The sequence below is a fragment of the Chenopodium quinoa genome, unplaced genomic scaffold (assembly GCF_001683475.1).
Source record: "Chenopodium quinoa cultivar QQ74 unplaced genomic scaffold, ASM168347v1, whole genome shotgun sequence".
Classification (NCBI taxonomy): Eukaryota; Viridiplantae; Streptophyta; class Magnoliopsida; order Caryophyllales; family Amaranthaceae; genus Chenopodium; species Chenopodium quinoa.
The window spans coordinates 703,894-764,841 of NW_018742651.1; the positions used below are offsets into that span (position 1 = coordinate 703,894).

At 35.8% G+C, this 60,948-nt stretch overlaps 4 protein-coding genes across 7 annotated transcripts; 3 read left to right on the forward strand and 1 right to left on the reverse strand.

The window, feature by feature from the left end:
- Nucleotides 1-2,226: 2,226 nt before the first annotated feature.
- On the forward strand, nt 2,227-9,486 carry LOC110722053 (squamosa promoter-binding-like protein 1). 2 transcript variants are annotated; one of them, XM_021901287.1, is made up of 11 exons: nt 2,227-2,441; nt 2,742-3,638; nt 4,826-4,977; nt 5,062-5,424; nt 6,058-6,132; nt 6,226-6,333; nt 6,419-6,536; nt 6,711-6,849; nt 7,048-7,189; nt 7,819-8,436; nt 8,780-9,486. In XM_021901287.1, the coding sequence occupies exons 2-11, from the start codon at nt 2,864-2,866 to the stop codon at nt 9,221-9,223; spliced, it is 2,934 nt and encodes a 977-aa protein (XP_021756979.1). In that variant the 5' UTR covers nt 2,227-2,441; nt 2,742-2,863; the 3' UTR covers nt 9,224-9,486. The 2 variants fall into 2 exon arrangements, with proteins under 2 accessions (XP_021756979.1, XP_021756978.1); XM_021901286.1 differs by having other exon boundaries at nt 2,227-3,638.
- A 19,470-nt stretch (nt 9,487-28,956) lies between these two features.
- Nucleotides 28,957-36,489, forward strand: LOC110722054 (squamosa promoter-binding-like protein 1). Its single transcript, XM_021901289.1, has 12 exons — nt 28,957-29,140; nt 29,270-29,301; nt 29,650-30,499; nt 31,338-31,489; nt 31,574-31,936; nt 32,512-32,586; nt 32,671-32,778; nt 32,863-32,980; nt 33,183-33,321; nt 33,535-33,682; nt 34,599-35,198; nt 35,768-36,489. Exons 3-12 carry the CDS (start codon nt 29,725-29,727, stop codon nt 36,209-36,211), a joined length of 2,922 nt encoding a protein of 973 aa, XP_021756981.1. The 5' UTR covers nt 28,957-29,140; nt 29,270-29,301; nt 29,650-29,724; the 3' UTR covers nt 36,212-36,489.
- Nucleotides 36,490-37,285: 796 nt separating this feature from the next.
- Nucleotides 37,286-41,190, forward strand: LOC110722055 (pentatricopeptide repeat-containing protein At3g06430, chloroplastic-like). The gene is made up of 2 exons (XM_021901290.1): nt 37,286-39,171; nt 39,567-41,190. The coding sequence occupies exons 1-2, from the start codon at nt 38,815-38,817 to the stop codon at nt 40,692-40,694; spliced, it is 1,485 nt and encodes a 494-aa protein (XP_021756982.1). The 5' UTR covers nt 37,286-38,814; the 3' UTR covers nt 40,695-41,190.
- A 232-nt stretch (nt 41,191-41,422) lies between these two features.
- LOC110722056 (protein GFS12-like) lies at nt 41,423-52,951 on the reverse strand. Of its 3 annotated transcripts, none has more exons than XM_021901291.1 (16): nt 52,652-52,951; nt 52,468-52,553; nt 49,288-51,435; nt 48,813-49,140; nt 48,518-48,733; nt 48,354-48,426; nt 48,050-48,255; nt 47,897-47,959; nt 45,976-46,190; nt 45,769-45,880; nt 45,145-45,666; nt 43,892-44,199; nt 43,565-43,799; nt 43,423-43,496; nt 42,561-42,696; nt 41,423-42,193 (listed from the first exon to the last, which is right to left on the reverse strand). In XM_021901291.1, the coding sequence occupies exons 1-16, from the start codon at nt 52,775-52,777 to the stop codon at nt 42,044-42,046; spliced, it is 4,998 nt and encodes a 1,665-aa protein (XP_021756983.1). In that variant the 5' UTR covers nt 52,778-52,951; the 3' UTR covers nt 41,423-42,043. The 3 variants fall into 3 exon arrangements, with proteins under 3 accessions (XP_021756983.1, XP_021756985.1, XP_021756984.1); XM_021901292.1 differs by having other exon boundaries at nt 41,425-42,193; nt 45,982-46,190; nt 52,652-52,950; XM_021901293.1 differs by lacking the exon at nt 52,652-52,951 and having other exon boundaries at nt 49,288-51,446.
- Nucleotides 52,952-60,948: the final 7,997 nt, after the last annotated feature.

Genomic DNA, 60,948 nt, shown 5'->3' on the forward strand with positions numbered 1-60,948 from the left:
AGAGAAGAGAACGTTAATTCATGCCTCGAACAACATAAATGAGGGGGTATTTATATGGAAAATGAGCAGAAGGAACACACGGAACCCTGAAAAAGATAAAAACCCTAAAAAATAATGACACGACACGTCAAAGCATACCACGACACGACAAAGTATGCCGTGACACGGTACACTTTAGTGTGACGTGGGGAAAACCGATGTGACGCGGGAAAGAATTAACCTATAGAGGATAAAAGCACGTGGAGGATTTAAGCGGAGAAAACACGGAATGGCCTCGTGTCACGACAGGGGCATCGTGACACAAGAAAATACCCCGTGACGCGGCAATATTTCCCGTGGCGCGGCACCTGTTTCTGTGACACGATGGAATTTATTTCCATTTTTTGCGTCCATATTCACTTTTACCCTAATTATGCTCGGCATTTTTAAGTGTAGTTTCATAATTTCGGGCTATTTCAGTTTATTATTTAATAATTGGGCTAAATAATAAATAATATAAAATGAATAAAAAGGTTTTGGCCAAAATTGGACTATGCTTTGACTAAACATTAGGACTGATTTTATGAACTGAGTTTGATTGAATATGAATTTTAAGCACTCCCGGGATTAAATGTTAAACCAGACTAATAATGGCAGTGAAAGGTTGTTCATCACCGGGTTTGGTTTCGGGGAGACATTTTTAGGTGTCTACAATAACATATTGGGATTGAGAGATGAAAGTTATTTGTACATTATTTGATTTTTTGGTTTATTGAATTTAGTTAGGGCTCGTTCAACATCCCTATGGTTTTTAATTATTGATTTTTATTTATTTTATTTTATTATAAATTTTGAAATCATATGATATACCCTTATCTCTTAAAACGCTCAAACAAACCCTAATAAATATTGTGCGAACATTTATACCCTTAAAAATAATGTTTGTGTACTCATCGGCCTTCATTAATGTTAACTGTCTCTTTTGTACCCCTAATAAATAAATAGTGTACGGACATTTATATCCATATAAATATTTGTTTACATATTCTTTCTGATTAATGCTGCTAACAACTAAATTTATGACATAAAATCAACTAAATTAGTCTAATTTATTATAATTATCATATATTTGAAAACTAACAACAAAAAAGTCCAAACTAGTTTATGTCGTTTAGATATTTGTTTGGTTTAATTTGGACCATTAGGTTTCAAGATACAATAAGAGGGTTTGATTTGTTTTGAATCGGAATGTGAATTTATTTGACTTAGAAAACAGCTCACTTAATGTGATATAAATTTATACTAAGTGTCAGGGGACCAACTCGATAAAAGTTTAAGTTCAGAGTTGAAGTCCAAGATTGATTTTTATTCTCTATCACGCTCCCTTACATAAGAACTTATTGAGTTTCAAATGTGGATGTAGCATCGGCCTCCACATATCCAACACTAAATATTAAGCGGTTGATCTCTCTGATTGGATGAATGCGGTTAAATACAAATGGTGCATCAAAGGGTAACCTAGAAGGGCAAGTGGCTTGATTTGAAATAGCGGTAGAGAGCTTCATAAGATGTTACCCTTGTATTGTGCCTTTTATTAAGTATACAAAAGTTAAGCTTTTAACTATTATTATTAGGTAGCAAATTAAGCAGTGGATTGATTAGCCGATTATGAGGTTAATTTGAAAGAAAAACTAGTGTCTGATTATTTTGTTTTCTTAGATTCTCCTAAGCCGTTTATTTTCTTCAAGGTTCACATTTTTTTTAGAAAAAAAAAAAAAAATCAAATTAGACACATGCTCAGCCCAAGTATTACAAGAAGTTAATTTTTTTGAAAAAAGAATAAAAAAGAAGAATAACCTAACTAAAATGATGCTGACATACATCCCACAAACTTTTCGTTGCAAAATAGGGTCCACAGTCCACTCCATTTGAGCAGTACTATGTATCTGGTTGGGAGCAACATTTGTGTGCAAAAATCAATCTTCTTATTTTAGTTGTTTAGAATTCCAAACAATTTTTTTGATGAGAGAGAATCAATTGCCCATAATTGTGGCCCTGTTTTGGTAGATTCGCCTAACTTCCATAGATTTAGATTGTGGTTTTCATATTACTTTAATCAATTTTTTGTACTGCAATACCCAATAGTCCAAGATTACTTTTTTTTTTTTTTTTTAATGAAGAAAAATTAAATTAAATATAATTACAAAAGAAAACCCCTATTTTAAAAAAATAAAAATAAAGATAACATTTTTGTACGATTACTCGGTTTTTTTTTGTTGTTTTCTAAAGTGGGTTTTTTCATGTCTCTCTTCAATTTGGGTTCAATTTATCTCACTTTTTGACAAATTCAACATCGTCCTCCAATACCTCTCTCTACATTTTGGGGTTTTGGGTGTTTTTTTTTTTTTAGATCTTAATTTTTGTTTTCAGATCTTGCGGTTGGTTCGCAAGCCAGAATCAAGGTTAGATTCAATGTTTTGAGTTATACAGTGTATTTTTTTTTTATGTATATAGATTTGCACTTCAACTGTTTGTTGAATTTACTCAAAGAAAGAACTGGGTATTGTAAAAGATGTGATTTTTATTGATGTTGTTGTGAATTGTATTGTGGGTTTTCGATTCAAGTTTTTCTGTGAAGGTATTGATTCGTTGAACTGGTATATTGGTAGCTTTGTTAGTATAAATTTTGATTCTTGCTCATGAATAGAAGCTGGTTAGTTGTTTTTGAGGGGTTTATTGAGAATTTCTTGTATGTTTTCAAGGGAGCTTAGTTCAATCGGTGCATCCTCTATCTGATGGAATTGGGTAGGGAAATCTGGGTTTAAGATTTAAGTTGCATATATAATTGGAAATTGAGCTGTTTTGAGGGTTATATCTGTAAACAATGGAGGCTGGGATGGGAGGGATAACCGATGTTTATAGTTCAGCGGTGTTGCCGGTGTCTGACCCGAAAGCAGTAGGAAAGAAGACTTTGGAATGGGATTTGAATGATTGGAAATGGGATGGTGATCTTTTTCTTGCCACTCCATTGAATACTACTCATACACCTTTAGATTGTAGAAGTAAACAGCTTTTTCCCCTTGGACCGGAACTTGCAATGAACAATAATGTAGGCTCCGAAGAGATCAGTATAACTAATGAGAAAGGAAAGAGGGAAATGGAGAAGAGAAGGAGGGTTGTGGTTGTTCCTCATGAGGAGCTGAATGAAGAAGGTAGACCACTGAATTTGAAGTTGGGTGAGCAGGTTTATCCTATAGCAGAAGATGAAGCTGATAAATTGGAAGGGAAGAGTGTGAAAAAGAGTAGGTCCGCTGGAACTGGAACTTCCCAACCTGCCTGTCAGGTAGAAGGTTGTATGGCCAATCTTAGTAATGCCAAGGATTACCATAGACGTCATAAAGTTTGTGAAGTGCACTCCAAGGTCAGTGAAGCTTTTGTGAGAAATGTTATGCAACGGTTCTGTCAGCAGTGTAGCAGGTTCCATGCTCTGCCAGAATTTGATGAAGGGAAGAGAAGCTGTCGTAGACGTCTTGCAGGGCATAACAAGAGGAGAAGAAAAACACTTCCTGAAACTTCACCTAATGTTGGTTCCTTGACTGATGAAAAGAGTGCAGGCTACCTACTAGTTAGTCTGCTGAGAATTTTGTCCAATCTGCACTGTAAGTATTTGTTTACTTACATTTTGTGTCTTTTTTAATGCAAGTTGGATGCTGATTATGGACATTGTTGATTGCTATGTGTTTTTTTTAATTAAATTGGACTGTTACTGCAGTGGTTTACTTGTCTGCTTCTCATCCATCACCTCTTAAAGTTGTTGTCTTCAGTTCACCATGCGTTTGTAGTCAAACATGTTGAATAAAGGAAATCTTTTGTTGCATTCAGTAATATATTTAGCGGATGATCTCAATTGTAGAATTTGAAAAGGCCTTTGGTGTATTTACTTATTGTCATTATCTTATTTTAAAACAGTGTATGTGTTTTCACTTCTGTCATTTTGATAAGTACTGGATCCCTTTACATCAACTCTACGCCTTTTCTGACAGACATAATCCCTCTGATTATACTTTCATTTCAACATCAACAATGCATTTGCACCAACACCTTTAAAGTGGTTTTTGCCCTGCAGGGAAACAGAAAGTTGGATGTATGCAATCTTTCTTTGGTAAAAATGGACAGGTTGTTTCCAATATACTTTAAATCGATATGCAACATATGCATGTTACTTTACAATAAATTAAAAGTGCTAAATCTTTGATTAAAGATATAACTAGTTCATTAAACTACAAAAACCAAGATTTGCTACCCTTAGGGGTTGACTGAGGAAAACTCCCTCTGATGCTTAAGTCAGTGCCTAGCCGAGTGTAACTGTAAAGTACCAAAAATGTCAGACCGAGATGGCAAGACCCATTAGGGCTTGAATAGGGGTATTTATAGATGTACTTTAAGCCTTTAAGGCATATCATCTTTTCTGAGATTCTTCTTTTTTGTCTATATCTATTTAAATCTGTACCGTTTTAGCTAGATGCCTGTGGTTGCCCCCATACACCAAGTATTATAGAGCTTTCATTCCACCAGAAGTTTAAAATAATGTTGCTTTAAGTGATTGCAATCTTGATTTGAAGTTTCATCCCGCCTTACTGTTATAGTAATGTGGACACTGGCAAGTTTAGAAGTAATTATTTAGACTAGCAAAATAATAGTTGGAGATATGTTACAAGCTACGTTGCTTTTTAATTTTGCTGCCTAGGGTCCTAGAGGAGTTGGTTATGTAATCAAGTTGTCCCATCTTGTCTCTGTGGAATTGATCCTTCTTGCTTGATTTTATAAAGTTCTATGTGAATTGCAGCAAATGGTTCTGATGAGACAAAAGATCAAGATCTAATTTCTCATCTTTTGAGAAATCTTGCTAGTCAAGTTAGTGGAAGCAACTTGCCTGAACTACAGCAAGGATCTCAGAGATTACTCAATGCAGGAATATCTGTCGGAATTCCAGAAAAGGTGTCAGATCTTATCGTTGATGGTTTATTTGCAAATTAGCTTTCTTTTTCATGAAGCCTCTAAAATCCTTTTTCTGGTATTCAGAACCCTTCTAGCGCACAAGAACTATGTCAAGCTGTGCCTTCAGCAGAAGCACATATAGGATTACTGACCAGAGAAAATCAGCATCAGAAAGAAAAAACACAATATGCTTCACAACCGGGCATTTTCCATCCAGCTGATGGTTCCATAGCTACAAAAGGAAGTGTACCTAGGGCTTACCTTGGCATTGACTTAAATAATGTTTATGATGACTCTCAAGAATGTGTAGATATTCCAGGAAATGGACATGGTTCTATTGCTTGTGCATATTGGCCAGAACATTTACAGAAATCAAGTCCACCTCAAACAAGTGGAATCTCCGATTCAAATTCTGGTCATTCTAGTTCTAGTGGCAGTGATTCACAGGTACATTCCTCTTCATGCAGATCCTCTAGAGCTTACAATTTACTAGAACTTATTTGGTTGGAACACCCCCTCTTCCTTTTACACAAACATTTTTTTATTGGCATCATGTATAGATGCTTGGCACTTCGACTTTCTAACTGCTGTTATGCCTATCATAGAATCAGATGAGGCTCCCCACACACACACACACACACACGTTTCTTTAGTTTCTAGCATTCACTTTGACTGAGAACATGACGCTGGAACATTGATCCAAGATTAGTCAGCGTCTTTAAGTTGGGAAAAGCTGCATGCATGTCATCAAGAATTTTTAGACATGCGTTTAATTATTCTGTGATTGTATTCTTCTTGAATAATGGCTATAATGCTGTTATCTGCCTTATCATCAGCATTTCAAGGTTTTGTGTAAAGGGGAGAGTATTTTTCACACTATATTCTTTTACGGAGAGAAAGGGGGGTTTGGAGGGGGGGGGGTGATGATTGGGATGGGCTATGTACGCTTTAGCTGGCAACGCCTTGTTCCACCCGCTAGGAATCTTTTTGGCCATTCAGAAAATGTCCTTTGGACCTTTTGCCATTCTTGTTCCTGTACTTTGTCTTTTCTCTCGTCCTTATTATTCTAAAACTTTTTAGGGCCGAACTGATCGGATTGTTTTCAAGCTTTTTGGTAAGGATCCAGATGACTTGCCTCATCAATTGCGAACACAGGTAATGGTATTCCTCCCTTATTATGATTAGGTCATTGTTTGATTAATTGTCTCGTGCTCAAAATGTTGAGGTATTTAAATCTGTGCATTTCAGATTCTGGATTGGTTGTCCCACAAACCTTCGGACATTGAAGGGTACATCAGGCCTGGTTGCATTGTTTTGACAATATATCTTCGTTTGAACAAGTCTTTATGGGAAGAGGTTTTCTTCTTATCCTTGACTTGGTAGTTTTCCTATTCCACGAAGGCTACATGCTGAGACTTTTATTTTTCTATTATCCTTTCAGCTCTGCTATGACATGAGCTCCAGTTTGAGTAGGCTCCTGAGTCTGTCTGATGATCCATTTTGGAAGACAGGATGGATCTATACCAGAGTGCAGCAAAGTGCAGCATTTATTTGTGATGGTTGGTTTTCACACCCCCTCACCAGTTATTTATTTATTTTTTTATTAGATTAATGTTTGAAATATCATACATTAATTTATTACCAGATTCATCACTTAGAGTATCATGATCTGTTATAGCTGTCATTATTCTTGTTTACCCTTGCTAATTCAGCTCTTTTTTCTTGTGCTGAAGGTCGGGTTGTTCTAGATACTCCTCTACCTTTCAAAAGCCGTGGCAGTCAAATTTCAAGCATCAGTCCCATTGCGGTTCCTGCTGCTCAGACAGTGCAGTTAGTTGTTAAGGGTTCTAATCTCTCTGGGCCAACTTCTAGGTACTTTAACCATCATGTTCATGTAAGCTACTTCAGTTGTCATTTTTGAGAGTTAACTTCGGATTGTTCCCCTTCCGTACGGAAATGATACATTTTTATTTTTTATTTTTAACATTTTTGTAAAATAACTTTGAGGCTTACATTTGAGATTTGGTTAGCAGTTGATAACTTTTGTATATCTCAATTTACTATGTATAGGTTACTTTGTGCTATAGAAGGGAGGTATTTGGTCCAAGATAGCTGTTATAGCCTGGTAGAGAGTACTGCCGAGCAGGATGAGGTTCAGTCTCTTAGCTTTCATTGCTCTATACCAAATGTTGTTGGGAGAGGATTTATTGAGGTAATGCTATCTTATGCTTCTTGGTTAATTACTCGGGCTTTCCCTCCAGTGTCTCACTCTAGTGTAAGCTAATTTCTTGTACATAAAGGATGAATACAAACTACTAATACATTCTACTATCATATCTTTTCACAATTTGTAGGAATGTATTGCTATCTAGTTCTTTTGGTGTTCAAATACAATTTTGGTTAAGAGTTTTGTTTAAATATCTTGCGATCCAATCATATGCCTGCAACGTTTGAAGCTTTCCTACTTGATATGCTTGCTTCGATTTGAGATCAAAATTATGTATACTCATAACTCATTTTCAAATAAGTGAAAGAATCTGACATAATTGTGTTTGTCTCTGCATTAAAAATTGTCATGAAAGGTGCTTACCAAAGACTTCTAGGATTTGGAATATAATAAAAAGTGACATGAAGGATGTGTTTCCTTCGTATATCCAGTTTTTAGATAAATTATTCTTACCCTGAATTCTGAGTCATGTGTTTAAGACATTCAGATATGTACTTGGGTACACACAGTTTCTACTTGGTAATTCAGAGTATTAGAATAATCTGCTCAATGTGTCAGGATTAGCCTGTTACTTTTTGTTCACTGAGATACTTCTGGTAATTATTTTCGTGCAGGTGGAAGACTATGGCCTCAGTGGTTGCTTCTTTCCATTCATAGTTGCAGAACCTGAAATTTGTTCTGAGATTTGCATGCTTGAAAGAGTAATGGAGACTGTCGGTACAGATGAGGGTATTAATAGAAGGAATGACGCCTTAGAGTTTATACATGAGATGGGTTGGCTGCTACACGCGGATCGTTTAAGCTCAATGTCTGGCCAACCTAATATCCAGTTGGACCTCTTCCCTTTTGTACGACTAAAGTGGCTAATAGATTTTTCAATGGACCATGATTGGAGTGCTGTTTTAAGAAAACTTCTGGATTTGCTGTTCAGTGGAATTGTTGATACTGGAAATCATGCTTCTGTCAAAAATGCATTGTCAGAGATGCCTCTCCTCCACACTGCCGTCCAGAGAAATAGCAGGTCAATGGTGGAATTTTTGTTAAGATACATACCCAAAAAAGTTAAAAATACTAAAGGCTCAGAACAGAAGCAGTCACATTATGAACCACCCATCAGCTTCTTATTTAGACCTGATGTTACTGGTTCCAATGGGTTGACCCCTTTGCACTTAGCTGCCAGTTGTGCTGGTTTTGAGAATATTTTGGATGCCTTGCTTGAAGATCCTGGAATGGTAATGAAATTATCGATGCTTGCTTTGATTTATTTAACTATAATACTTCAAGTATATTTTTGAAAATGTTCTTTAGTTATTAGGTAATAAATTAAGGTATTGTTTATGAAGTTCTTGTGTAAGTGTGTGGATCCCCATTATTGAACCTTCTCTTCATTCATTATCATCATTACATTTTACCATTTAAAGACATGAGTATGAGCGGAAATGAATATGTATGTTAATTGGAAGTGTTGCACTATTATCTAAATTACCGAATAAGCTGTGTCCGTTTGTGGCTTTATGAATAGTGATTCTGTTTACTAGTGATCATTCTGGATTCTAATATGTTTCTCTTGTATAGGTTGGTATTGGAGCTTGGGAAAACGCCCGAGACAGCACAGGATTGACCCCAAAAGATTATGCTTACCTTAGAGGTCATAACCATTACATTGTTCTATTCCAGAGTAAAGTTAACAAAATTTCATCTGGCAAACATGTAGTTGTGGATATCCTTGGACTCTCGAACTTAAATTCCAAGCAAAAGCAGTCTGATGAACTCAAATCTGCAAAGTTCAATAGCTTATACACTGAGAAGCGGCAAATCAGTCAAAACTGCAAACTTTGCGTGCAGAGGCCAAATTATGGATTCAGAGGAACATCACTAACATGTAGGCCAGTAGTGATGTCTCTTGTTACCATTGCTGTAGTTTGTGTTTGTACAGCTCTGCTTTTCAAGAGTATGCCTCGAGTTTGTTATATCTTTGTGCCATTCAGGTGGGACTCACTGAAATATGGAGCAGTGTAGTTTACTTACATTCGCCTGTATAGTCTTAAGAGGTTTGTGAAAAAAGTTGGGAGTGGGGGACTGCCTGTTTCTAAAGAAGAGGGTGTAGCAGACTAATTAGTAGTTTGTTCAGATATTTCTTGTATGAGCATTACTCCTTGTACATGTAATCTTATCTTTTGCCCTGTATTTATAGAGTGAAGATAGAATTCAAACGTCTAATTAACCAAAATTGTAATGTAAAAGACAATTATTTATAAATGAACTGTTGCCTAGTCGTAATAGCTCTTCGGATCTTGCTTCAGTTGTTATTTTGCTGGTCCAGTTGATTAGGAAATGATTGATTCAGAGTTTCAGACTGTGAATTTTGTAGAAAAGAGAAGCGATGAGGCTGAGAAGCTTGCTGTAATTGTTGATGTATTGGTTCAAAATCGTTTTGAGTTGATTGAAGAGATCAATACAAGCTTTGTGCTTGGTGTTGGCTGGGATTTGATCATGGAAATGCAAAAATTGGAGAAAACGAGTTTAAGCCTCAATTGCCACATCCCATCGCAAACATTCTCCCTCTAACTCTCTCCATGCTCTCCCTCACTTGATTATCATCATCAAAACTAGCTAATGTCGTCATAAAAAAACTTGAATCATTGTTCTCATTAGAATTTACTCACGGAAAAAATTGATAACATACCACTACTTAGCATCTCGTTTTGTTAGGTCTAAGGGTGTGCTCAACAACAACAACTTTTGGAGTAGCTTTTAATGTTTTGACCAAGCCAAAACATAACTTAACTCATAGTATAATATTGTATGAATAACTAGTGGTTAGGGGTGTCAATTCGGTTAAGCAGTTCGGGTTTGGGTTGGGTATATCAGTTTCGGGTTATAACGGGTCGGTTTATAACGGGTTGAAATAATAAGCGGGTCAGTTTGGGTCGGTTTTGAAAATTATTGGGTCAGTTCGGTTTGGTTTTTTTTATTGCAGTTTCTATTCGGATCAGGTCCTTATCGGGTCGGGTTCTAGTCGGTTCGGGTCATAATCAATTTGGGTTGAACTGGGTCGGTTTGAAAACGGGTTTAGCCCATTTAATGTGGGTTTCGGTTAAAAACAGTCCGGGTCTTAATCAAGACGGGTCGTAATTGGTTCGGGTCATAATCAGTTTGGTTTAACTGGGTCGGTTCGAAAATGGGTTTCGATTCAAAACAGATCGGGTGAAATCGGGTCCAACCATTATCGTTTCAGGTTATAATCGGTTTAGATTTAACTTGGTTGATTTGAAAACGAGTTTACCCAATTTGAAGCGGGTTTCTAATCAAATCATATCGGGTTAAAATTGAGTCGGATGATTATCGAGTCGAATTAGTCAGATAACGGGTAGGATCGAGTCATGTTATAATCAAGTCAAGTCAAGTCATAAATAAGTTGGGTTTATCGAGTAGTGGGTTGAAACAGATTAAAGCATAAACATATTGGGTAACAGGTTGTAAATGACTCAGTCATAACGGGTTACGGGTTTTAAACGGTTTGGTCACAACAGGTTACGGGTCGTAAACGGTTCGGTCACAACGGGTTACGGATTATAACTGGTTGGGTCACAACGGGTTACGGGTTGGAACGATTTAGGTTTATCGGATTTTTATCGGGTTTTAACGGTTTTCGGTTTAAAACGGGTCGGGTTACTATCGGGTTTACACGTAATCGGTTTGGGTTGCTTTAAGTTTCGGGTTGTAACGGTTTGGCTTGATAACGGGCCGGGTTAGTAACGATTTGTACAAATTCGGTTCAGTTCAGTTTCGGTTTGGACAAATTGGGTCGGGTCAGTTTTCGATTTCCAAAAAACGGGTTTTAAACAGTTCAGTTCCTTTTCAAATCGGTTCGAAACAGTCGGGTTTAACGGTTCGGGTCAGAAACTACCAAAATGGAGCGCTCATGATGATAGCTTTTAGCTTTTAAAGTAAAAGGCACAAAAGCTAATCTAGAGTAGTGTTTGTCAAAAACTACCAAATCTACTTTAAAGTTATCATATTAAAATTTGTATTAGTATTCAACAATTTACGGTGTTGAAACCTTTATCAAAGAACTACTTCTAACCCTATTAGCTAAATAATTTTGCTCTCACAAGTCACAACTATCATCAATTCACATATCTATTAGCTATTACAACAACTAATTTTACTGAACACATTTTAATTTTCACATAACAAGACTTTATAAATTTCCAAGAACTTTTAGGAAAATAACCCCAACTATTGCTAACTTACCTATTATAATCCCAAATAAGGTTTATATTTTAATAAACCTACTATGCACCCAGTTTTCCTAGAGTAGACCCAGCTAGTTATCAACCTAATATAATAGGTTGCTTTAACATGTGGCATCACGTAAGCGGTTAAAAAAAATTAAAAATAAAAAAAACTCTCCTCCCTACCAACCACCCCCATCCCCCTAGTCCAATCGGATTCCAACACCGCGTCGCTGAAAACCTCTCCTTTCCCCTTCAACTCCACCAAAAACAACCACCTCGCTCGCGAAATCACCCCAGCCTCCGATCCCTCCTTGTCCTATTATCTGTTAGCGAAATTCTCCCACTAAGGTTTTTCGATTTTCCGACGAGGAAGGGAAAGGAGGAGTGGTTATTGAAGGTGGAATTGCAGGCTAGTGGTTTTGGGGGTAGGGAGGGTCATCGCTGGCAATGCGGGACTGCGAGAGGAGCAATAGTTGTTGTGTCGGTGGCTGGTGGTTTTGGGGGGTTAGGAGGCCTGTCGATTGTTGGTTTTGGGATGACCGGTGGTTTTTGGGGTTAGAGGAGGAAGGAGGGGGAATGGTTTTCTTGTATTTTTCACCGTTGCATTCTACACCTTTGTCACATATCCATCATGAGCGCTCCATGAGGCAATGACATTGCCAAGTCTGACATTAAGTAGCCTGCAATTACCAGAACCCAGTCCCACTACAATTCAATCTAAGAATGAGAAGATGTATATTCCATTTTGTCAGAGCCACAAGAGCATATGGCAGAAACAAGGGAAGGGAATCCATAATCCGCACATTCATTGTTCCACATATGAAGGTTTTCAACGATAGCAGGATCAATGAATTTGCATATTAGCAAAAGACTCTCAATAACAAGGAAAAAGTAATCAGTCTAGAGATTTGGTAAAGGTGGAAACTGTAGAACTTTATTAGGTACTGTAATGCGGAATTTCACGAATCATGTTCGTTCGTATCTATATAGGATGTACAAGCAATACACATAAAGAATCACATAATACATACCTTTGACACGTGATTTCCAAGTTGCGATTAACTACCAATTAGGGAGAGAGTAGAGTCCCAAGTGTTGCTCCTCTACTTAGTTCACAGAATTCGAATGAGCGGTCCACCAATAATAGATTGGTTGAGTGAAGGAGGAATATCACGATCACCACATTTGCGGACAACTGGCCACCACCACGAACCACCACCACTGTGCACACACCACCGCACCGGCGCACACCAAGGAGGACGGACGAGAGTGAGAGAGTTTGTGAGGGGTTGGCTTGTGTTTGCTAATTAGGGTTTGATCTAATGATCACTAAATGTTCTAATTCAACCCTAGGCACCTAGTCTATTTATAATCATGTTATAACTAGACTAGGAAGCAAGCCCAATCCACCTATACTCCTCCATATGGCCGACGACATAGAGGGAGAAGGCCCATTAAAGGCTTCTTCCTCTTATGCTCAAGCTAGGCCTTTTGTGTGACCTTATAGAATCCATTCAATTGGCTTTAGGCTATTTTACTAGCCCAAAGATCGTAAGTACCTCTAATTATGATAATACGACGACCCAAAAGAACGAACTTATAAGTCCATAATTTGATCCATTATATATCTAGTAATTATTGCACTTGACGAAGACATAAATTCTTCATAAACTACTTCTACTTTCCCTATACCTAAGAAAACCATTTTCAGTACCAACTACTAGCCTTTCTATAGATTCTAAGAAATGCATGCAGGTATACAAAGTACTATTGCTGGTGAAAATTCCACAAGAATATGGGTATGAATTTAGTATACTAGCTTGCAGGTTAATTTTGACCCTCATTGCAGAAGATGGAGGTCAAGAAGTTTGAGTCATACTGGCAGATGATTCAGAAATTATTAAAACCACCCATCCTCACCTTAATTAAAACCTAAAAACAAAAGACCTCCACCGTATAAACCCCTAGCCACCCCTCTCTGACCCTTGGGACCCTACCGGGTAGGGAATTTGAGTTTGGGGGAGTAGCGGTTGGGGGTTTATACGGTGGGAGAGGGGTTTTTTTTAAAGAGATATTGAGATTGAGTTTTAGAGGTGGTTCAGTGGTAGTTTCGGGAGGATCGAGCTGAGGGTTGGGGGTCAAGGTGTCATCGACAACATGGGGTAAGGGATCTTGGTGTGGCGTAGGACAGGGGCGGGGGAGGTACCTGGCTTGGTTGGGTAGGATGGCTGTCGGAATTGTGGGTGGTTGTTGAGTTTCGTGGGTGAGGCTATTTTTTTTTTAGTTTTTTTAAAAAATTTCAACTAATCTAGTGGTGACACGTGTCACTTAAATCTTTAAAAAAAATATAACCTTTTTAACAGGTTACCGTTCACTTGGGACTAATTTGAGCGAATGACCCATAAAGTTCGGATTATTTAAAAAAAATCCAAAGTTATTATTTTGAGCGAACGGGTAAAAGTTGGGATTATTTTTGTCAATTCTTCATATGCAATATCATGATACACATTATTGTAAATGAATAATCAAATAAAGTAAATATATATCACTACTATGCATTAAACTAACTTTGGTTTTGATCTTGTGAAATTTAATATTTGAACTATCAAACCGTGCAATACACGGGTCATATACTACTCCGTAGTCCGTAGTAATCCATAACCCTTAAAAGCCAAATTCAAGGGTGTCGGTAGCATTTTTTTTTCTTTTTCTTATGAACAGTAAAGTACCAGTTTTACCCTTACTTCATGCCTATTTTTTTTTTTTTGCTGAAAATCCTTATGAACAGTGATTTGGCGACCCTACCCTTCTTCTTTTTGTTTTCTTTTCGATTTTTTTGTTCTTTATTTTCTGATTATGTTTTTCGTTTTTTTTAAATGTAGGTTGCACATGGAGCTGTTGGTTGATGTATTTGATGAGCTGCCATATTCTACAGATGTACACATCATCCCATAAAGAGAGGCACCATGTAAATTGTTATGAAGAGGATAGTGTTAAGTAGCTAATGTAATCCTGAAATTTGGGTTGTAATTAGTGACATGCATTCTAATAAGGATGTGTGATTGGTTATTAAAAAGTGTTGCTGATTTTAATTCAATTAGTGTTAGGTAGTTAATGTAATTAGATTTTTTATAATTTGTTGTTGTGATTCTTAATTTTGGATTATTGTAATACATTGTAATAAGAATTTGTGGCTAATTTTAAATATATTATGATGGTTTAAAATTCGTGGATGCTTTAATTTATTAAATTGGTATGTTGTTAGTTGTGGTATTTTGTAAGGCTTAAAATTAGCTGTAATTTCAATCTACACTGGTTATTTTATGGTAAGGGAAATTGATTACCTTAGTTTCACTTAATGTTGATAAGTAAGATTGAAATTATATAGACTTAATGTTGATTATAGTTTGGAATTAGATAATGGAATTTGTTAGTGTGAAAATTGTTGTGCCAATTGGATTGCAATATATTGTTTGGTGGTAAAAAAGGTTGTTACTTGGATATTACAATGATCAGCTCAGCTCAATCTATTATCCAGGCGATTTAATGGTGAGTGTGCATGCTATTCAATGTTGTGTTTGACGGTGTGGGTAATGATGCTTAATACCTCTTAAAGAACTCTTTGGTTGGCAAATTTAGGTGTGCAATTTAGGACTATATAAAGGGTCTTGTAGGATTGATTCTTAATCAACAAAAGAAAGGCTATTGAGCTAGAAACACAGGGGGAGGGGAATTGGAATAGGTGAGAAACTTATCAACTTATATTATTTAAGTGGTTTCCTGGTTTAAATCTTATTAAATCTTCAGAGATAAATATATGATCTGCCTCATTTCTATGCATACTTGCAATGGATTGTATAACCAAAATATTGTACTAAACCTTGACAAAAAAAACATTGGACATTATATATAAAGATCAGGACACATTTATTGATAGCCCATGGATTGTATTGTTTGGACTGATAAAATGGATTCTTGGTTAGATTGATGGGGGTAATTTTGTGGCTGAAATTATTGCAGTCATATCTTTAAATTGGTTTTCATGTTTTGGTGCTTGGAATTTAATGTCAATGTTGTTATAATTTTGAGTACCATGATTTGATGATAATGGTTTGCTTAAAATAACATTATTCTGTTTAGGAATGGTCTTAATACAGTCAAGAAAAAAAAAAAAAGAAGAAAGACAAAATTAGATAATGTAATATTATGAATTAACAAATTTTAATGTTTGTGTTTGGATTGAATGTGTTTTCTATCTTATTAGTTGTGTTGATCAAAGGCTTGAGATAAATATTATTATTGTGGCTAAATATGGATAAAATGTAATTTTGGTCTCAGATTAATTGGATATTTGTTGATGACTTGTTGTTAATGTTTGTGGGTGGTGATTAATGGTGTTGATAATTTATTGGTGATTATTTTATTTTAATTTTGACTTTGTTCTGATTTCTGTTGTAGGTTGTAAACAAGTGTTGCTGATTGCTTGTGCTGTAGAATCTGCTGTAAGTGTTCAAGATCATTTCTTTATTTTTTTGTTGTATTACTAGGAGATGTTTGTTTGAAATACTATTGTTTGGTTCATGCATGTGTTGTTGTGGCTGAGTGTGCTGATTTTCTATGTTGTTGTTGTGTGCTTTACACTTTGCTTGTTGCATGTTTGTGTTGGACTTTTGGTGTTAATTGTTGGGTAGAGCTGTGGTGGTTGATACTTTAAGGGTGTTAGGAGGGTGTATTCAGTCTGTTGTTAGTTTAATTTATATTTTTGCTTGTTTTGAAGTTGTTTTGGGGTCACAGTAGAAATAGCTTTTGTCATGGATTTAGTACATTTGTAAGACCTGGTAGGATGTTAGGGGTGATAGGCGGGTTTCGTAGCTTGCTATCGTGGTGTGTTGTAGTTACTTAGGTTCTGATGGTATATATTGGTTATGCACACAGGTAATGAGCCCAGAATCGTTGAAAGTTACCATTTCGTTTCAGTGCTTGCTGAATCAGGTTATTGTCTTCCTGAAGCTAGCAGCCCTTACTTACAACTTGGCTGGTGTTACTGGGAATGTTGTTAATCTTACTTTGATTACTGTGTGTGTTCTTTCCCCTTACATTTATTAGGGCGGTCCTGTTGTTACTCTTGATTAGGTATGGCAACGGGTCAGATCTGGAACGAATCTGAATGGATCCAGATCAAGATTCGTTTTTGCACCCTGGATCCGGATCCGATCCGGATCCGTCGGATATGGAGAAGGAGGATCCATATCCATATCCGTTGGATCCTACGGATCCAGGTCCAAAATGGGTCCAAAACGGATCCTGTACATTATACCTATTTTTTTAGCAAAAAAATCTAGTTTTCAATTAAAACCATGGTTTTACTTTCAATTTTCAAACCTCCCTCAACTGTTTCGTTCAATATTTGAATCCCAATTCTACAACTACTCCAATAATCAAGAAAGCTTACATAAATCTCAACAATCCATAAATACTTGTCTTATGAAGTTATGAATAACAATACAAACAAATACACGACATAATTAACCAACACAAAATAACCACAATTTATAATAACTAAATGACAAAATGAAAATTAAAACATGCATAAAACTGCAACTAGTTACAAATCATTAAGCATTAAGATAAAAACAATTGGTTTAATAAAACCAAACATAAAGTAAAGAATTTGAAGATAATTAAACTAGAATTCACGAACTGTAAGTACTTGAAGTTGTTGGAGAGGATGGGATGGATGCCGGAGTGTTGGACTAACGGTCGCCGAAGTTAGGCTGATGGAGTTTCTTGAGATTTGCAGAGTGAAGGTGGAAGACAGGGAGTCAGGGAAAGAGGACAGAGAGTCAGAGAGTGTTTGACAGTGTGAGATTTTAGGGTTTGGTAGAGTTAAAGTTAGATGTGGGTTGGGCTTGTATTTTAAAAATTATTTTTCTTTATATAAAAAACGGATAAACGGATTCGGATACGGGTATTGGGGTTAGACCCGTATCCAGATCCGTTTTTCAGGACAGGATCCGTCGGGTCCAATTTTACAAGATCCATATCCGTGAAAACGGATATGGATCCGCGGATCCGGGTCGGATATGTATCTATTGCCATCCCTATCTTGATGCTTCTTGTGAGAGTGCTGCTGAACAAGCTACTCGCCTTTTGTTAGCAGAATATGGACTGCAAATACATGATTTGAGTTCAGAGATCATGTATAGGCTTGATCTCTATGCTTTCCTTTATGAGATGAAGTGCAAAGCTGTTGACTCATTAAATAAGCCTTCGCCTCCAAAAAAGAACAAATGGCCTGTCCCACCAGTTAGGCCACAGGGTGACAAATACATATGCATTGATTACATAAATGTGATGCGTGTAGTTGTTGCAACTAAGGCAAGGGTTTCTTTAATTGAAGTGGCTGAGCTTGCTGCAGCAAAGTGGGTTGCTTGGTTGACAGTTGTAGACGCCTAAAATGTCTCCCCAAAACCAAACCCGATGAGGTACACCTTTCACCGCCATTATTGGTTGGGTTAAGTATTTAATATTTGGAGTGCTTAAATTCATGTTCTATCCAATATATTTCATAAACCAATCCATTTCCTAGCTCATTTCCCTAAACCATAGCTTGTTATCCACTTTTCGTGTCCACATCGCAAAACCGAGAGAAACTAATTTTTTTGGTCTTATAATTTTGATCCAACTATTATTTTGTTGAATAGGCCTTGAAATAAGTTTTCCAACCATATATCATAAACCCAATTCTGAGCTATAACGAAAAAGATATGAGCAAAACACTAAACTCGGCCCAAAATCGACACCCTTCCACTAAAACGGCCATATCGTAAAATATAAAAATCATTTTGACCTGATTTTAATTGTTTTGGAAATTATACTTGATAAGCTTTCCAATGATATATTATATGCCTTATTCCAAGTTACGGATCAAAAGTTATGATGATTTTAAAAACGGGTAAAAAACTGGAATCACCGCGCACAGTGCAAAAGCACCGTGTCACGGGAGTGTGCCCCGTCTGACGGTGCCTTCCCCTATCCGACGGTGCCTGGTGCCATGACACAATATTGCACATCGTGTCACGGTTCTATTTTTGAAGCTCTTTCGCATTAAATTCCACCGTGGCACGGTATCTATTGTCGTGACACGGTACCTGCTATCGTGACACGGTATTTTCCCACCGTGTCACAGTGCTTTTTCCGTGTAATTTCCGTGTTTTCCCATACCGTGACACGACATACTGTACTGTGCCACGGTGGACAATGCCGTGTCACGGAATTTTCTCGTGTCTTTTCCGCGTAAACCCTTCACGCGTTTTCACTTCCCGTAGGTAAAATATTTCCCGCGTCACACCAGTTGTCCACCGCGTCACGGGATTTTCCCCCGGATGACGGTGCCTTCCCCCGTCTGACGGTTCCTGGCACCATGTCATGGTGTTCTCTGCCGTGTCGCGGTGTTATTTTTTAGGGGTTTTATCTTTTTAGGGTTCCGTGTGTTCCCTCTGCTCATTTTTCCTATAAATAGGACCCCCCCCCTTTCTACAGTTTGGGGCATCAAATCCTTCTCTCTTTCTCTATTTTACACCAAAAATTATTCTCTTCTCTTTCTCTCATATTCTAAGCTTTAAACCTATATTCCTAATTACATCATTCTTCCCCTAAGCACTCCAAGGAGTCCATACAACACCCGAGATTGCGTCTTTAAACCAAGGCGTGAAAGGTACAAATAACTGAGGGTTTGGACCAAATTAACTCTACTTTTTATTTAATTTAATTTAATTTCTATTTGCTTTATATTTTTTATTGAAGTTACTAACAATTTATTCATGATGTAGCAATTAAAAGGAACGCACAGAATGTGAGTAATTAATTAATTTAATTACTCTTATTTTATTTTAATATTGCTAGTATCATGATTAGGTTATTTTATATTTGATATGACTAATGCTATTATTGTTGAATTGCTTCCAATATTGATGTTTATTATATTTGATCACCATATTGCATGTTTAAAGGGAATATGTAATTGAAAATCACGCTTAATAAGATAATTTGGACAACCGGTGTAGGTCCCCTTTTAATCTTGTTATTTAATCAAGTGATCACAAATATTTTAGAATTATATGTTGCATTGATATTCAACCAATTTAGCATAATAGTAGTTTGGAGCAAATTGAACCTTTGTTTGCATGCCTTTGAGATCGCAGGAATTACTTTTCACTATAAGAATCGAGTAGAGGCCAATACGGGCGAATGTGACTCCATGACTCACTTCGTACCATCATCCCCGATCTTCCTTTCGTGGTTCCGAACCATATAAAGTTAGTAATCTCATGGATTATGAATGGGGTGTAACCTTCACAAGTCAATCGTTGTTGCCTATCGTTGTCCCTTATTCGTGGTTGCCTTTTATGATCCGTGAACGGTATACAAGTTCCTTAAAAACTTGTTGGCGGCTACCTACTTTCCTTGCCCCTAATCGTATTATGTCAATCCCTATTTCCTATGAGTGCCAAGCATATTTGCACATGCTTAAACGTAGGCGCACTTCGAACGACGCCTACAACAGTGTATCCTCCTGGTAGCATTGGGATGGAGTGTACTTATAGCCAGGTGGTCAGTACTTGCAAGTCTGCAAAGCAAGATGCTACAAAGCGAGCTATTCAGTTCTTGCGTGTTTGCTACAATGTAGACATAATTGATCTGAACTATGGCAAAGGGGTGTATGCTGGTATCAAGTGTGCATTATCTAGGGAGAACAACATGTCAGTTAGGGAGCGTGTCATTGGGAAGCAAGGAGATTTGCATCTAGCTCCCTATATTGTGGGGATGATTGCTTGACACCTCGCTCTGGTTATCATAAGATTTCCAACTCCTGCATTACCTCCAGCAGCTCCTCGTAAGCCTAAGGCTTCATCTTCGTTTGGTGAACATGCTGTTTAGCGTTCTGTTCCAGCTCTTGATGGTTTAATTGTTCCAGTCCCTGATAACTTAGAAGCAGTGTTTAAGCGTAGGAAGATGTAGTGCAAATATGCTTGGCACTCATAGGAAGTAGGGTCGAATCCCCAAATCAAAAGTAATTCCTAAATCCTCTAACAAATGTAGATAGGGAAGTAGGGTCGAATCCACAGAGAAACGAGTCCTTCTATTCCTAATTAATTAATATAATCTAGATTATAAAGTAACCAAAATATAATGATCGAAGGAAACTAAACTACGAAGAGTAAAAGTGGGAAAGAATAAAAGTAGGAGGAAAAACAATGAATAAAAGGCCTAGAGCATAGATTCACCAATAAATAATATTCCAGGGTAAAACATAATAATCAATCATCAATGCATATATTAATCAGGTCATAAAGGGCTTTCGCTACGTATTACAATCACACAATTAATTTACCGGTATTAAATCTCATCTCTCGAATCTCGACTTAACCATTTATAAATTAACCTGCCTATTGAAACTAGACCTAAACATCAATTTTCATCTGTCGAATCTCGAATCAAAATTGTTAAACTCATGCACAAAAGATCTGCGCAAATCTAGTCACAGAGCATTAAATCAATCAATAGGAAATTAATCTAGCATTGACAATTAACAACAATAAATTATCCCTTCATATTATTTATGGATCCCCACAAACCCTAGAAATAAAACTACCACACATAATAAAAACTAAACTAATCAAAGCAATAAAACAAGACATGATCAAAGGAATAAAATAAATAACTAAGATTAAGAGAGGAGAAATTGTTACCAAAGAAATCTGGAATTAAGAATAAAGTTAAGAAAAAAGTATAAGAGAGATAAACTAATTTAAAAGCTAAGTAGAGAGAGAAAATCTAAGAAAGAATTAAGAAAAGAGTAAAATATGATCCCAAACTCGTTTTACGAAAAAGTATTTATACTAAGCAAGAATCCTAAACTAAAACAAACTTAAACGACGCTAATCGTCTCTTAATAATAACACGCGTCCGATCGGGCGCGCCTTTTCTTCATCAGGAACATTTCTCGCGCCCGACCTTGCTTTCCTCGCCCGGTCGGGCGCGCCTCCAGCCTCTTTGGTCGGGCGGCTCTCTTGGGCCACTATTTGGACTTCAATTGGGCTCTAATTCTTCGAGCCAATCTGGGTTTCCTCTTCGGGTCTAGAATACTCGGTCCAAATGCCCCGGTATCACATATACCGAGCCCTTAATCACCGGTTTGATGGCTCTAACCGGCCCTGAGCTACAGAAACTGGTCGTGCTTCTCCAATGCTCGTAATTGCTCCATAGTATCTCGGGAAAATGCTCCAAAAGTGCAAATCCCTGCAAAAGTCAACCAAATCTACGAAAACACTAGAAAACACCAATTAGTAATAAAAGTGGTTTTAAAGAGCCAAAAACACTACTTATTATGACCAAGGGACGGGGGTAAAATACTATATAAAATAGACACATCAATTGGTTCATTAGCGTCATTATCACTATCAACTTGAATAGCAGTATCGCAATTGCTACCAATTCGAGGCCACTTTCTTTTCCTTTTGATCTACTCAACCTCCTCACACTTTTCCAATTGCTTATCTACCTCTTCCATCTTTTTCATCAGCATGTCCATCTTTCGTGTAGCATTTAGATGGACGTCGGCGAAGGCTGTGAATTGACCCTGAAGATTCTTCTTCATTTTGACCAAAAAATTCTAGTATCTAGCTGAGACTGAAGGTTTATCACCATTTCCAGCCATAACAAAACTTAGATGATTAACTATGAACGAAAGAGGAAAGGGTTTCAAAGTTGCAATAAGATTTCAGAGAAAGATTTTTAGATTTTCTCAATTGCAAGTAACTTCCTATTTTTATGCAAATCAAACCGTCACTTTTATTAATGTCTTTTTGAATGTCATTAATTGGGAGGGGACTGGAACCTAACCACCCAGAACTGATCCCCGAATCCGGATTAGCCCAAAGGGTAAACCGGGTAGAACACAAAAAAAACATAATGCATTTTAAATACTTTAAATATAAAAAATGCTAACCCCAAATTAAAACCATATGGCTAAGGTGACCCACAAAACTTTAATACACCAAATGTTAACTCAAAAACCAATGTTATTATTTAAAAAAAAAAGAAATTTTAGTTAAAGGGTGTTGATCTCTAAATTTTAAAAGTGATTATTGGAGTGGAAGTGACCACATAAGAAAAGGCACCGACTAAAGGGTAATAGGCCGTAAAATAAAAAGGAAAAACAAAAACAAAGATAAAGATAAAACATAAATAAAGAGAAAAAGACAAGGGTAAAAACGCAAATTTACAATTTTTTTCAAAAAAAAAAAAAACAGCAAAAAATATAGGCATAGATTAAGGGAAAAAGCGGTATCACATTATGCTTATTATACTACAACTTAACTTTATAAATATACATAACAAATATACTATCACTATTTATACTATAAATCAATTAATATTAATTGTGTTTATTAAAAGTGGCCAACATTATATCACGAATCTTATTGTTATGCAAAATTTACTGAATTAGTGTTCATAAGGTAGCATTTTTTTGTCCTATCTCCTAATGAAAAGTTTAATTCCGAATTTACCCTTGCATCATGCCTTATTTTTTGGTTGTTCTTCCTAATGAGCAGTAAATTAACGGCTTTGCCCTTGCTTTTGTAAATGTTATTTAGTGGATTTATTTATCTATATGGGATGGTGTGAGCGTATTTATTATTTACATCTTAGGTAAAAGAACAAATGGAGCTTGGTGAATATGCTTACTCTTATAATAAGCCTTGATTTAACTATCTTCACATTGTTGTAGTGGAAAGAGGCTGTGATAGCAGCCTGTTGAGGAAGCCTACGTCCTAAAAACAGTGTTGGTGTTACAAAGCAACCCTGATTTGAATGTTCAAGTAGAATTCAGAAATCCAAGAAGCATGTATACAAAAGTCAGCTACTATAATGAATTACAATGGATTCATTTTCACTTTTACTATTTGTTAACTTGATAGAAACTATTATGAGGTTAGCATTCTCCTTAATGATCGAACGAGACACTTTCTTGCAAACATCACAGTTTCGAACTCACCATGTAATTTCCTTTAATACATTCTTCAAGGATACATCAAAGTTCATAGATAGCCAATAACATGAGCAGCACATCTCATTTGCTCATGCTAACTAAACACTTAAGAAACAACACACTACGGTAACTAGCAAATCTTACAGTCATGAAATTTTACTACTAGATTACACCAAGCTAGGCAGGTGCACTAAGAAAAGTAAGTAGGCCTTACACATACATACAAGCAACACAGTCCATATTATTGATGATTGTAGCTTGTAGAGGAACTTTTAATTTAAATGAACTACCATATGAGGCATCACTTCCAGGTGAGTATGATGGACTAGAATGGTGATAAATCTCAATACCAGGAGACTAGGTTTGGCAGTGTAGGTGCTGGTTCCTCCTTCAAATTTCTATTTTGCTTCATTTTCAGTAAGTTTAGTAGAATCTCTCTCAAGACTAGGTGGCTTGTCTTCTGGTTCACTAAAACAAAGAGCAACAACAATAGCTTCTAGCTCTTCTACCTTATGTTCAAGATAGCTAACACGTTTCTCCACCACTTCTAAAATGATATGTTCGTCTACTTCACACTAGACACTGCAATCAACTTTCTCTTTACCCTTACTTGCCATAGTCAATGAGTTTCTTCTTTCACAACAAAGTAGTATTTTGGGTAATGAATGCAAGTGGAAAGTGACATTTCTAGCACTCTAATCTCCTTTTATAGAAGCCAATAGTGTTACAGTATATTACCTAGAGGTCAATTGGATGTGTCTTAAAATAACTTTCACAATAACACAATATTAAAAGATTCATTATAAAAACTCATGTACAACAGTTTTCACTCTTCTTATTCACAAGTGACAGCATTATACAACTTATATATATGTAGCATATAAATCATTCATTATAGCCTTTCATCATCAAATTTATTTATCTATATATAAGGTGCTTAAACAGCATACTACCAAGGCACATTTAAGCTAAGATAATTGATTCCAAGAATTATGATTAAATTAGCAAGATAATAAATAAACCTGAAATGTAAGAAGATGTTTAATATGATACAACATAGTAGATCGGAAATCATAGCCAAGTTATCAATGCAGGCACCTACATTGAATTTTAACCATTACAGTACTCTTATTGTGTCCTTCTTAAGTGCATTATTAGGACCAATTACATTAACCTTAAACAATAAAATATCTTTGATGCCTTATCCTAGCACAAGGTCTATATCAAAAACTACAGGATGCCCTCTACGATACTTGATTAGTGCACCTTCATCTGTCTGAACATATACTGAGCAGTGAATTCCTTAACACCACTTACTAACTCACACTTAGTCACCAGGCCATCCTTCTTCACAACCTTCAGTTTATAGCAGGAAATTGTTCATCAAAATTCTAAAGCAGGACATTAGTTGATTCAACAAATTCACTAAACCAGTAATTGTTAAAGTTAACAGGAATATTCTGCAAACAAAGGCAGCAAAGTAAATAGGGTTTCTTCCTCAGTTAAAAGGCTTAACATCACACAACATATATATTAATACAATTGATACTTATTAGTAGCACATACAACTTGCCCTTTCTTAAGGTAAGCTGCAGTGAAGATGAATTTGAATTGTGGCTCGAGATAGCTACGTGCAAGGTTATCGATCCACTCATTGGTCTCAATCATCTTTGCTGAATTGCCATAGTATGCAAGTGTAATCCTACGCCTCTTACCTGATCCACTATTGCTCTTGCTAGCTCCAAAACCACCTGTTTTCTTGCTTCTTGATAGCCTTAGAATCTGCATAGTGAAAGAGCTATTCCTTATACATGTAAATTTTAAACCGTCACCGGCACTTATCCCATTACCTCTAACAAAATTGATCCAGCCATCTCCTAACACAGTAACTGTCGGGAATATTTCAAGCATTACCCCAAACTTCAACCCCACTATGATCATACACTTAAGTACGGTGGCGTCCAAAGGGAAAGAAGCTAGAGAAAAAGTGTCGCCAACAAGTTTTAGGAACTTATAAAACGTTCACAGGGTGAAGGTTACACCCCTTAACGATCCAGGAGATCGTCAACTCCAATAGGTCTAGAACCATGACTGGTAGTTCGGGGATGAAAGTAAAAATTCAACCTAAAAGAGATTGAACCGGCCCTAATAATAGGCATCTACTTTATTCGGATCGTATTCATGTGCGCTTTCTGACTAACATGCAATCAATAGGTTTAACTCTAAACCTGTTTATCTATGATGGTTGAATATTAATGCACAAATAAAACTATTATTGGCGATCACTTGAATTATAATCATATTAACCCTAAACAAGATTATTAATTATCTTATTAAGCGTGATTACAAGTATCAATTCCCTTTAAACATGCATAAAAGGGGTGATCAAGCAATAAATAAATATCAAGCAACATAATAATAATCATCATAATAATTATAATCATCATCATAAAATAATCATGTTAAAGCATAATAGCAAGATCCTAGGCATGATACTAACAAGATTAATAACAAACCCTAGCATGTCACTAAACATCAAAGATCAAAGCTTTAACCCTAACATGATACTAATATGCTATTAGGAAAGAAAATAGGAAGCATCGCAGGAATCATAATAAGCATATTTGATATTAGAAATTATAGTTGTTACCCTAAACATGATACTAGGAAGCAATAAAACATCCTAACATGATTTCTAATAAATCAATAAATCAATTAAAGCACTTACTTGAATGCCTCGTATCTCTTTCTAATAACAAAATACACACGTTAGTAACTTCAAGGAAAATAATAAAATCAAAGAATTAAATTAAATAATTGAAAGAGACATTTGGGACCAAACCCTCAGAAATTAAAACCTTTCACGTTTAGGGTGAAGGCAACTTTAAACTTGGGTAGGTGTTTCTAGATCTTGTGAATGCAGAATTTTGTATGCAAAAAGCTAGAGAGAGAGAAAAATCTTGAAAACTAGAGAGAATAAGTAAATAATTGTTGTTGATGATCGAAAACGGAGATTTTAGGAGGCTATTTATAGAGAAAATCAGCCACACGGATAGAAAAACGAATCAGAGTTTCAACGAGAATAAAACACTATTAGCGCCAGGCGCTAGACATTAGCGCCAGGCGCTAGACATTAGCGCCAGGCGCCAAGCGCTAATAACTGGCGTCAGGCGCTAATAGCCGTTTTCACGCGTTTTCTTAATTTTGATAAAATTTAGCCGTAGAGAAGGGCAAAATCGTATTTTCCTTAAAAACACTTCTTTTATTCTGATTAAAACTCTAAAAAGTCTACCAAAGTCAATTTATCAATGCTAATTGAATTAGGAATGAAAAGAATCTTCTAGAAGACTAAAATCAATTCTAATTGCATTAGGAATGATAAATCAATATTAAGGCCTCCTCTAGATCATTGGGCCGCACATAAATATCAAACTGGGCCCAGTTAGTAATTTGGCCATAACTTCCTCATTATTCATCGGAATTGGGCTTATAATATGTCGTTGGAATTAGGGCTGTTCAATTTCGGATATCCGATCTGATCCGAAAATTCGGATATCCGAAATTTTCGGATCGGAGAAATTGCGATCCGAATCCGATCCGATTGGATATTCGAATATTCGTATCGAAAGTCGGATATTCGGATCGGATAGTCGGGTTTTCGGATCGGGTAGTTAAAATTTTCGGACAAAATCCGATCCGTATCCGATCCGAAAATCCGAATTTTTTTCGGATATCCGATCCGAAATATCCGAAACCTTAAAAACCGGATCGGATAATCGAAATTTTGGATCGGATATTTCGGACCGGATATTTTTGAACAACCCTAGTTGGAAAGGTCTTTTCGAACCCAACCCAACTACACTATTATTGGACCCTTGCTATGGACCAAACCAAACTGGATTGGCTGTTTTCTTAAAATAGGTTTTCAAAAACAGAGAGAAAGAAAACTAACCGCAACACTAGAATTTCCACACTTTCACTTCATTCGATTATGATTTGACGTGAAAGGTACTCATCACCGGGTTTAATTTGGTTTTGGGGAGACACATTTGGGTGTCTACAATAACCCAATCATCTCTGTCCTCTTCATGTGCCATAGTAGCTTGCCAAATCTTAGAGTGACCATGCACTTGCAGGCCAACGCCTTTGGAGCCATCATATAAAATGTTGTTGAATTCATCAGGATTACGCTGTAAATGGAATTGCACTAACAAAACACCAGGCCAACCCAACATATTAAATTAGCAAGGAGCAAACAGAAGCATGCAGAAATTAGACAAACCAAATCACATACATATAGCTATATCTCTTACATGCATAACAACAACAACAACTTAAAAATGTATATTTCATACCAACTTATCTTCCTGATTTCCTTCATAACAAATTGTAAACGTAGGTGCAAGATTAGCCATCCAAAATGCCTAAACATATTACTAATGTATATGCTTATACTTAGCTTATAATCATAATTCAGTGGCTGATTTGCATATGATAACAAACAATGCTATTTATTTATAGAACTAAAACATTGCTAGAAATGTATATCACATTAAATGCAATTAAATATAGCTTTGGCAAGAAAAGGCTTAAGCAATATTCTGTTTTCAGAAACTGAAACTGAACTCAAATTCAAGATTCTTTCCCAAGAGTCATACTAGCTATAATGACAAGTCAAGTATGTTCAAAAGAGGTATAATAGTCTATATGAATACAACATTATATTAACTTACATTCCTCTTGATACATTACAAATAACTTACAAATGCAACTTATTTATCTCCAATATGCTATGCAAAACTACATGTGTAATGCTCACTGGTAATTGCTAGCTAATTTAGATCGAGTCATCTTTCTCGGAACTGAATTGACTATCCAAGCTATGTATTAGTCAATCTCTACTATTACTTAACTAATGAACTTCATCCATTCATGGTCATTATTGACATTCTATACAAATGCTTAAGTAATACATTAATGTCTATGTATAACATTCCTTCTTAGACAACATAATAGATAGCTACTTATAAATTGTTACTCTATATTCAATGAGATTCAAAATAATAAGTAAATCAAATCATATAGACATATAAAACATGCAATCCTTTTTTTGACAGTTACAACAACACAAACTTTTAAGATACATGTAAGTCAACAATACGTATTGAAAACTATGAAATAATGGTTATCTAAATTGTTGACTTACTTGAACACATGTGATTACAATCCACGTGTGCAAAGGAAGCAATGTCAAACATATTTCAATTTTAAACGATTTGTTTTACAAAATGTATCTTGTATATTCAAACACAAAATAATACGAAGTAATAGGTAATCCAAATATATTTATTTAGTGTTTCCTTGTTAGCGCCTTAATTTTAATTAGCAAAATGGTGAGCGCGGAGCACTAAACTAGTAATAATATAAAAAGGCAAACAAGACGACGGATTGTACAAATGCTTGAAAACCAAATAAACTCCAACTCAAACTTGCAGTCTGTATTGTAAAAATCTCCCATGTTTAGTTGTTTACTACAATACCAACTCATGTGTTCTATACTTCCCAGTTTCCATATCATTGATAGCAACAATAATTATTCACTGAAATTTACGACAATACCCCAGGTGCACCTAAAGGAAGGTACACAACACTACAACAGGAGCTGAATTTATCTCACTTTACAAATTCAACATCGTCCTCCAATATTCCTCTCTCTACATTTTGGGGTTTTCGTTTATTTGTTTTTTTAATTTTAATTTTTGCTTTCAGATCTTGCGTTTGGTTCGCAAGCCAGAATCAAGGTTAGATTCAATGTTTTGAGTTAAAGAGTGTATTTTTTTTATGTATGTATATTTGCACTTCAACTGTTTGTTGAATTTACTCACAGAAAGAACTGGGTATTGTAAAAGATGTGATTTTTATTGATGTTTTTGTGAAATGTGTTGTGGGTTTTCGATTTAAGTTTATTTGTGAAGGATTTGATTCGTTGAACTGGTAATTTGGTAGCTTTGTTAGTATAAATTTTAATTCTTGCTCGTGCATAGAAGCTGGTTAGTTGTTTTTGAGGGGCTTATTGAGCAATTCTTGTTATATGTTTTCAAGGGAGCTTAGTTTAATTGGTGCATTCTCTATCTGATGGAATTGGGTAGGTAAATCAGGGTTTAAGATTAAAGTTGAACATATAATTGGAAATTGTGCTGTTTAGAGGGTTTAATTTGTAAACAATGGAGGCTGAGATGGGAGGGAAAGCTGATGTTTATAGTTCAGCGGTGATGCCGGTGTCTGACCTGAAAGCAGTAGGAAAGAAGACTTTGGAATGGGATTTGAATGATTGGAAATGGGATGGTGATCTTTTTCTTGCCACTCCATTGAATACTACTCATACACCTTTAGATTGTAGAAGTATACAGCTTTTTCCCCTTGGACCAGAACTTGCAACGAACATTAATGTAGGTTCCGAAGAGATCAGTAAAACTAATGAGAAAGGAAAGAGGGAAATGGAGAAGAGAAGGAGGTTTGTGGTTGTTCCTCATGAGGAGGTGAATGAAGAAGGTAGACCATCGAATATGAAGTTGGGTGAGCAGGTTTATCCTATAGCAGAAGATGAAGCTGATAAGTTGGAAGGGAAGAGTGTGAAGAAGAGTAAGTCTCTTGGAACTGGAACTTCCCAACCTGCCTGTCAGGTAGAAGGTTGTACGGCTGATCTTAGTAATGCTAAGGATTACCATAGACGTCATAAAGTTTGTGAAGTGCACTCCAAAGTCAGTGAAGCTTTCGTGGGAAATTTTATGCAACGGTTCTGTCAGCAGTGTAGCAGGTTCCATAATCTGCCAGAATTTGATGAAGGGAAGAGAAGCTGTCGTAGACGTCTGGCTGGGCATAACAAGAGGAGAAGAAAAACACTTTCTGAAACTTCACCTAATGGTGGTTCCTTGACTGATGAAAAGAGTGCAGGCTACCTACTTGTTAGTCTGCTGAGAATTTTGTCCAATCTGCACTGTAAGTTACTAATATTTTTTTGTCTTTTAAATGCAAATTGGATGCTAATGATGGACATTGTTGATTGCTATGTGTTTCTTTAATCAAATTGGACTTTGGAATTTGGACCATTACTGCATTGGTTTACTTGTCCACTTCTTCTCATCCATCACCTCTCAATGTTGTTATCTTCAGTTCAGCGTATGTTTGTAGTCAAACATGTTGAATAAAGAAAATCTATTGTTGCATTTGGTAATATAATCTCAATTGTAGAATCCGAAAAGACCTTTGGTATGTTTATTTATTGTCGTTATCTTATCTTAAAAACAGTGTAGTCGTTCTCACTTCTGTCATCTTGATAAGAGCTGGATCCCTTGTACATCAACTCTAAGCTGTTTCTGACAGACATAATCCCTCTGATTCATACTTTCATTTAAACATCAACCAACACCTTTAAGGTGGTTTTTGCAGTGCAGGGAAACAGAAAGTTGGATGTATGCAATCTTTCGTTAGTAATAAGGCTGTTTTCAATATACTTTAAAACAATATGCGACATATGTATGCTACTTGACAATAAGTTAGAGAGAGAAGCTTAACATAATGTTGCTTTAAGTGATTGCAATCTTGATTTAAAGTTTCATCCCGCCTTATTGTTATAGTAATGTGGACACTGGCAAGTTTAGAAGTAATTATTTAGACTAGCAAAATAATAGTTGGAGATATGGTACAAGCTACGTTGCTTTTTAATTTTGTTGCCTAGGGTCCTAGAGAAGTTGGTTATGTAATCAAGTTGTCCTATCTTGTTTCTGTGGAATTGATCCTTCTTGCTTGATTTTATAAAGTTCTATGTGAATTGCAGCAAATGGTTATGACGAGACAAAAGATCAAGATCTACTTTCTCATCTTTTGAGAAATCTTGCTAGTCAAGTTAGTGGAAGCAACTTGCCTGAACTACAGCAAGGATTTCAGAGGGTACTCAATGCAGGAATATCTGTCGGAATTCCAGAAAAGGTGTCAGATCTTATCGCTGATGGTTTATTTGCAAATTAGCTTTCTTTTTCATGAAGCCTCTAAAATCCTTTTTCTGGTATTCAGAACCCTTCTAGCGCACAAGAACTATGTCAAGCTGTGCCTTCAGCAGAAGCACATATAGGATTACTGACCAGAGAAAATCAGCATCAGAAAGAAAAAACACAATATGCTTCACAACCGGGCATTTTCCATCCAGCTGATGGTTCCATAGCTACAAAAGGAAGTTTACCTGGGGCTTACCTTGGCATTGACTTGAATAATGTTTATGATGACTCTCAAGAATTTGTAGATATTCCAGGAAATGGACATGGTTCTATTGCTTGTGCATATTGGCCAGAACATTTACAGAAATCAAGTCCACCTCAAACAAGTGGAATCTCCGATTCAAATTCTGGTCATTCTAGTTCTAGTGGCAGTGATTCACAGGTACATTCCTCTTCATGCAGAGCCTATTCTTACAATTTACTAGAATTTATTTGGTTGGAACACCCCCTCTTCCTTTTACCCACACATATTTGCATTGGCATCATGGATAGATGCTTTTCATTTCAACTTTCTAACTGCTGTTATGCCTATAAGAGAATCAGATGAGGTCCCCCCTTCCTTAGTTTCTAACATTGACTTTGACTGAGAACATGACACTGGGACATTGATCCCAAGATTAGTCAGCGTCTTTAAGTTGGGAAAAGCTACATGCATGTCATCAAGAATTTGTAAACACGCGTTTAATTATTCCTTGATTATATTCTTCTTAAAAAATGCTGCTATCTGCCTTATCATCAACATTTCAAGGTTTTGTGTTGGAGGGTATTTCTCATACTACATTCTTGTACTGAGAGAAGGGGGTGGGCTATAGTGCTATACATGATTCAGCTGGCAATGTCTGGTTCCACCCGTTAGGAATATCTTTGGCCATTCAGAAAACATGCTTGGACCTTTTGTCATTCTTGTTTCTGTCACTTTGTCTTTTCTTTTGTCCTTATTATTCTAAAACTTTTTAGGGCCGAACTGATCGGATTGTTTTCAAGCTTTTTGGTAAGGATCCAGATGACTTGCCTCATCAATTGCGAACACAGGTAATGGTATTCCTCCCTTATTATGATTAGGCCATTGTTTGATCAATTGTCTCGTGCTCAAAATGTTGAGGTTGTGCATTCCAGATTCTTGATTGGTTGTCCCACAAACCTTCGGACATTGAAGGGTACATCAGGCCTGGTTGCATTGTTTTGACAATATATCTTCGTTTGAACAAGTCCTTATGGGAAGAGGTTTTCTTCTTATCCTTGACTTGGTTGTTTTCCTATTCTGCGAAGGCTACATGCTGAGACTTTTTTTTTCTATTATTCTTTCAGCTCTGCTATGACATGAGCTCCAGTTTGAGTAGGCTCCTGAGTCTGTCTGATGATCCATTTTGGAAGACAGGATGGATCTATACCAGAGTGCAGCAAAGTGCAGCATTTATTTGTGACGGTTGGTTTTCACACCGCCTCACCAGTTTTTTTTTTTACTATATATATATATATATTTATATTAGATTAATGTTTGAAATATCATACATTAGTTTATTACCAGATTCATCACTTAGAGTATCATGATCTGTTTTTAAGGGTCATATAGCTGTCAGTATTCTTTTTTACCCTTGTTAATTCAGCTCTTTTTTCTTGTGCTGAAGGTCGGGTTGTTCTAGATACTCCTCTACCTTTCAAAAGCCGGGACAGTCGAATTTCAAGCATCAGTCCCATTGCGGTTCCTGCTGCTCAGACAGTGCAGTTAGTTGTTAAGGGTTCTAATCTCTCTGGGCCAACTTCTAGGTACTTTAACCATCATGTTCATGTAAGCTACTTCAGTTGTCATTTTTGAAAGTTAACTTCTGATTGTTATCTTTCCTTCTGGAATACATACATTAATTACATTTTTAATTAATTTATTTATTTATTTGTAATTTCTGTAAAATATTTGAGGCTTACATTTGAGACTTTGGCTAGCAGTTGATAACTTTGTATACCTCAATTTACTATGTATAGGTTACTTTGTGCTATAGAAGGGAAGTATCTGGTCCAAGATAGCTGCTGTTATAGCTTGGTAGATAGTACTGCTGCCGAGCAGGATGAGGTTCAGTCTCTTAGCTTTCATTGCTCTATACCAGATGTTGTTGGGAGAGGATTTATTGAGGTAATGCTATCTCATGCTTCTTGGTTGATTGCTCAGTCGTTGCTTTCCTTCCGGTGTCTCAATCTTGTGTAAACTAATTTCTTATGCATTAATGATGGATACAAACTACTAATACATTCTACTATCATATCTTTTCACAATATGTAGGAATGTATTGTTATCTAGTTCTTTCGGTGTCCAAATAAAATTTTGGTTTAAAGTTTTCTTTTAATATCTTGCGATCCAATCTGATGGCTGCAACGTTTGAAGCTTTCCTACTTGAAATTAGTAATTGGTGCTGACACGAATGTTATTTTAGTTCTGGTCTTTAGTGAGTTGGTTGGTTCTGGTTGTATGTTGGCATTATGGTCTATCAATAGGCTACTTAACCCTTACTTCATTTTATCACAAGTACAAGTGTTGGATACGCACTTGGATATGGGTGTCGAATCCATATATTGCACTTCTTTACAGTTTAATTTGATGTTATCTTGTACCCTGAAATGGTAGAAAAACAAATAAAGAAAGTGGGACAGGGGATATAAAGATATGTGCATGATATGCTTGCTTTGATTTGAGATCAAAATTATGTATACTCTTAACTCATTAGCAAACAAGTGAAAGAATCTTACATAATTGTGTTTGTTTCGGCATTAAAAATTACATGAAAAGGTGCTTGCCAAAGATTCTAGGATTTGGAATTTAATAAAAAGTGACATGAAGGATGTGTTTCCCTCGTATATCCAGTTTTAAGAAAAAGTATTCTTACCCTGAATTTTGAGCCATGTGTTTAAGACTTCAGATATGTACTTAGGTACACTCAGTTTCTACTTGGTAATTCAGATTATTAGAAATTAAAATTAATCTGCTCAATGTGTCTGGATTAGCCTGTTACTTTATGTCCCCTGAGATACTTCTGGTAATTATTTTCATGCAGGTGGAAGATTATGGCCTCAGTGGTTGCTTCTTTCCATTCATTGTTGCAGAGCCTGAAATTTGTTCTGAGATTTGCATGCTTGAAAGAGTAATGGAGATTGTCGGTACAGATGAGGGTATTGATAGAAGGAATGTTGCCTTAGAGTTTATACATGAGATGGGTTGGCTGCTGCATACGAACCGTGTAAGCTCAATGTCAGGCCAAACTAATATCCAGTTGGACCTCTTCTCTTTTGTACGACTAAAGTGGCTAATAGATTTTTCAGTGGACCATGATTGGTGTGCTGTTTTAAGAAAACTCCTGGATTTGCTGTTCAGTGGAATTGTAGATACTGGACATCATGCTTCTGTTGAAAATGCATTGTCAGAGATGCCTCTCCTTCACACTGCCGTCCAAAGAAATAGCAGGTCAATGGTGGAATTTTTGTTAAGATACATACCCAGAAAAGCTAAGAATACAAAAGTCTCAGATGAATCACCCAGCAGCTTCTTATTTAGACCTGATGTCACTGGTTCCAATGGGTTGACCCCTTTGCACTTAGCTGCCAGTTGTGCTGGTTTCGAGAATATGTTGGATGCCTTGCTTGAAGATCCTGGAATGGTAATGAAATTATTGATGCTTGCTTTGATTTATTCACAATAATTCTAAGTATATTGAGAAAGCTCTTTATTATTAGGTAATAAATTAAGGAATTGGTAATGAAGTTCTCATGTGATTTTGTGAATTACCATTATTTTACCTTCTCTTCATTCATTCTTTCGTTATTATCATTATGTGTTACCATCTATAGATGTGAGTATGAGCGGAAATGAAAGTATATGTTAGTTGGAAGTGTTGTACTATTATCGAAATTGCCTTGATTAGAAATTATTTTGCACCCGGGTGCACGGTGCACCCAAGAGTATTGTTTGCTCATTTCGACAATTAGTTCTCATTATATCATCAAATGAGCAAACAAATACCCTTGGGTGCACCGTAGACCGTACACCCGGGTGTATACAACAATCTCTCTACCTTGATCACTCGATAAATGGATATTGCATGTAAGAATTGCTCTAATTTCATCACCATTCTAAATACCAAATAAGCTGTGTGCTTTTGTGGGTTATTAAATAGTGATTGTGTTTACTAATGATCATTCTAGACTCTAATATGTTTCTCTTGTTTAGGTTGGTATTAGAGCTTGGGAAAATGCTCGAGACAGCACAGGATTGACCCCAAAAGATTATGCTTACCTTAGAGGTCATAACCATTACATTGTTCTATTCCAGAGTAAAGTTAACAAAATTTCATCTGGCAAACATGTAGTTGTGGATATCCTTGGACTCTCGAACTTAAATTCCAAGCAAAAGCAGTCTGATGAACTCAAATCTGCAAAGTTCAATAGCTTATACACTGAGAAGCGGCAAATCAGTCAAAACTGCAAACTTTGCGTGCAGAGGCCAAATTATGGATTCAGAGGAACATCACTAACATGTAGGCCAGTAGTGATGTCTCTAGTTACCATTGCTGTAGTTTGTGTTTGTACAGCTCTGTTTTTCAAGAGTATGCCTCGAGTTTGTTATGTCTTCTTGCCATTCAGGTGGGACACACTGAAATATGGAGCAGTGTAGTTTACTTACATTCGGCTGTATATTGTTAAGAGGTTTGTGAAAAATGTTTGGACTGGGGGACTGCCTGTTTCTAAAGAAGAGGGTGTAGCTGACTAATTAGTAGTTTGTTCAGATATATTCTTGTATGAGCATTACACTCCTTGTACATTTAATCTTATCTTTCGCTCTGTATTTATAAAGTGAAGATAGAATTCAAACGTCTAATTAACCAAAAGGTGTAATGTAAAAGACAATTATTCATAAATGAACTGTTGCCTAGTCGTAATAGCTCTTTGGATCTTGCTTTAGTTATTTTGTTGGTTCAGTTGATTAGGAGATGGTTGATTCAGAATTTCAGACTGAATGATTTTTGTAGAAAAGAGAAGAGACGAGGCTGAGAAGCTTGCTGTAATTGTTGATGTGTTGGTTCAAAATCGTTTTAGTTGATTGAAGAGATCAATACAAGCTTTGAGCTTGGTGTTGGCTGGGATTATGATCATGGAAATGGCATACAAAATTGGAGAAAATGAGTTTAAGCCTCAATTGCAACATATCCCACCTTAAACATTCTCCCATTAACTCTCTCCATGTTCTCCCTCACTTCAACCATTGCCACTGATAGCACTGATTCAACGTCTCAAAACTATAGCTAAATTTTTCAAAAGTTTTTGTATCATTGTTCTCGTTAGAATTGAACCAGGATGTACATTGTTCTGATTTGAACTTGATTAATTAAAACTAACAAAGTTGGAAGTTTCAAAAGGCCATGAAAAGTTAATTGAATATACATAAAAATAAGAAACCAAAACCAATAATTAAAAATATACCAAATTACACATGAACTTAAAAGGCTAACCAATCCTACAAAAACTGAAGAAAAGTTAAGTGAAACATCATAGAAACTTATGACACAATGTATCATTGACATCTCGTTTTGTTATGCCTAATGCGTGTTTAACAATTTTTGGAGTAGTTATATTTTTTTGACTAAGCCAAATCACTACTTAAACTCATATAATATCATTCCACAAAGTAGTGCTAGATGAATAGATGATAGTTTTTAGCTTTAAAGGTAGTGTTTCACAAAAACTAAATTAGAGTGGTGTTTGTCAAAAGCTACCAAATTGACTTTAAAATAATAATATTAAATTGGAAAAATTGCCCGGAATAATCCGACCTTTTGCCCGTCCGCTGAAAATAATCCCACCTTTGGATTATTTTTTAATAATCCCACCTTTATACCCATTCCGCTATAAATGGTCCCATTTTACTTGGAACCGGTTGAGCAGGTATTTTTTTTTTTAAGTAGAATTTACACGTGTTGCTCCTTGATTAATCAAAAAAATAAAAATAAAAAAGTAGTAAAAAACCACCACCGCCACCTAAGCCACCCCAATTCAGCCACCACCACCCAACCTAAACCCTAGAACCACTATCCCACCCACACCTGAAACCACCAAGCTGACCGGAATCCCACCGAGCCAAGCCAACCTAAACCCAATTACCCATTAACCCAAGTACCCAACCCCTTAACCACATTAACCATTTAACCCAACCCCTCCTCTGTGGACGACGACGACGACGCGGCTGGAAACGGTGGACGGGGGAGACGCGACGCGACCAGAATCTGGGGATGGGGGAAGTCGGCGCGTCGGAGCTGGGTTTAAGGGAGTTGGTGGGTTTTTCGCGGACGGAGCCTGGGTTTAAGGGCTGGGTTTTCACGGGGGTAAGAGTGAGGGAGAGGATTGGTGGTTCATGGGAGGGGAGGGTAAGCCGGAGCCGCGTGAATGGGGTTGGCCGGTTGGGGGTTGGCTTGGTTTTGTGAGGATTCGAGGGTGGTTCATGTGGAGGTTCGTGAGGGAGGGAGGGGTTCGAGGGTGGTTCAGGGAAGGGGGTTCGATTGTGGTTCAAGGGAGGGGTGGCAGGGGAGGCCAGCGCGCCGGGATTGGTGGCAGGGGAGGCCAGCGCGCCGGATTGGTGGCAGGGGAGGTGGTTTGGGTGGATTCTAAATTAATTAATTGTTTTTTTTTTATTTTTTTTTAATTTTATTTTTTTGACTAATTGGGTGCCAACACGTGGCTAGTAACTTGCTATAACAAGTTAACTAACCGGTTGAGACCAATAAAAAAGATCGGGGGATAAAGGTGAGATTATTAAAAAATAATCCAAAGGTGGGATTATTTTCAGCGGACGGGCAAAAGGTCGGATTATTGCGGGCAATTTTTCCTATTAAATTTTGTATTACTATTTCAACAATTAATGGTGTTGAACACCTTCATCAAATAACAACTTTTAATAACCACTACAAAAATGTCACTAAATAAATACTTTTTGTTTATCATGAAGATTGACTGGAGCTCCCTCGCTAGCTATTATAACAATTAATTTTGCCAAATGTACCCTAATTATCAAAAAAAAATGATAAAATATTTTAAATTCCCAAATAACAAATTCATATAAATATATGATAATTCTAATCTTTGAAACCCAACTATCTCGAGTTCAGTTGAGTCGAGTCAAATCGAACAATCAACCCCCGACTAGCCGAGCATTACCATCCCATAAAAATACTAAAATCCACAAAGGAAAAGAATTTAACATTGTACATTTGTACAAGAGCAGCAATGGCGACAACTTCTCTCTCCTCAATATCTTCCCTCATTCTCACTCCTTTACATCCTCAACAAAAACCCATTTACCCCACTAACTTATCAACCAAATACCCAACAATAATCCGCTGTGCAATTGCTTCTTCTACTTCTCGCAACTCAAGATTATCCGAACCCAAAAACAAGAAGAAAATTTGGAGAGAAGGGGAATTCCCAGCAATTTCTCAGGGTTCAATTCCAAAGAGAAGAACCCAGATTAAGAATGTCAAGAAGAGGCTTGATCGTAAGGCTAAAGCTAAGGCTTGGGTTAATACTGTTACTGAAGCTCTTTCTGACCTTATCCTTAAGAAACAATGGCTTCAAGCTCTTCAGGTTCTTTTCTCTCCTCTACTTTTACTGCTTTTCTGACTTTCGAGCACGAGTAATTAGAGGTGTTAAAAACTGACCCGACTTGAAATAACCCCACATGACTAATTAGTTAATTGACCTGACATGACCCGACCGGAATACTCTATTTGTCACTTTAGCTTCACATTTGACAGTTAACATTGTGTTTATCAATGCTTATTGCTTGAATTTTGATTTGAGTAATGTGTATTAGTATTGTAACTAAGAAGAAGTCTAGTTGATTTTTTAACTTTTTTGGTTGAATTGTTTTATAATTGTGCTGCATGAATGATTGTTATTGATGAGCAATAGGAAAGGAATGATATCATATTTGTAAATGGAAATTTATAGTGGTGGTTTGAATTTTGGATTTGGATTAGGTGTTTGAGATGCTGAGAGAACAATCATTCTATCAACCAAAAGAAGGAACTTACATGAAACTCCTTGTGCTGCTTGGAAAATCAGGACAACCGCGACGAGCCCAGGAACTTTTTGATACTATGATAGAGGAAGGGCTAGAACCTACAGTTGAGCTATATACTGCCTTGCTTGCTGCTTATTGCCGCAGTTTCTTGATTGATGAAGCATTTGCGATTCTTAATAAGATGAAGGAGCTTCCTCTCTGTCAGCCTGATGTTTTCACTTACAGTACTTTGATTAAGGCTTGTATTGATGCTACTGAATTTGATTTAGTTGAGTCCCTCTATAAGGAGATGAATGACCGAGGAATTACTCCCAATACAGTCACTCAGAACATTATACTCGGTGGGTATGGTAAAGCTGGGAGATATGACCTAATGGAGAAGATTTTGTCTGAAATGCTTCATAATCCCACTTGCAAACCTGATGTGTGGACTATGAACACTATAATTGCCTTGTTTGGAAATATGGGTCAAATTGAGATGATGGAAAGGTGGTACGAGAAGTTTAGGGATTTTGGGATTGAACCAGAAACTAGGACTTTCAACATCCTAATTGGTGCTTATGGGAAGAAGCGCATGTATGATAAAATGTCTACGGTGATGGAATACATGCGCAAGCTTGAATTCCCTTGGACTACTTCCACTTACAATAATGTGATTGAGGCATTTTCTGATGTAGGGGATATGAAAAATATGGAATTTGCATTCGATCAAATGCGTGCTGAGGGCATGAAAGCAGACACTAAGACCATCTGTTGTCTTGTTCGGGGATATGCCAATGCAGGTGTCTTTCATAAAGTTGTGAGTACTGCTCAGTTGGCTGGAAGACTGGAAATACCAGAAAATACATCGTTTTTCAATGCTGTTATTTTTGCATGTGCAAAGGCTGAGGATTTAATGGAAATGGAGAGGGTTTATAAGAGGATGAAGGAGAAACACTGCCAGCCGGATGACGATACTTTCACTGTCATGATAGAGGCTTACAGGAAGGAAGGTATGAGCGACAAGATATATGACTTGGAGCAGGAAAAAGAGAAGATGGTCACTGACTCGAGTGAAGTGATGGACACCATGGGTGATGTCTGATTGATGACTGTATATGATTGATTTGCAAAATGTGGTTTTGGCCTTTGCAATACTTCCCAAGTAAAGGAATTCCTTCTGTTGTCATCCTGTTTTCATGACCATAAAAAAAAATCTCTTCAGTCACTGCAGCGATGCAGGAGGTCCTTCAATCATGCAGAAAATGCCTATGAGGTTGAACAGATGAAGTAATGAAGCCTACACACTTCTGGAAGCTAGTACTCCTAGTGGTGTATCTTCTACAGTTGTTGAACGACCTTGCAGTTTTGTTTCTTGAAGAAGAGCAAGATGACATATATGGTCTTTATATTAATAGGTAGATTTTGACAATTGTTAGTAAAATGGGGTAGTGTAGGAATTAGTTGGTCAAGTTCTTACATTGTGCATAGTTGAGTGTTATGCTCTATGTATTAAGCGTAATTATTATCATTTTGCATGGTTTTTCGAGAATGTACTTACAGGGATATTTCAGTGCAGAAAACAGTGTTTCAGTTAGTAACTATGTTTCAGACTATTTAAAGACAAGGGGAGAATAAAGGATGGTGATACGGCAAGTGATAACATATCACCTAGAACAAAGGATGCTGTTAAAAGGCAAGTAATGATATATTTACCTTGAACAAAGTATGCGTTTATTCTGTTAAAAGATCAAACTCCAGAGATTGAAGGAGTCACAGTGCAGGAGATGTGGTAAGAAGACTGTGAACCTAGTGAAAAATAAAGGCAAAGTGTGTTTTTGAGAGGATAGAAAATGAACATTGGAGATTTTCTTCAACCGCAATCGGTGGACCCAGTGAGGTTCTTCACACGCCTAGGTCTATGCAACGAGAAACCTCCACCCCAGGGTGGTTACGCTAATTCAGACAGAGCAGCTAAGGAATATGTTCATCTCTGCATTCACAGGTTTAGGGAGGAAACTCGAGTATCATGCAGACAACTTAAAGCAAATCTTAACATAAAGACAGTTTAAATTTTTATTAGATGTAAGAATGAAATAATTAGATTACAAATTATACAGTAGATAAAAAAGTAAGGATACACGTGTCACAGTAAATTTCCTCTAAAGTATAAAAATAATAAACTAAAACACACCAACAATGTTGATGAAACAAAAACCATCTACCCCATTCTCCCACCCCTAAAAACTCACAAAACAACAAAATGGAGAGGGAAACAACAAACAAATGTATGATATAAGCTATACAAAAAAATAATAATTGAAAAGAATTATGCAAACTTCGCTGTAGGTGTAAATTTACAAATTCCTATCCCGTGTGTCGTTCATGGTGTATTCATCCTCAATGAATCTAAGTCAATGATTGTGTAAAACTAGCTGTGTCATAAACAGCAATTCAAGAACAGATTTTCAGCTGACCATCCTCTGTTCCGACGAGAAAAAGTCGTGAAAATGGAAGAATAGCTATGCTCGACAACACAGACATGTTTTGGAACCCTCGGTCTGCTGTATGTAGAGCCTGACGAACAATACGATGCTGGCCATACTGCAGAAAAGAAAAATACAACAATTGAATTACACTATTTTATTTTTGCTAAGGACCCTATTGAACCAGCCATCTCTCACAAGTTAAACCAACTCAGCTACATTGGTCAATGCTTGAGACAGTAGAGGGGGGAGGTAAGAGAACCCCTTACTCCCAAGCAAATGTAGTTGGTGGGGTTTGAAGAACTTGTGACCTCAAAGTCACAAGGTGAATTTCTCACCAACTTCACCAAGCTGGGTTTAATACACTATACAGTATACACATTATACATACAAGGAAATTACAGCCTACAGTCCAGTCTCCTACTCTGAATATATATTCCTTAGTCTGTATAGTATGTCAATAATTAAACAGTTTTAGTACTTACTTCATCCATAGTTCCAGCCAGAGAGGAAAGTCCAATTTTATTTTTGGCGATTGAAACTATATCTTGGCCCCAAACAGAAAAATCTAATATACTATCACTGTGACCTTTGTAGACAATGGATTGTGGCGGCAAACTCCTGCAAAACAGAAAGCAAATCCAGCAATTAATAAATCAGCGGCTATTCAGTAAAATGCAGCACTTAAAATGTCCACAAAACTAGGGTAATGCTTTTAGATGAACATTTCAAGGCGAGCTGACCATGCAGTGCTTGTACAATTTGAAAACTAGTTGGATTCTTTTAGGATAGAAGCAAAGCCTAATCACACAACATTTAGCATTTACCCTACAGAATCAGCCATGAAAATGGAAAGAGAGGTAGAGAGCAGAACGGAGTGACAAGAGGAGGGGAAGCAAATTGAAAAGGTATGATTTCATCTCACACTGAAGTGCTAGCATAGGAGAACTGCTGTCTTAGCTAGAGGAAGATTTGGTAGTCCTATTATTAGTTCCTAAGAATTGAAATACAAGATTTTAAAAAATATGTTTGGTAGACTTTATTTTGATGCATAATTTCCTTCTTGTGCCTAGGTACTTATTGTAATTATAATTTCATGAGCAAAGTTATATTTATACAACTTTCACCTCAGTTGAAAAATTTACAGATGACACAAGCCCAAGATTAAAAAAAATAAAATAAAATAAAATAAAATTGAGCAGCCTATATTAGAGAAAGGTACAACCGGCCTAACTCCCCCAAAAAAAGCAAATAAAGCAAGTGCAGCTAATTATATATCATGAACGACGTGAAGGCATCATAGCACTTAAATGTAATACAACACAGACCACCCAACTTAAGACTTACTTTCTGAGGTCCCAGATTCGTAAGGTTTTGTCCAGAGAGCTGGAAACAAGATAATGATCCTCTGGTGCAGCCAGCTGCAGGAATAAGTCATTCACATAAGTAATTTGCAATCTAAAGAAACATATTTTCTACCAAGAAATACCTTTGTCACATATCCATCATGAGCACGCCAGGAGGCAATGACATTGCCACTTCTGGCATCAAGCAGCCTGCAATTACCAGAACCCAGTCCCACTGCAATCCAAGAGTGAGAAGAAGTATATTCCATTTTGTCAGAACCACAAGAGCATATGGCAGAAACAAGGGAAGGGAATCCATAATCTGCATATTCACTGTTCCACATATGAAGCTTCTCACCGACAGCAGGATCAATGAATCTGCATATGAGCAAAAGACTCTCAATAACCAGGAAAAAGTAATCAGTCCAGAAATTTGGTAAAGATGAAAACTACTTCCACTTTCCCTATACCTGAGAGAACCATTTCCAGTACCAACTACAAGCTTTTCCACAGATTCTAAGAAATGCATGCAGGTATACAAAGTACTATCAATGCTGGTAAAAATTCCACCAGAATGTGGGTATGAGTTCAGCATACTAGCTTGGTCAGTGTTGACCCTCATTGCGGAAGATGGAGGTCCAGAAGTTTGAGTCATAGTGGCAGATGATTCAGAAATTAGTGTTATTGCTTTTCCAGTTTGGCTATTCCAAACATGTATGGTCCCATCACAAGACGCCACCCTCCCACTGTAAGGAAGGATACATATGTCATTCACCACCTGGAAGTAAAAAATATCAATCAGACATCCAAGTTCATCAAGCTTCAGTGAAACAGCTGACAAGTCACGTACAGTGTATAGAGAGTAGATAAAGAATACCCGCCTTAATTTACACAAGGAAGAAAGAGCAGGAAAGACAATGATTAAAGAAAAAAAATACACCAAAAAAATATTCAACAACAATAAGTCAATAACTCTCTTGGATGACATCCTAAGAAAAAGTGCTGATATTATTCCAGTGTTTCACTGCTTCCTAATAAGGCAAACTGAAAGATTCCAAGCTTGAAATAGATCTTACGGATGCCTTGTAAGAACATTTTAAAATTGCAATGTGATTAAGCTCTTGCACTTATTGATGCTTATAAATTTACTTAATATATCCACAAGTCCAGCTGTGTAAAATGGCAAAAATAATATGCATAATTCTATTTTACATGTATAGACCATGCATATTCTTATTTACAGGTACATCGTCAGCCAAATTGCTTGAGATTTTGTCAAATCCTTCTTTGTTTCTTATTCAGTCAAACAGCTTAAACTACTCTGTACAACTGATAAGTCTGTCCAAGATGTTCATGTTTGATGTAAATCCTTTAAAATTATGCTCTCATTGTGAGCAAGGGAACGTATATACCATTTAAAAAGAAAAAAGCAAGCCGCATTATCCCGGTTATCAGTTCTTTCATTTTGATTAATCAAATAAATCTAGGACAATGGACAAAATTTGATACTCAAGTTCTCCACTGACCAGAGAACGCCAAATATGAGCTTCACAGAATGTGTTATTCTAGACATATAAATTCTACATCAACATTGTTTGAATGTATCATATATCCTTCTCAAGTTATCAAGATGGGCATCACTTTCTACCAATGAGCTGTTGAATAGAACAATGAAAAATACAGGAAAATTACTAATGACGCAAAAGTTTGATAGGAAGCAAACCTCCTCGTGACCATAGTAACCAGACACGCAATCAACAGTTGACAAGTCCCATCTTTGAACCATTCCCTTAAAACCAGGACCTACTCCTGCAGTAAATACAGTACACTCATCTTGATCTACAGCCAAAGACCTCAATGCTCCATGATGAGCACGGACAGAGTGTATTACTGATGCCTTAATCTTCCACGGACTCTCATCTTTTGAAGTGCCGACACGGGCAAGAAAATCTGGCCCTTCCCAAGTAGTAGCAGGAGTAGGGAACCAGAACCATGGTTCACATTTGCCAACTTTAAATGTTTCTGAGTTAATTTCGGCTGAGTTTTGATGAGTTTCATAAAAGCGTTTATGAAGTACCATATCATTGCTTCCTTTACTTCCCTGAGATTGTGGTACTGCCCATCCAACTCCGTTCATTAGCAGTTTGGTTGGATTGTACTTAGACTTAACGCTTTCTTTGATCAAGGCCTTTCTAGAATCACAGTTTCCTGAACTGCTCCTAGATGAATCTCCTGTAAATTCCCACTAAATCATAACGAATTTAGAGAAACGGAATGTAAGTATACCATGAAATCAGTATCAACTTGACAAAGGAAATACAAACATACAAGGAAAAAATAACCCCACCTTCCAGTTATAATGCTTAAGGAGATATTTTTCAAGCAGAAGCCATGTAGCACAACATTGCCGCAGTCTCTCTATGCCGAGAAGAGTTGCAAGAAAAGGATATAAAAGCAACCTGCAGACATCAAAGGAATTCTTAAAACAACGATAAGCAGACCACAATTCCAATATCTAAAAATAGCACAAGTGTTGAATGGAGAAGTGCTCAACACCCACGCTAGATCCATGCGACTTTCAATTTCTGCCTCCTTGTCTGAGCTGTGTTTGGAGATCTTATAGCTTTTTCCCAGAGAGAGGGGTGAACTAGATGATTCACGAGAAAAAGCAAGCTCATCAAACAGCTCTTTCAGCTGAGGTATGATATGCAAAGCAGTTAAATCTGGACCAATCTGCTGACAAATAGTGATGAGAGTAGCAGCAGCAGCCTGGAAACAGAATAGAACAATTCATCACATAAACAAGAAGTTTGCCGCTCATAATGCATACTAGACTTCAGGAAAAAAAAAAAAAAAAAAAGGAACACAATACTACAATAGTGGCGAAAGAAAATAAGGATTATTTCTCTTACATAAAAAATGAAATACAGGCCACACAAAGCCTGAAAAGTATGAGAATTTAGATGGAGAAGCTGAGGAGCATGCGTATTTAAATGCATATGTTTACAAAAAGAGACGTAAAGGTTTAGGTATTGAAAATTTTCAGGATTAACTGCACTGATTGTATCAATACCATAAGCTATCAAATAAAGAGCATCTCAAAGAGGGCTTAGAAGCAAGCCCTGAACCCATTCAATAATATGATTGGCAAGCCACTGGAACTCCTCAATGCCTCAACAATGCACGAGACATATTAATTTATTGGTGCAAGTGTGACACTATGAAACAACGTCAAAAAAAGCATATCATTCAAATTGCTAGAGTAACAAGGACAAAGACTCAGCAGCTCCCAATAGTTTTTTTTTTTTTTTTTTTTTTTTTTTTTTTTTTTTTTGACAAAAGCTACAGAATAATACAAACTTTTGAAAATAAAAATAAAAAATCTTGTGGCCCATATTCCACCACAAGGGTTAATTAGTAAAATAAGGAAACCTCAATCTTATCAATTTGTTTTTTACAATCCTGCCATTTACCAAGGTTTAAGAAGTAGGCAAAGGCCTTGTGTTTGGCATAGCCTTTGTCCAGGCAATTAACATTTGAAGAAAAGGCAGGCAGAAATTATCAATAAAAACAAGGTTATTATATCTTATGGAAGGCCGGTACCATAAGGAAATACAGGAATTCGCTTTAATAAATATATCGCTTTTCCCCAAAAGCGGAAGGAAAAAAAAATTATAACAAGAGACCCAAGACCCAGGGTAATTTTTTCACTAAATATTTGGAAGAGCTGCTTGAAAAGAAAAACAAAAAAAGAGTTGACTTTTATATATGATACAGTAAAAACACTTGCTACAAGGTAACATAAGGATCAAAGAAAAACAGGCACTGAGCATGTGCTTTGTTAACCATTGGATTAGTTCCATTTCCATGTCATTGGAGTTCTGTATCCTTATCACACATCGTCAGAAAATTCACCAGAAAATTATACAGAAAAACAGATTTTTCCCCCCACTCAAGCCCTTGCATGTACGTTGCACCAAGTCAGGGACAGGGTAAAAAAAGGAAACAGGAATAGTGACAGAACAATGGGCACAACAAGCTATGAAGTAAATTGGTGTATCATATCCAGTATGGGATTGTGTAGGGTTCAAGGGATGACTATCAAGGAAATATTGCTGTGTGCCACATAGCCAAGCACTCTCTATGCAATGTTTCTTTGTACCATGCTAAACTTTCAAGTCCCTCTCTAACAGGATCCTAATTTCCAAAAACCTCATGCATATGAAATAATCTGTACATAAGGCCGTGATAATTAACCGAACATTTTAGCTCTCAGATTCCTTGACAATCAAAGCTGCTGCAAGTATAGTATAGTGGTAACCTTAATTGTTATACAAACAAGATTATTGGGTTCTCATCTCCAAAAAACAACTAATTTGCCACTCTCTGACATTAAAAACACTCACAAAACCATTATCTTCCCATTCTGCTCGTGCAAAAATCTTAGAATTGAAGTAAAATTGCATATTAAAAACCTGAAGTACTGGAAGTTCCAGGTTGCCTCGCATAAGAATCACAACAAACAAGCAACTTTGGCCCTGCATGTTAGCACGCAAACACGATTAATAAGGAAAGAAAAATAAATTTGAGAGAGAACATAGAAGTACTTATAAAGAAAGGGCCAGTACTTCAAGCAACTCCTTGACCACCACTTCTTTCTGCAACAATGCAATCAAACCATCTAACACAAAGAGACAATCAACAAGAGCTAAAGAGTTCCAACTCTGCACAGGCTCAGGCTTATTGATAAAAGATGTATCAACGCAGGAACGAACAAAATTTTTCAGCAACGGAAGAATCTGTGAGACAATAAAACTCTCACCCAAAACAGCACCTGAAAATCAGAGGACATCTCAAGCTCAGAAGTCAAGGCACCATTATCAGTTAACATAATCAAGCACTTCTTTCCAAAGTTTAAATAAAATTTTATACCAATTCTAACTAGAGCATTAATTCCATCAGCACAAAGTCCTTTGCCAAAACAAGACATCAGAGGTAAGATTGTCTGCAGTAACCAGCCATTGCTCAGTTCTACATAACTAAATAATAAAATGTCCATAAAATGAGAAGATTAGCAATACGATCCTATAGCTAACCTGCTGAATGGAAATAGGAACACCGAGCTCTTCACTGGACCCAATTAATAGCACAGACGCAGCAGATGCAGAGTTTTTATGAGGAGAATTAAGCAGGTTTGATATGATCAAAGGGTGAATTGTTTCAAGGTATATTTGCTTCCCAACGTGGTTCCATACCTCACGCACAAATGAATCTTGCAGAAGGGAAACTTTCAAATGTGAATAGCCTGTTGCCTGAAATAAGCATATCAGTAGCAGAAGAATAAAATGCCGGAAAATTGCAAAATCAAATAAACTAAATTATACAACTAGCCTGTAAAATCTTCTGAATGGAAGGCAACACCAATCTCTTGATTGCTTCAGGTTTCAGACATCTTAGAAATTCTTTAAAAAGTACACAAGCCCATTCAGCTTCAACATCTGATAAAGAGTTTTGCATTAGAGGTAAGCAATAAGTAGCACATATTTCAGCAGCAAACGTCCCCATGGATCTCAAGGCCCCTTTCTTGGCAAAATTAGCAGCATAATGTAGACGTGATCCATCCTTTGCCAAAAGCTGAAGGGGAGCAATAAAAATGTACGAGGACTTGACTGTTACAGGAAAGAATGGAGACTCCAGAAGACTCTTGGCAGAAGGCCTCCTGAAAAATAAAAAATAAAAGACAATTAGATAAATAAAAGAGATATTTGCGCTAGAATAATATAAATGATTTGCAGAGCGGAGAGAGACAATAAGGTCATTCTCTAATTAGCTCTAAGTTGTATTTGAGAACATAAATTAAGTGTACCTTCTCCAATTCTTCTGGACACATGCTTCAACAAAAATTTTCACATGTGGAGGAAGTTCTCTCAAAATTCCAGGTAAAGCACCACTGTCCACGTATGTGGATAAAGAAACTGAATCAAATAGAGGCTTCCTCAAGTAAACTTCTGCAACAACACAGCCCAGAGAAAAGATATCCTTTGCAACAGATGTTGAGAGTTTGTTCTGACAGAAAGATTGTTGAGCCCAAAGCAACAACTCTTGATATCCTCTAGAACTATCATCTTCCTCAAGATACTCAAGGATATTATTGGAATCCACTTTAGGCAACATACAAAAGCTGAATTTGTTATCAGTTGCTTTAGTAACATCATCACTTACATGACACTTGCTATCCTGATTAGAGGACTCTAGGTCAGCAGAGAAACTCTTCACAACTTTCTCTGAGTATATGGGATGTAAATGCCTGGAATGTTGGCAAAATGCAGCAGCTTCTTCTATCTTTCTCAAGTAATCAGTTCCATCGAATAAAGGTTTTTTGCTATCAACTAAGTTCTCATGATGTATAGAGACAGCCCCCCCAACATTAGCACTGACTCTATTTCTCTTGGTATTGCCCCAGCGAACAGGGTGTGGTTGAGTAAATAGTTGACGACGCCCTATTGGCCTTGGCGTTGTGGGTTGTGATGACGGCAGCATGACATTCTTGGCAGCTACAGCTGGCTGACCTGACATTTTGTATCCAAAGGTGATATCAATCCAGTTATGAATTTCACGTGAAACCCGCTCACTCTCAAGTGCATCACGATGAAATTTTATGAACTCTTGCGGACTTCCAGCCCATGAAGGCACTGATAAATCACTCATACCAGGGTGAAGAGAATAAAAGATTTGGTGATCACAATAAAACTCTGGAATGCACTCATCAGGAGTCCATTGGTATAGTCTTTGCATAGTGGAAGGATATTCATTAGGTTCATACACTGCACGTACAGCCAAACGCAGGACACTCAGCGGTAACCTCCTTGCTTTGTAGCTGCAAACAGCCAATTCAGAAAGGCACTCATCTGAAACATGATGTGGAATTTCAGATGTTGAATATGTAAAATCCAGCTGTTCATCACCTTTTGCCAGGCGCCACTTGCTTTTGCTTAAATCCCTCCACCCTACAGCATAATTTTCATCAGGCTTGACACTGAAATCTATTACCCACGGCATTACTGTATGAAATGTGTGGTCTCCCCATCTTCTTCCAGCTAGTTTGTTTAAGACAAGTAGATACTCAAAGTTACTTAGCTCTCCCCTCCACCACTTATAAAATTCTGTGGGCCAATCTACTGATGAGGAAAGATTCAGATCAGCATAAAGGCTTTTAGAAAGACAATCAGGAGTGGAACAACTTTTTCCTATGAGGGGTGAGGCCAAGGATTCTTCATCATCTTCACCTAATACATACTTTACATGAGGTATATCACATATGCTTAACCAGGTCCATGAAAAACTTGAGAACATCACCGTAGAGGGACGGATGTTGCCATGGGTAAGCCCTAAACCATGGATATAACAGAGGGCTGAGAGTAGCTGGTATATCATAAATCTTGTATGCCACTCAGAATTCAATGCTTCAGGACTGTAGTGGAGAATGTTTTCCAGCGTGTGAGGAGCCTTAGGGTAAACTCCAATGGTATATCCAGGCGCCTTTAGCATTCCCAACACTGGTACCAGATTTGGATGCCTCAAACAACCAGGGACTTGATAATCACTAAATGAAGGGATTCCAAGTAACCTAAGAAAATTTTGACTAGCACGACATGTTGCTTTACCTTCAATCATGACACTGACAGAACACAACATGTCATCTTCCAACCATCCAGATGAAAAATTGGAAGCTATATTCTCAAATGTAGAGAAGGTACAATGACCAACAAAAGCGCATGGTGCAATTGCAGTTATTGTTCTTAAGCAAGAAAACCTACTAGAATAGTGACAAGAAGAGTTCTCACAATAAAGACTGCAGACTCCAGTCTTCATTCCAGTCCTTAACAATGGGGTGGACATTTTCCACATAGGAGAAGACAGCGAAAAGCTGTTGTTGCCGGAGACTTCTATGTCATTACTTTGATCATTGTTTCCGTTTTCAATGCATTCACCGTCATCCAAAATACAATCATCCCTATATCAAGACTTCACATGAGATGAGATACAAGGAAAAAAAAATATAAGTAAAATAAAATAATGTTTGGCTGTGACAAGAATATGAGTAAACCCATAGCTTGGGCATCATATATCAACCAAGTAAATTTCAATGCCTTCACCAAGCTTCTCATTAAGTGGGAATCAGCCCTTGAGCTAGATCAACACACCCCACCCACCCACCCCCCAAAACAAAAAGGCTCCATTCCATACACAGACACAATATATTACTTCTACTTTGTACTATATAAAATAAGCACCCTATTACTTTCATCATAACAATAATATACTCCCTTCATCACAAGCCATTCAAACCTTCAACCCAATAAAGTTTTTGAGTATAGACAGAAATAGAAATAATTCTTTCATCATAACTATAATATACTCCCTCTCTCCCATAATCTTGGCATCGTTATGACTTTTTGCAGTTCTCACACACCTCAATTTGACCATTTTTTTTTCTATATATATGAAAGCAAATGTATGTAATGTGTTATTGGATCCATTTTAATGTATATTTTCCAAATATTAACTTTTTTTAATTTTTACTAATATATATTTAAATATATCAATGGTCAAAATTAAATATTGGGACAAAGGCAGTATTCTGGGACAAAGGGAGTATCCCAGACACACAAAAACAAAGATAAAAAATAGAAATAAATTCCTTTTGACAAAAGCCCAATTCACCTAACATCAAACTTATTACAACATTCAATTGATATAGCCAAAAACCCATGATCACATTCAAGTTAAATCCCACATTTTATAGCTATCAAAGTATAATCTTTAACATAAGTTATTATGATCATCCAACCATCTAAAGCAGTAAAGCATAACTAGATAAGAAAAAATGCTTAATATTTTTTGTCGTCCAACTTTCATACTAACTCCGTCCTGATTCGCAATCAAATTACTAGTTCAAATTACACTATTGACATAACAATTAATTCTGGACGAATGGCAAAAACACATTAATATATGTATAAAAATGTACAGAATCGAGAATTACACGTATTTAGTGATGCAGTCATCTTCTTGCCGAGGTAAATACACCAGCATAAATTTAGATGATACCTCCCCACTTGAATTCGACATCTATAAAACCACAAATTACAAAAAAAAAAATTAGCACCCAAAACAAAAATTAATAAATAAAAAAAAAAGGTGAAATTGTTGGAAATTTGAAATTTTACTTGAACAACAGCCCTAGAAGCTAAGGGAAGAGCGGAATCAGAGAAGGCGTAAGAGAAGAATAATTTATCGGAAATATCTGATTGAATTCGATGTTTTAAGCAATCTATGCACATTTGTTCTTCCATTTTTCTGTAATTTTTTTGAGATTTTTGGTTTCTTTCTTGGGCAATTGACCTCTTAGTTCGTGTGCTTGTTCATAGTTTTGGGCATTGTTTTGAAGTTTTACTTGCGTTGGGATCAGTTGTAAAAATAAGAACTGAAATTGATGTTCAGGTTAGTCTGGGAAGGTGCCGGATTTGTCCAATGAGCCATGACGGCTCGGGTCGATTAACCGAGTTGGTGTCGATATAGTGGACTTGGACCTAAATAGTAACCAAAATTAGATAAATGGAACTCCGTAAATATACTCCGAACCAAATCGTCCCAAATCGAATAACTTATCGGAATAACTTATCACTATAGTTAAAGTACTCTGTAACTTATTTGAACAAGGTAACCAATATGCAATTTTACATATTGAAGCTAACGCTATATGTTGTGTTTCAGAATAATTGACACACTTTCTTGGACGTCTATAGTTTAAGAAATTAATTAATGGGAACTATATATATTAGTTCTTTAATATTTCGTAAAGAGCATAAGTAAAATTAGCGATTTTTTTAATGTTGAAAATATATACATGTGAGAGTGAGAGTGAGAGTATGAAAAGTTAATGGGTCATAGTATACATAATTAAAAAAGTGATGGTCAGATGGTCAAGTTCTTACCATTTATGATAATATGTCAATTAGTTTATTTTTGTGTTTAGAAAGCCACAACGATAGGTGATGAGAATCGATCCCAAAATCTCTTGAGATTGAGAGAGAAGCTTTAACCACTTGAGCTATCCCTCACTCTAATAGTATGTCAATTAGTTTAATAAAACAATCAAAATAAAGAAGAGTGAAAACTGTTTCAAAATAGGAGTGTGAGATAAGCTATTTGTTGAGATAATTTATCCATTATTAGATATATTTATATATTAATTTACTCATGTCATTTAAAATTTAAAATTTCCTCTTAAAGTAAAAGGGCACATGTTGTTAAAGATTTATAGTAGTGACAATGCAATTGAGTACAACGAGAAATAGTCATCAAAACAGATTGCGAAAGGGTGGTTAAGGCGATTCAAACACCAGACAAAGCTCCCTTGCAGATAAGAAGCATAGCAGAAGAAATTAGAACAATGGCAGGAAGGATAGATTTCTTCTTTTGCATCAAAGTACAACGAGAAATAGTTCAGCCAGCCCATGTTGCTGCAGCACAAATGAGGAGAGGATAGCTTGTTTCTTTGTAGCCACTGTCTAAAAAAAAAATGCAATTGAGTAAATTGTTTTTCCTCCTTTAAGCAGCTTGTGCATTATGGGAAGAAGTCTTACATGAGCATAATGGTTGATGAATTAAATTTGATCGATTTTTGTGTTTTGAAAAGATTCATGAGGTTGTTTGTTAAATATATAATTATTAATGCACCTGTGTGATTTTTTTTTTAATTTTTAATTTATATGTATTATTAAAACTCATGATTTATTCCATAAATAATTTTAGAGCAAGACCATTGACTGACCAAATTATTTTGGTCATGAAATTATTTACAAAGTATAATTATTATCTATTCCACCTTTGAATGACCAAAATATCTATGACCACTATCATTTTAATACTCCCAAGGCCCCAATAGTTGCTCAAGAAAGTTTGTAAAAGGGTAGGGGTACACTAAGTGTACAAAGCCCTTTTGTACACCACTAATAAAAAAACGTCAAGAGAGTGAGGGATAGCTCAAGTGGTTAGAGCTCCCCTCCCAGTCCCAGGTGATCCTAGGATCGATTCTCATCACCCGCCCTTGTGGCTCTCTAAACACCAAAAAAATAAAAAAAAACGCCAACTCATCAATGTAATAATGGAAACTAAAAAAAGAAGAGGGAAAGGATAAAAAAGAAGAGGGAAACCTGGGCGCTAAGTGAGGAAGATGGGTGGCTAAGTATTGGGTAGGCGGCAACAATTAATGCTTCAATTAATGGGTAATACACCATTAATTTCCCAATTGATCATCAAAACTTCCCCTCTTTTCCCCCAAAATTTCATCTTTTCCCCCAAAATTCCTTGGCGAAGAACACATCCAATTTGATTAAGGGAACGAATTGTGAAGAAATTAAAGTGTGGACATAAATTTCGTCAATCACGTACTAGTATTTACAGGTAATCTTGTTAGTTGTTTAATTAATTCGTTTGAAATTCCTAATTATATGATAATGATAATTTAGGGTTTTGATTGTATGATTTTGAAGTAAATGATTTTTGGGTAAAAATTAGGTTTATGTAAAGATGTAATTGAAAGGGTTATTCGTTTGATTATTAAATTGATTTGTATGTTGTCTTTGGTTTTGTTTCTTGTGAGATTTTATTTAATTGAAGGAGTTTTCTGGGTTCCATTGTAATGGAAGCAATTGTTAAATGGAATCGAGGTTTATTTGTTGTCAATAATTTTATAGGAAATGTTTTTTATACGTAGGATCATTTTTTCAATATTAAATTAAAATATAATTTTATAGTATCTTTTTTTATTTTGTAGAATCTGAAATAAAATACAGTAGTGTGTTTGACATTGTGGCAGTGAATGGAAAGCGAAGACTTGTCCCCTTGTTTGAACATTGATCTTAATGAAGTGATAAACGATATGATTAGCTCAGTTAGAGATGCAGAATCGAACGATGTAACAAAAGAAGAAGCAGCAATGTCATTCGATCTTAATGAAGAAGCTGAGGTTAATAACATTGGTAATGAAGAGTGGTTGAGGTTGAGGTTAATAACAATATAAATGACCATGATTCTCATAATCGGTCAAACGAAGAAGAACAAGCCAACCGTACTCCGGTTGTGGATATGTATTTTGCAAGCGGTGAAGAATTTACAAGGTTTTGCCATATGTATGCCTTTGAGAAAAAATTTGTATTTATATGAATTAGATATGAATCAGTAAGCAAATATTTATATTGATTCTGTTGATAATATCATTTTGATGCTGTTTAAATTTGAAAAGATGTTGTTTTATGGAATTTGATGCTTGAAAATACGGAAAGATTTTGGTTTTGTAGTGAGAGTCTCATAATTTCGGATTTAAAGAAATCAGACCTCGAATTGTTTTATTGACGATTGGTAACCTTAGTATATATGTAAAAGTACAAATTTTTATTCGGACATTACTATTTATGGCTAATAGGCGAATGAAAAATAAAATGCAAACAAAAATAATAATAATTGGTACGTTGAATTTAAATCAATCATGACTCAAATTGTTTTATTGATAATTGGTATCATTAGTATTTAAAGTCTAAGTGTAGTTTGGATTCGAACACGGATCACTCATGCATAATAGGAAAGCATTCACCAACTACACCAAGGAATATCAGCACGTATGTTATTGTATTATTTATTTATTTGTACTATTTATATTTATGTCAAATATATTGGATGATTCTTTTAACAACAATATGATTCCTTAAATGTTAATAGGACGCTTATTAATATATTATGATGATTATTGTTGCATATAAATGTTCTTAGGGTTAGGTTAAGGGTTTAGAGATAAAATTTTATTGGGTTATAAATGTTAGGATAATGGTATTGTATGTTGTTGTTTAATTTAATTATGTGTTTCAACAAGAATATGTTTTAGCAAGAAGTTTTTTACAATACTTGTTATGTTATGTGCATCACTTTCTAAATGGATTAGTTAATAGATGTATCAGTTGCTTTTATAGATTGTAATGATTTTTTCTATTTGATATGTTAATTCTAGTCTATTTCTTCTATTGTTTAAATTTTTTTTTTAAAAAGTGTGTTATTCGTTTAGTAACTTATAATTGTACGTTTTATTACCACGGAGTTCAAATTGAAAGGGTTTTTTTTTTAAAAAAATAATAATAATAATAATAATAAGTATTAACAGAGAGGTAAATTGTAAGTATTCCTTATATAAATTCTATGCTACTAATTACTAAGTTAATTTTCATTTATTTAAGTTTGGTTTGAAATCATACATGTATTAAATTCATCATATTCAAAACACATCCACTAAAGTGAACTATGTATATTAATCATTTGGTAATTAATTTATAATCGTTTTTGTATTGCTCGATTCATATCCATAAACATGGGTTATATTTATTATAAGTTGGGTGCATCTTATATTTGAATATATAAGTATTACTTCATCCTTTTCTTTATAGTTGCAATACACACTTTATCACGCTATTTAAGAAATTTGAACCTCACGTGTTATACTACGTAATACACTTAAAATGGAGTTAAAAGGTTGTTATGAGTATAATCAAGTGGGCGGTCAATCTTAAATATATTAATCAAAGTGAGATATTTTTATAGGCGGTCAAATTTAAAACTATTTCAATTGAACACCGTCATTCACTAAGGGTTTGTTCTCTTCACCTTATAAAAATAAGTTTTAGGTCTAATAAGTTCAGATCAGCTATAATAAGGTCCAATAAGTTAAATAAGATCTAATAAGTTACATTAAGTTAAATAAGGTCTAATAAATTTTAATAAATTCTAATCAAGTCTAATAATAAGGTCTAATTAGTAGGGGTGTCCATTCGATTTTTGGTTTGAATTTAGCCCAAATCAAATCCGCTCCGAAATAAATTTTGATTTTAATTATAAAATCCAACCCAATATGAATTCCTCACCAAATCCACTCTGATTCAAACCGATTTAAAATTCGGTCATTTGGATACGATACGAGAGTGAAAATTAAAATACGTTACAAATATTTTGGGCCTAATGCGAAAATAAAAATTAAAATGCAATAATAAAAATTAATTATTAAAAGTATAGTTGTACACGATTAATAGAAGTATTGAAAACGTAGGTAGGTTACATGATAAATAGTAATAATTATAATCATAGTTTAGCATAATTATATTAACAATACTTATTCATAAACAAACTATTTCATATTTAATTTATTTCGTTTTTTTATTCAAACAAGGTCAATCCAATCTAATTCGAACGTCCGAATTTTAAAAAAATTCAATCTGATCCAATTCGATTTAAAGTTCGGATCCGATCCGAATTAATAATTCAGTTTTGATTTGATTAAATTTCGAATTTTAATCCGAAAGATGGATACCCGTACTAATAAGGTCCAATATGGAACAATAAGTTCAAATAAGTTTAGTAAGGTTTGAGTAGTTCAATAAGGTATAATAAGTTTGATAAGGTGTTACAAAGTTCCAATAAGTTTCATGACTTTGTAATACGGTGTAAGTTTTGATTTTACAAATACAAATATGATTCCTTTAAAATTGATATTAATTCTGTTTGAGTTTTTAAATACCAAAATGATACTTAAAATGAAAATTTATAAAAAAAAAATAAAAGATCAAACGTGTTTCTGTATACCTCCATAAGATTCGAACACATGACGACTATCCATAGTAATTCAAGGGGTTTGTTTATTACAAGACTAAGGGGTATCAACACATACATTGAATGAAAACAAATTATTTTTTATAGTGTATCCATTAGACTAAATTTCATGGCTTATTATTTTATTCTATTTTCTAGAAAAAAATATGCCCAAAAATAATTGATTGAACACATTATACAAATAATTTACATGCAAAACATTCAAAATAAAAAGAGTTATTTGATTTTTTTTTTTCACTTCGAAATATGGTGTATGTTTTGACTTTATATATACAAATATGATTCCTTTAAAATTATATTGATAACAATTAGCTGTGAATTTTTATATACAAAAAAGACACTTATAATGAAAATTTATAAAAATAAAAATAAAAAAGCAAAATGTGTTTCTTTTGTACCTCCGCAAGATTCGAACACAAGATGACTATCCATCATAACTCAAGGAGTTTTTTTATTAGACCATTGAAAAATATTTTTTTTTTAGAAAAAAATAGTTATTAAAGATTAGTTACACATCTAAAAGTATATCTTTGTTCCCTTCAAAGAAATAAAAAAAAGTATGTTTTGTTATGTTGATATTTTAAAATACAATATGATTTCGTAAAATTGTAAAAAAGGGGGGGGGGGGGTGGGGTTTTCAAGGTTGCAAGGTTCGAACACTGAATGGCTTTGTATAATACGCTATTTTGATAATGTTTAGACCATTGGACTAAGGGGGTATCAGCACATTCATTGGATTACATATTGTAGGGAATAATTTCAAGCTTTTAAATCCCACTAGCTTGAACCCCACTGTGATCATACACTAAAGTACGGTGGCGTCCAAAAGGGAAGAAGATAGAGAAAAAGAGTCGCCAACAAGTTTTTAAGGAACTTGTAAACCGTTCACGAGGTAAAGGTTACACCCCTTAACGATCCAAGAGATCGTCAACTCCATAAGGTCATGAACCAAATAAGGGTTCGGGGATGAAGGTACAAATCCAACCTAAAAGAGATTGAACCTGCCCTAATAATAGGCCTCTACTTTATTCTGATCGTATTCATGTGCGCTTTTTAATTAACATGCAATCAATAGGATTAACCCTAAACCTGTTTATCTATGTTGGTTGAATATAATGCACAAGTAAATCTATTATTGGCGATCACTTGAATTATAATCATATTAAACCTAACAAGATTATTAAATATCTTATTAAGCGTGATTACAAGTACTAATTCCTTTTAAACATGCAATAAAAGGCGGGATCAAGCAATCAATAAAATATCAAGAAACATAATAAATAATCATAATCAAAAAATAAATTATAATTAAAACAATCATAATAATCATAATATCAATAATAATAATGATCATCACAATAACAATTATAATAAATATTATAATCATAAAATCATAATCATAGCAATAATAATTAATAATAATTATAATAATCATAATAATAATTATAATAATATTCATGTTAAAGCATAATAAAAATAGCAAGATCCTAGGCATGATACTAATAAGATTAATAACAAACCCTAGCATGTTACTAACCAATAAAAATCAAATCTTTAACCCTAACATGATACTAACATGAATAAATATTAGGAAGAATATAGGAAGCATCCTAACAATCATATTTAATATTAAAATTACCCTAGACATTATACTAGGAATATCATAATAACAATATAAACATGATATCTACATCATAATATCAATTAAAACAATTAAAGTACTTACTTTGATGCCTCGTACCTCTTTCTAATAACAAAATACACACGTTAGTAACTTCACGAAAAATAATAATCAAACAATTAAATTAAATAATGGTAATAGAGATTTGGGACCAAACCCTCAGAAATTAAACCTTTCACGTCTAGGGCGAAGGCAACTTCGAATATGGCTAGGTGTTTCTAAGTCTTGCGAATGCGGAATTTTGTATTTGAGAAAAGGCTAGTTTAGAAAAAGAGAGAGAGAGAGAGAGAAAGAATAATCAAGAAAATCTTGATGAGAGTTGGTGAATGAATGAATGTAGATCATTGGTCCATGAAAACGGAGTTTTGAATACGATATTTATAGAGAAAATCATCCAAAAAGATAAATTAAACAAAACAAAGTCTGACGCTCAGAAAACAGGGCTGGCGCCAACCCTGGCTAGCTGGCGCCAGGCACCAACACTAGCGCCAGGCCTGGTTCCAGGCGCCAAGGCCTGGGGTCAGACGCCAAGCTCAAATTTAACGCGTTTTTGAAAATCCGATAAGTTTACCGTACTGGAGGATAAAATAATATAATTTCTTCGAAAATGCTATTTGATTTTGATTAAAACTCTGAAAAGTCAACAAAAGTCAATTTATCAATGCTAATTGAATTAGGAATGAAAAGAACCTTCTAGAAGAATCTAGAAGACTAAAACCATTCCTAATTGCATCAGGAATGATAAATCATATTAGGCCCCCCCAGATCATTGGGCCGTACATAAAGCTCAAACCGGGCCCAGTTTGGTAAATTGGCCATAACTTCCTCAATATTCATCGGAATTGGGCTTATAATATATCGTTGGAAAGGTCTTTGCAAGCCTCATCCAACTACACTACTATTGGACCCATATCATGGACCAACTAAATTGGATTGGCTGTTTTCTTAAAATAAGTTTTCAAAAACAGAGAGAAGAGAAAAGGAATAAAAACTATCCGCAACACTAGACCTTTCCACACTTTCATTTCATTCGATTATGATTCGACGTGAAAGGTACTCATCACTGGGTTTGGTTTTGGGGAGACACAAATGGGTGTCTACACATATTAATTTATATTATTAAATGAACAG

Excerpts from the sequence above, each read along its gene's own strand:
- LOC110722053 (XM_021901286.1), top strand. The coding sequence starts at position 2,864 with ATGGAGGCTGGGATGGGAGGGATAACCGATGTTTATAGTTCAGCGGTG. Across the intron at positions 6,850-7,047 it reads CTCTCTGGGCCAACTTCTAG|GTTACTTTGTGCTATAGAAG; the intron begins GTACTTTAACCA and ends TACTATGTATAG. Across the intron at positions 7,190-7,818 it reads TTGGGAGAGGATTTATTGAG|GTGGAAGACTATGGCCTCAG; the intron begins GTAATGCTATCT and ends ATTTTCGTGCAG.
- LOC110722054 (XM_021901289.1), top strand. The coding sequence starts at position 29,725 with ATGGAGGCTGAGATGGGAGGGAAAGCTGATGTTTATAGTTCAGCGGTG. Across the intron at positions 30,500-31,337 it reads AATTTTGTCCAATCTGCACT|CAAATGGTTATGACGAGACA; the intron begins GTAAGTTACTAA and ends TGTGAATTGCAG. Across the intron at positions 32,779-32,862 it reads ACAAGTCCTTATGGGAAGAG|CTCTGCTATGACATGAGCTC; the intron begins GTTTTCTTCTTA and ends TTATTCTTTCAG.
- LOC110722055 (XM_021901290.1), top strand. The coding sequence starts at position 38,815 with ATGGCGACAACTTCTCTCTCCTCAATATCTTCCCTCATTCTCACTCCT. Across the intron at positions 39,172-39,566 it reads AATGGCTTCAAGCTCTTCAG|GTGTTTGAGATGCTGAGAGA; the intron begins GTTCTTTTCTCT and ends GATTTGGATTAG.
- LOC110722056 (XM_021901291.1), bottom strand. The coding sequence starts at position 52,777 with ATGGAAGAACAAATGTGCATAGATTGCTTAAAACATCGAATTCAATCA. Across the intron at positions 46,191-47,896 it reads TGGAACTTCCAGTACTTCAG|GCTGCTGCTGCTACTCTCAT; the intron begins GTTTTTAATATG and ends TTCTGTTTCCAG. Across the intron at positions 45,667-45,768 it reads TTAAGCATTATAACTGGAAG|TGGGAATTTACAGGAGATTC; the intron begins GTGGGGTTATTT and ends GTTATGATTTAG.